The sequence below is a fragment of the Equus asinus genome, chromosome 1 (assembly GCF_041296235.1).
Source record: "Equus asinus isolate D_3611 breed Donkey chromosome 1, EquAss-T2T_v2, whole genome shotgun sequence".
In the NCBI taxonomy this organism is placed as follows: Eukaryota; Metazoa; Chordata; class Mammalia; order Perissodactyla; family Equidae; genus Equus; species Equus asinus.
In genome coordinates this window covers 140390604-140462692 of record NC_091790.1, presented here as the reverse complement: position 1 = coordinate 140462692, position 72089 = coordinate 140390604, and the positions used below count along the sequence as shown (strand labels likewise).

The following is a 72089-nucleotide window of genomic DNA, read 5'->3' as shown; positions in this document are numbered from 1 at the left end:
TAAAGGCAGGGTATTGAGATCATCTCCATCTGCTTGTCCCATCTTGTCTTGTAGGAGCATGGCACAATACAGGTTTTCTTGGAGTGACAAAACTGCAAAAAAGACAAAGAAGCGGGGCGCTGTTTACTCCTTCAAGGTCAACCCACTACATAGCTTTGGGGCAGATGGAGTGATCAGTTATAAGGACTGTGATTTAGGGAAATGGAAAAAGCACCTTTAGCCCACCAAACATCTCTCCTAGCTGCCTTTTATGGCATTAAAATTTCACCATCAAAGATTCATTTGTTTGGATTACAGCTCATGTAAATGTCCGTGAAAGGTACGATGGGGAGCCATAACCTTCCATTAGTATCTTAAAAGAAGACAAGTTTCCGTTGTGAAAACTGAATGAGCCCTTGTAGATGAGACACAGAACAGGTGGGTTTTGATGGTGGCATGGAAGGGAAGGACAGATTCTGGGAATTAAGAACAGCTCAGTAAGAACTGGTGCCAGGTCAGCACAGCCTTGGTATTCATTTCAGCAGGAGACAGAATGAGGACACAGGGACGCAGTGAGAAGAGTAGTTACTGGGAATGAGAAGAGAAACAGAAAAGGGAGATGAGTGTGTGGTCAGAGCGGGAGGGTTGGTGACATACTCAAACCTGACCTGTTAGTTACCTCAACCTTTTGGTCCCAACCCTTTGATTAGGTTCTTTTCAGTTGTTGAGCTTCATTTTGAATTATTTTTCTCCACTAATTTTTTTTTCAGTATTTTAAATTCTTTTTTGTAGTTTTGGGTTACCCTGTCTTTCTCTGCACACACTGGGGGTGACAAAATCACTCAGTTTGAGTAACTAGGACCAAAAATTTCCCTATAAAACATCTTTGCCAATTTTCAGGGAATTTAGACTTTTTCAAAAGCCAAAACGCCCTTTGGTAGTAATGGTGTAGTGTTTTGCAACAAAAAGCTTTTTAAAGATGATAAATTGTGGCATTATTTCACCAAATGCTAGTCCAGCCTTGGGTATTGTGTGCAGAAAGTGTGGGAAAATAGTTCCAATGGTGGCAATAAAACTTGGAGCGTTTTTGCACTTAACTATTAAACACAGAGTGGTAGATGTTTAAGCAGAATATCAAATGGGAAAGCCAGCTGTGTACAAGGCCAAGGACTACTGGAGAAACCAGTCACTCTGCAGACGCCATCTGAGATTCAGTAATGAGAACACTCAGTAAATGCCCGAGCTGGGAGGAATGTTTTATTAATGCTGTATCACTGGCGTTTCAGAAATGCCTCTAAAAAATGGCTCCTGAGGCATCCCATGAAATTGAGATGTACCAGAGAAAAGTGGGAATAGCTAGAGCGGGTTGTCCGGGGCATCTATTGGCAGAGGCCAGGCTGCATGAGAAGCTGCTGTGGGCTGGGTGTGCTGAGTAGCGCAGGGGCATGGCACCCTGGGAGTGGTGTCATCTGAGGGCAAATGCAAGGATGGAGGAGCAGAGCTCTAGGTCAAAGGGGTCAACACTGCAGTGGAAGCAGCAGCATGGTCACATCAGAGGGTTTCCATGCTGGGTGTGCAATGTACCCTGGGACGAGGGTGCAGGCCTTATTTAGGTCTTTAAAGAAGAATCTTTTCATCAGAAGCCCTGCTGTGCTCACAGCACTCTATTTTAGTTCCTCCTTTAAAAAAATAGATTTTTAACATCTAATTAACTATGAAATATTTCAGACGTACAAAAAGGGCTTAAGAGACAGATGACCACATATGTACACATCTCTCAGCTTAAGAAATAACACAATGCACATACTGTGGAGGCCCGTCTGCAGATGTAAGCACCATCCTGAACTTCGTGTTTATCATTGCTACTAACGTTGTTCTATTTCTATGACATATGCAGGTATTTATGCACAATATATAGTATTGTCTTGCATATTTTAAAATTTTAATTAGAGGGTATGTACTTTCTCAACATTTTTTCACTTTCAACTTTTTCTCAACATTGTGTTTTTGAGATTTAGCCATTCTAACTATTGTATAAGTATTCTGTTGACTAAATATACCACAATTCTTTATTCATCCTCCTGCTAACAGATATGCATGAGTTTTTCTAGGCTAAATGCCTAGGAATGGAAATTCTAGACCATAGAATCTGTGCATCTAAAACTTTCCTAGACAATTGCTGGGGGAGGGAGTGGTGGTTCTTATTAACTTGTAGGAGTTATTTGTTTATTCTAGACACTAATGCTTTATCAGCCATATGCATAGCAATCAGTAGATTGTTTTTTATTTCGTAATGTCTGTCAATAAAGAGACATTTTTAATGTTGCTGAATTCATCTATCTTTCCTTTTTTATTGCGCCTTTTTTTTTTACCTTGTGTAATATATCCTTCTCTTTTTCAGGGTCATAAAGATGTTCTTTTGAATTATCTTCTGAAGTTTTAAAGGTTTGATTTCCAAATGTTACATTTTGTTCTCAATCCATTTGGAATTTATTGCTGGGTATAAAATGAAGTACCAATTAGCATTTTTTATGGGTGATCAATTGTACCAACACAATTGTTAAAGAGTCCATCCTTTCCCCACTAATCTGCAAAGGCAGCCTGTTTCTCTGTATGAGTAGGTATCTTCCCAGCATCCAAATTCTGTGCTATTAGTTTACTTGTCAATCCCAATGCCAATATTACAATAGTAACTTACTATAGCTTTGTAATAAATCTTGATACCAGGGATATTTTTGACATAAGGTTAGATTAAGCTGAGTTGGACAGGGTTTAAATGCAAGTAAAGAAGGCACCAAATTACACATAGATGTTTTCCTTCAAAAGTTTACTCTTAGTTTACAAAATTGTCTTGCTTATTATTATTATTTGCCTTTTGCTTTCCCATATAACTGTTATGAGAGAGTTTTAAAATTCTTTCAAAACCCCTACAGTGAAGGGTTTGGCAAAGCTTGCAGTTAAAGAATGCAATTACTTCTTCTGAAACAAAAATGCTATTGGGCTTAGAAAAACAATGAGATATCACTACACACCTATTAAAATGGTGAAAATCCAAAGACTCACAACACTCAAATGCTGGTAGGATGAAGAGCAAGAGGAACTTTCGTTCATTGCTGATTAGAGTACAAAATGGTACAGCTACTTTGGAAGACAGTTGGCACTTTCTTATCAAACTAAATATACTCTTCTCATACGGTCCAGCAATAGCGCTCCTTGGAATTTACCCAAATGAGTTACAAACTTATGTTCAACAAAAACCTGTACACCAATGTTTATAGCAGTTTTATTCATAATTACCAAAACTTGGAAGCAACCAAGATGTTCTTCAGTAGATAAATGGATAAATAAAGTATGGTACATTCAGACAATGGATCATTATTAAGCAATAAAAAGAAATAGGTTATCAAGCCACAAAAAAGACACAGAGGAACCTTAAATGCCTATTGATGAGTGAAAGAAGCCAATCTGAGAAGGCTTCAAACTGTATGCTTCTAACTACATGACATTCTGGAAATAGGAAACTATGGAGATGGTAAAAAGATCAGCAGTTGCCAGAGGTTCTGGGGAGGGATGCATAAAAAAAGTGTTACTGAAGAACTTTCAGCACGAGGCAACAAGACTCAACTAGACTGAGTTGGATGCCCCTGTAATTTGCTTTCATGGCCCCTGGTTCTCACCCAGAATGGCATTTATCTTACTGTATTGCAATTGTCTGTTGCCCTGCATTAGGGTGTAAGCTTCTTGACGGGAGCACCCAGTTTTATTTGTTCTTTTATTTTAAGTGGTAGCAGAGACCTTGACACTTGGTTGATGCTCAAAACATTTGTGAATTAATGTGTAACTCTAATGATGCAATATGATAAGAATTTAGAAAGGAGATGGGAGGAAATTGACAAAATTAAGAAATGAAAAAATATGAAACTAATGCTCATTTGCCATGAACAAATGAAATAAAAATGAAACAATAAAATGCAAACCTTAAAGCACAGTATATTTGCCACTATCGCATTTCGCGTTTAGACAGAGGATTTTGCTTTCATGGAGTTTACCTGCACCCGCAGAAATAAATTTGCGATTTGAATATGCTGCTAAGAATTTTTGAAAGTGCCTTCCAGGAAGTGTCTGAGGTAGAGGCAAACATGCTTTTCTTCTTTTAAAAAAAAACAAAAACAAAAATCCCTAAAATAGCTAACTTGAAAAATGTTAATAAACATTGTATTTAAAGGAAAATAATGTGCATCAGGCTTTTAGAGAAAACACTTAGGTATGATTTTATTCCTTCTTCACTTATATTTAAATGCTGCCTGGCCCAGCTTATTAGAACCCTGTGTCGGAAATGGACTCTATTCTCTAAAATGATTCCTTATTCTAGCCTCTCTTGATTTCTTTTTCTGGTATTCTCCAGTGAACCATTCCCCGACTCCCCAACCAACCAAGATTATCTTTCACTTAAAGGTATCAAAAGATGCCATCAAGAGAGGGACAAGACAAAGCACTAACTGGGAAAAAATATTTTCAAAATCATGGTTAACAAGGGGTTAGTATCTAGAATATATAAAGAATGCCTATGATTAAATAAGAAAAAGGCAGCCAATCCAATAGAAGAAATGGGCAAAAAAAGAATGGAAATGCTATTTAGTACTGCAGAGAGATTCCATCAAATTGGCAAAAGCTAGAAAGACTGATAACATCAAGTGCAGCCAAAGACGCAGATCTGCAGGAACCTTCATCCGCTGCTGGCGAGAAGGTAAATGGGTAAACCACTTTGGAAAAAGTTTGCATTATCTAGTAAAGTTGAACATGACCCAGCCATTGTGATACCAAGTATCTGCCCTTGGGAAACTTTGGTTTGTGCGTGCTAGGAGACAGGCACCCGAATGTTTACAGCAGCGTTGTTCGTAATGGGAAAAAGACTGGAAACCCCAAGTGTTCCTAAATAGTAAGATGGATAAATAAGTATGGAATAGTTACACAGTAAAATACTACACTGCAGTGAAAATGTATGAACTCCAGTACGCACATCAACATGGATGATCTCAAAGGCATAAACTTGAACGAAAGAAGCAAGTTATAGAAGAAGAAAACAGTATTATTCCATTACAAGTGTTCAAACATAGGGACACATTGGTTATAAAGACTGAGAGAAGAAGCAGAGAGTGATTACAATTTCAGGATAGTGGTTACTACTGAGTGGGGTGGGGGGATTCAATCGGGAAGGGCACAGAGTGGCTTCTGGGGATGGGAGTATTCTGTTTCTTGGCCAGGATAGTGGGCATATGGCATTTATTTTATTATTGCTCTTTAAACTGTGCGAATGTTTTCTATACACGTTTGTATGTGTTTTATTTTATAATTTTAACAAAAGGTAGCTATAGACGGGGCAGTATATTCCCTCAGATTTTGTCTGCTTAACTTGATTTTTATGCCATTAAATTGCTTTTATTTCAAACCTTCCCTTCCTGCTCTCACCCTCTTGCTTTATGCCTTTTCAGTTTTCCATATCCACTGTCTCCTTGACTCCTTAGTACTTCACTCCCTGCCACCAACCTGTGAACCTAACCCGATAGTCCTTGGTCCTGGAGAGCAGTAAAATGCAGTATTCTGTGAGCAAAGAAACTGTTCATACCTAGGCAAGAACAGAGTTATGTAACTTAATAAGTTAATTAATTGCCTAAGCTCATTTTTATTAGAGATCTGTTGTATGCCAAGCTGACTGCTAAGTTTTGGGGATACAGGGAACCCACAGCCTATTACAGACTGCAGGCAGGTTTCTCCTGCCTTGCCAATGCTGATCAGTCGAGGTAGCTGCTGCTGGCAGGGCTATTTGAGGAAGGATTTCCGTCTGATGGAGAGGAAGAGATAGTTCCTGTGTAATAGATTTGCTATCCCTATATCTAAAGTCCCTGTACACGAAAGAAAGGTGAAGAGGACAAGGGTCACTTCTATGAATGCTGTCTGAACGCATTCACGTACACAGTATGTTAAAAATAAAACAGACACTTTCACACCACGTAGAAGAGAGAGTTGGCTCAATAAACCCTTGCTATGAGATCTTTCTCCTGCGAGCTTCCACGGTGTTATTTCCTATTTATTTGGCATTAGCCATGAACTGCCCCCTTGTGTTTTCTTTGATATATCTTTGCTTTATCTGTTCAACTTGAGTGTTGACCCTGTAAGGGACAGAGAACTTGCATTTATATCCCACATGGAAATAAACAGATAATGTTGCATTTGATATGGCTAAATAAGTACTTATTGACTGCTTTGTCTAACATGGTTTCAGCACCAGAATTGAACCAAAGATTTACTATTATTTAGATATAACAACTCACAGTGAACCAAACTCACCTTGATAGTTTATTTGTCGAAGGGGGGTAGCTGCTATTTCTTGTAAATGAAACAGCCTCAGACTCTGAGATTCTAAATTGTAAACTAATGACAAACTTAATAGCATGTGGAAAAAATAACAAAGTGGGATTGCTTCTTCTTTAAAAAAGCCTTTTTAAAAATTTAAAGTAATGTAACATTGTACATGGTACAAAAAGAAAAACATCCTTCTTATAGCATCCCACCTACGTAGTACAATTTAAGAGAAGTGCTTTATAGCATATTGCAAATACAGACTGTCATCTCAAATAAATATCCTTTATTTTGTTGCTAGAAGCTGTTAGGTGTTTGTGTACTACAGAAAACACACTATAATAACACCCCTCTTCTGTTTCAACAACATGTTCCTTTGGATAGAAATATATAAACGGTGATAATAGGAACCAGTCTTAGAGAAAGCATTTGAGCGTAATACAGTTTAATTATATTAGGCAGTGTTTCTGATTTTTGATGGAAGATTAAGATGTGGGGGAAGTCATTCACTCTAGAATCAAAGAGGAAGTGACAACCTGTAAATAAAGGAACATATTGGGAAACGTGAGCTACTGAAAATTTTAACCAAAGAAAGCATGAACTTTTCTGTGTATTAAGAACAAATTTGAGTTCAGAAGGCCAAGTTTATGAAGGGCTGGTCTCATTGTTGCCTATGTTTTATGGTCTCAGGAATATCTGGATTGTTCTCGTGCTTTCTAAAACCTTTCCTCATCTGTTGGTTGAGAGTGTAAATATCCACGACAGTGGGCAATCCATTCATTCTACTTTTGGATTTAAGCTTTAAAGTGAAGTTGCCCTGGGAGAATATAGCACAATAATTTAAATTCAAACTAAGGCCTCCATTACTGATACCAGATCCTTGATTAGAACTGATTTGGGAGATGGATGAAGGGAGAACTGTAGGAAAGATCATAGTAAGCATGAGAAATCCAAACTGAAATTGAAGTTGTATATCATGATTTCTTAATAAAATTCAAATGGAAGCTACTTCTCTTCTAAAATGTCAATGTCATAAGTAAAAACTTTAATGTATGTGTGTGCGTAACATATCATGCTTAAAATATTTAGGAAAGGCAACTTTGTTCCTGAAATTGGCTGTATCCTTACTCCCCTTTTGCTAGCAAATTTCTTATCACACTCCATGATTCTGAGAATCATGCTGGATACCATGGAAGTGTTTAACAGATGCCCTTTGAAAGAGACAGAACACAAGTCTCCTCTTGCATGCCTGCGCCATGGACAGAGGTGGACAGCAACAGGCAGCTACTGTTTCTTGCTTGGAAGCTCTGGTGGTGAGCAGCTTAGTGTTGGTATGCCAATTTTGTTATTATTTTGTATAAATATGGGCATTGGTATTATACAATTGTCTCAACTTTAGCATATTTATCATACAATTTGTATCTGATATAGTTAGTATATGGTAAGTGACAAATGGTTTGGTGTCAGTTGTATAATGGGCAGAATTGGTATAAGAATGTTCCTTAACACTGGTTAAATATTGAGGAATTTGAAAGTAAGACTTGAACTTTTGGGGAAGGCAGAAAAACAACCTCAGCTTTGTCAAGGTCATGGAAAGTCAGTTCTAGAATACACATTTCAGGCAAAACCCATTTGTTGGGTCAAGTGCAGTTTAACCAGGTGCTGTGACCAGATGTTTTTCTCAGTTATACACTGTAGGTTTTGAGAGAAATTTCTCAATATCAGGTATGTAATGGTTTGGCCACAGAAATAAAAGGAAATAGTATTAAATGTTCTGCATAAAGGAATTAGAGTTGCGTCCTAATGAAATCCTGAGTATTAGGATTTGGAAGAGCGCACGAGTTAAAGGCATCCTGACTACCGGGTTTGCAAGAAGGAGCCTGGGAGTGGCTACTCACTCCTAACATGTAAAAGGCTAAACAGGCTGAAAAATCAGCAACTCTTCTTGGGTCTGTAAGAGAAGAGAGGACTCAGGGCAAACCGTGACCTCCGAGACGGGAGCGACAGTCAAATGCGGCAGTCACGGCTCACCTGAGCAGACTCACAGGTGGAAACTGCAGAGAGAACCAGTGCTGGAGGGAGTGGGGTGCGGAAAGAAAACCAGAACTGGAATTGATGAATTGCAGGAGGTTCAGTGTAGACAACTCTGAGAGTTAAAAACTCCAGAGGAACCCAGTCATGGGGGAGCCCCAACAATATTGTGAGATTTACCTCCAGGCACTCAGCCAGGTTCTCATAGTAAATATGGGAGAAAAATCCCTTCCTGCTTCCAGCAGGAGGAGGGAAAAGGAACCATTTTGAAATAGGCCAAAGCTCTAGGTTCTTTTTAACAAGGCCTGCCCTCAGGAGAACAGCTTAATTTACTGGGATGTTATCAGAGCCTAACCGACCTGAGCGAAGGGAAATACCAACTTGGTCCACTCTAGCCATCCTGTCCCAACTAAGCAGGGAGAAGAAAACTGAGACACTCTTAGGAAGTTCACAGTCCAGAGGCACAGGCTCACGAAAAGACTGAGACCTAATCACAGGACTCAGAGCCCTTCCGCTTCCCCCATACCTCACCATCACGTTACTAAAGGCCTGTTTCTAGCACTTCCTTTTACCTAGTGCAACAAGTCTGGAAAAATTACAAGGCATACCAAATGGATGCTAGACCACTGGTGAGGGGCTAATGCTGGCTCCAGGAAAAAGATAGAGAAGCTCTGAAATACAGCTGTAGCCATGGAAATGGACAGACGGGACAGCTGCCAGCAGCATGCAATAGATTTTGGTCTGTATAATGAACGCATCTTTTACTGATTTAGCTCAAAAAAGAGGCCTCAGATCATCATAGATGGAGCATTGTTTTTACAATCTGCAAAGCCATCATTTGTCATTACTTTTGTTTTCATGATGAAGGGGAGAATCAGAACACAGCTCTTTTACAGGAAGAGCATAATTTTGAATAGTTGATGTGTGTAATCTCAAACCAGACATTTAAAGTGTTCCTGTTTCCCTCAATAATCTTGTTATTTAGATCGGATACCTCTCTTTACATAAGGCTGTAAGCCTCTAAAATTTTTCTTTAAAATTTGGTGAGTGAGCAAGAACTTTTGTAGCTTGTTAATCTCCACGCCTACAATCTCAGTAGCATTGCCCTCAGAAATGTGCTGAATCCTGACACACCTTCTCTTCAGCTCAGTGGAGCTCACAGCTGGGCCAGTGTTAGGCTGCTGAACTGCATGGATTCTGTAGTAGGCAGAATTCCAAGATGATCTCCCACCCTTGAGTGTGGGAGGGACCCATATATATGCTGGGCGATCACTCTCATGATTGGGTTGTGTTATATGGAACAGTTGACTTTAAAAAAGAGAGATTATTCTAGTTACCTCACCTAATTGGGTGAGTCCTTAAAAGGAATGGGGCTCTTCCTGGAGAGGAAGATTCAAAGTCCGGGAAATTTGAAGCAGGAGAGGGATTGGACCTGAGAAAGATTCTCCATTGTTGGCTTTGAACATTGGGAGACCACGTGGCAAGGAGTGTGGGCAGCCTCAAGGGGCTGAGAACATCTCTCAGCTGGCAATCAGCAAGACGACGGCAACTTTTGTACTTCAACCTCAGGGAGCTGAATTCTGCCACAACCACATGAGCTGAGAAGAAACTCTGACCTCCAGACAAGAGTGCAGCTGGCTGAGAACTTGATTTCAGCCTTGGGAGACCCTGAGCTGAGATCCTCTTCGTGCTGTGCCTGGCCTTCTGACCTACAGAGCTGTAAGCTCATAAATGGGAGTTGTTTTAAGCCAATAAATTTGTGGTTTGTTAGATAGCAATAGAAACTAAAGCAGATCCTAAACTCGAAATTTGCCAATAAATCATGTTCTCAGAACTACGACCAAATAATTATCTCATAAACTAAGAGGAAGAAGGCCCTCTCCTCATTGCCTTGCTGGCACTGAGGAGCCACACGACTTCTCTGGATGTCAGCTTCCTCAGTCATAAACGAAGCAGCTAGGTAAGATCCTATCCCGTTTCCGTAGCTTGAACATTGTATAATTCTCTTCTGGCCACTTCTACCCATAACTGACAAAATGAAAGTTACTGCTGAAAGAGTAATTCCATTCTCTGCCTGCAGTATTGTGGGGGAAGGAGGAAGTGCAGTTGCTGGAAATAATGCTATCGTGCTTACTGAAGATACGGTTTTATCTTTCTATTCCTATTTCCCGGCATACTCACCTGTGCTACCCTCCTGAGACAGATACGGAAAACTATAGGTTCAGCATTCTGAGCAAACACTCAAACCCTTAAAGATGGCTTGGCCCTTGTTGAGGGATTTACTAATATAAGTCTTTTAAAAGTTAATTATGTCCTGTTTTAGGTCTATCATCTTTTTTTTTCTTAAGATTTTTTATTTTTTTCCTTTTTCTCCCCAAAACCCCAGTACATAGTTGTGTATTTTTAGTTGTCGGTCCTTCTAGTTGTGGCATGTGGGATGCCGCCTCAGCACGGCCTGATGAGCGGGGCAATGTCCTAGCCCAGGATTCAAACTGGCGAAACCCTGGGCTGCCACAGCAGAGCATGCAAACTTAACCACTCAGCCATGGGGCTGGTCCCTAGGTCTATCGTCTTAAGCAGAATCATCCTTACACTATTTTATTTAAAACAAAACAAACAATGCCAAACTGCACAGAAGAAGAAAACAAAAACAGGTCAGTTGATTGATTCAGGATATATTGTCTCTGCTTCACGGCAGGCCAAATACACAATTTATTTTCAGTGTAATGCTCTTTGGCTGCTGCCATGGGGAGAAAAAAAAACGTGTGAGATGCTGCTCACACCAACTCAGTACCGAGAAAGAATGACACCACCGTGGTTGTTGTACTAATTTGAAAGCCAGTCTTCCTGACTGTCAATAAACTGGTTTTGTTCTGCAACTTAATAGATATTAGTGACTCATTGCGTTTAGTGATTCCAGTTTTCCTATAAATGAACAAAATTTCCTGAATGCAATTCTAAGTTGTAATGTCTCTATACCCACCTCACTGTGATTTGGGGCTTCTATTAACACACAATCTTAAGAAGAGTCTTAGTATGTTTTGTTTATTCCTCTTTTTATCTTTGAAGACTAAGAGGAAATTTTTCTTTTTTAAATTATAGAATTGACTCAGGTTCATTGTAGAGATATTATTAATGCAGGCAAGCAAAAATAAATATATTCCATAGTCCTAATCCAGCACTCATTGAAGTGTATTTGCATGACCCTGAGAGTGAGTACCTTCTTAAAGTTTGCACCCTTGGCGCCTCACTCATCTCACGTAGCACTGAGACTGCTGCAATGTGCGTGTACTGTGTCACAAAGACAAATTTCTGTGTGTCAAAAAGTTTGCAAGACATTACTGCGGACAAGTGGTTCTCACACTGTAATATTCCCGAGTCTTCCGTGTACCTTGTTAAACTGCAGATTTTGAGTCAGTGGGTCTGGGATGGGGCCTGAGATTCTGCATTTCTAACAATGCTGCCGACTCCCAGGCTACACTGAGGAAATTGCAAGCCCTTTAAAGGATTCTGATATGTCATGTAATTTCAGAATCTCTATGCTTCTGTTAAAACACTGATTACTGGGCTCAACTCCCAACTCTCAACTGGTTTAGTAAGTTTAGGAAGGGGCTTAGGAATTTGCGTTTCTAACGCATTCCTGGGTGATGAGGTTGCTACTGGTCCAGGGACCACACTTTGAGAACCACTACAGTGCTCTGGGCCATTGGGCTCCCAACTTACTTCCCAAGCTAAAACTACCACTTTGTTAGTGGACTCGCATGATTTCTCTGAATTTCTTGCAGCACCTTTCGTTAATTTAAAAGCATATTTAAAAATATTTTCCTCTTATGAATATTTTAAGATAGTTTGAGGCTAGATGATTTTCCAGTATTCCATATTGCTAGAAATGGAACAAAACTCTTATTTCTTTTACTTGATGGCTCAGTGTTTGTCTCAACTCAATTCATTTTATTGAGGAGCTGCAGGGTTCATTCTTAATTTTTCTTAGTTAGAAAGCTAATTTGGAATATTTTAGTTATACATATAATATCCTATTTTTCCTTAACTTCAGTAGCTTTCAGGGAGGGGAGGAGCATATCATACATGCAAACTGCCATCTTTACCAGAAGCTTGTGGTTTAATTTCTGATTGGTCTTCTTAAAACCTAGAATTTTCTATTCAGCCTCTCTATCAAATACATAGTGATCAGTAAATGCATATTAAGTGAAATAGGGAAGATGTTCAGTAATTTAAAAATTGCAGTGAATCTTGAGTTAAGATAAAGAACATTTTATAATTTGTCAGTAAAAAAGTCTAACATAAGTCAGCAATTCAGCATTCACAGGCATTCGGCATATTGATCAGTAAGGAACAGAACTGAGTTCAAGGACTCCTCTATAATGCCAGTGCCCATCACAGAGCCTGAAGCCCAGTAGGCATTTAACAAATGTGTGGCAAAAGAATGGTGTTTGAATGAATGAACTAACGAATGACACAGAAAGCAGTGCTGGCCACTACAGTAAAATGTTGGCATGTCTGGATCAGATGTGAGGTGGATCGCAACACATTTTTTTATTATTAATAATAGTTAAAATTCTAAGGTTTTGAAATTTAAAAAGGGGAAAAGTTAAGGTGAAAACAATAGCATCACTTTTATCCACTTGCATTCCCTCGAGCACGAGTCTTTCGAGGGTAGCGTGACTGAGAATCATTCATAATCTTCAGAATGTCCTGACTGTTTTGCAGCCCTCCATCTAGGATCGGGTCACACGTTTTATGAATATCACGCATCTTGGTCCCATGGTGAAGTTCTTTTTGATAACCACTGAAATATGTTTTTCCAGTTGGCCTAATGATTTATAATATAAATCATAGAGGAAAATAGTTCTAGTATATTTAAAACTGAGTGGTAATTGTTTATCATATATTACATAAATGATTTGCTATTTGAAAAAATATTCTTCTTAAGTTTCACTAGTTTCTAAAATATTTGGACAAATATTTGCTGGAAATTTTTCTTCCTTTGTTTCTTCTATTAAAATTAAGACAATGACATCCACAAGCTTGTAAGAAATTCTTGTAAAGTTTTGGAAGAGTGAAGGGACATGACATTCTCTCGTACATTATGACTATAATTTTGCGGAAAACCTTCACAATCTAAGATGCAAAGTGAAAAGAAAAATGAGATAGACATATTTTAAAGTAAACAATAAGGGCTTTTAAATATTCTTTATACAATTGTTAGTTAATAGAACTTTCTGAAAGTATTTAGAAAAACCAAAAACTACCAGGATTAGAGGGAAGCCACAAAGTTGATCCATTTTCTGGGTCAACTGTAAAGTGAATACTTCAACTATTACTGAACAATAGAAAAAAATCTATGGTTAACGTAGGAAGATGGTACACATAAAATATAGTCCATCCTGGACATTAAGGGAAAGACACTGGCATATCTTCACTAATGTGTGACTTTGAACACACAGCATTAATAATACGTCATGAGGATGATACAAGAGAAAGTATTCTAACCATTTAGGAGCATAGATAAGATCCTTTTCTGAGCCATCTTACGCTTTTTAAAAACAGGGTGTTCCTTTGTTTGTTCCATGGTATGTCACTGCTGGGTATTATGTCAGAGATGCTCATCCACTCTTTGAAGTTTTTGCAAGGCTATTTTCTATAGTTCAGAAGCACTGGCATATTTTTCATTAATAAAAAATTCTAGTCCTCTTGATGTGCTTGTTTGCTATGAAATAACTCTTTAAAATGATAATCTAAGGCTTTCAAGTTGTTAGTCTGATCTTACTTCAAACTCTTGTTGAATTGCTGGCAACTCAGAAGTTCCAGTATGTGGTTAATTAGTACTTCATTTCCACTGAGCTTTTGGAAAATACACCACCACATATCCTTGCACACTGTTGGTGTGCAACATTTCTATAGTGGTGCAGCCACTATAGAAAAAAGTACGGAGATCTCCCTCCCAAAAAAATAAAAATTGGTAATACCATATGATCCAGAAATCCCACTTTTGTGTATTTATCCGAAAGAATTGAAATCAGAATCTCAAAGAGATATTAGCACTCCTATGATCATTGCAGAACTATTCACAATAGCTAGGATGTGGAAACAACTTAAATGTCCAGAAAATGCCTTGCACCTGGAATAATGCTGGCATATAGCGGGTGCTTATAACTGCTGAATGGGGGAGGGGAATGAATGAGTGAATGAATGAATAAAAGAGGAAGTGGCATGTAATCTAAGTTTCGATGATGGAAGGATCTGGTTATGGGAAGAGAAAGAAGTTAAATTTCAAGAACCAGGATCATGCTTGTGAGACTTAATTTGATCATTCTAATTCAGTTCTTTTCCAGCTGAGCAATAACAGCCTCCATGTGGTCCCAAACCTCCCTCTCCACACCATCCTGTCACAACTACTTGATGAACATAAAGGCAAATGCAGTCCCAGAAACTAGGGAACATCTGTTGAACTATGATCCACCTAGCAAATGAGTGCTGTCCTTTTCAAAGAGTCACCTTGAGATTTATGCACTTAGTTCCATGATGTTGACATTATTCAGTATACACTTAGAATGCTGAAAATTTCCTCCAGAATCTATATCAACTCTTTTTGAACATCCACAATGGTTACTCTTTTTTTTTGGTGAGGAAGATTAGCCCTGTGCTAACATCTGTTGCCAATCTTCCTTTTTTTGCCTGAGGAAGATTGTTGCTGAGCTAACATCTGTGCCAATCTTCCACTATTTTATGTGGGATACCACCACAGAATGGCTTGATGAGTGGTGCTAGGTCCCGTGCTGGGGATCCGAACCTGTGAACCCTGGGCCACTGAAGCGGAGAACGCAAACTTAACCATGACACCACCAGACAGGCCCCCACATGGTTACTTTTTTATCCTTTAAGAGTGGCTTTGATCTTTGGGAGTCCTGATATTTCCTCCACTTAAATGTGCAAATAGATCAATTCAGCAACGTTATTATTGAATATTTAAAGAGGCACCACAATTACATCCCAAGAATATTTGCTCTACATGATGACAAAGCATACAAAAGGAAAAGGAGACTGATTTAGATGGTTACATTATCATTTTATTTAAATAAACCCTCAACTACCCACTATAATGTAAAGGCATATTTTTTCAGCAACAGAACATCAATTTTTACTATAATAATTTAAATTTTTTAAATTGTATTTTATTATCATAAGAATACAACATGATATCTACCCTCTTAACAATCTTTTTTTTTTTTTTGGTGAGGAAGATTGGCTCTGGGCTAACATCTATTGCCAATCTTCCTCTTTTTGCTTGAGGAAGATTGTTGGTGAGCTAACATTTGTGCCAATCTTCCTCTATCTTGTATGTGGGATGCTGGCACAGCGTGGCTTGATGAGTGGTGTAGGTATGCGCCCAGGAACAAAAGCCAGGCTGCCAAAGTGGAGCCCGCTGAACTTAACCACTACACCACTGGACCATCCCTTAACAAATTTTTAAGTGTACAATACATTATTGTTGATTATAGGTATGGTGTTTATACAGCAGATCTCTAGAGTTTATTCATCTTGCTTAACTGAAGCTTTATGCCCATTGACTGGTAACTCCCATTTCTCCCTCCCTCCAGCCCCTGACACCCACCATTCCACTCTTTGATTCTATGAATTTGACTATTTTAGACACTTAATATAAATGAAATCATGCAATATTTGTCTTTCTGTGACTGGTTTATTTCACTTGTCCTGTCCTCAGGGTTCATCCATGTTATAGCATATTGCAGAATTTCCTTCTTTTGTAAGGCTTAATAGTATTCCATTGTGTGTATATACCACATTTTTTCTTTATCCATTCATCTTGGTTCTTGAAGCCTGCCTTCTTTATCTTCCCATAACCAGATCCTGCCATCATCAAAGCCTAGATTAATGACAATTCCTCTTTTATTCATTCATTCATTCCTTAGTTTTTTTCCCCATTCAGCAAGTATGAACATCTTCTATGACCCAGCACTGCTCCAGGTGCAAAGGGTTACCAGAGAACCAGAGGGAAATGGTCTCTGCCATCACATGGCTAATCATACTTTATCTGTATTTCTGTAACAGCAATTACTACAGTTTAGTTATTTGGGCATATCTTATCCTCCTATGAGATAGTGGGGGTTTTGATGTCAGTATCATTGCCTAACTCACTTATCACAACGTTTTAGACCTAAAAGACAATTGAAGGGCTGGCTGGTAGCCTAGTGGTCAGGTTTAGCGCCCTCCACTTCGGCAGCCTGGCTTTGGCTCCTGGGCGTGGACCTATACCACTGGTCAGTGGCCATGCTGTGGTGGCGACTCACATACAAAATAGAGGAAAATTGGCATAGATGTTAGCTCAGGGCTAAACTTTATCTCCAAAAAAAAAAAAAAAAGATAATTGACCATGATGAACGAATGAATGGACAAGTGAGTGAATAAGTTGGTGAACGAATGAGTCAGTATTTCTTACCTATTATGCTTGAATAATGCAACATAATTTTTACCTATCTGAAACAGTACAAAACAAACTCAACTTCCATCATTGTGGGTTGGAGTCACATGAAATATTTGGGTACCAAAGAAGCCATTACAATGGAATTTTTAAAAAATCATTCAGAAGATTTTCTGTGAAGTTATAGAATACATTTTTGTAGCCTAACCTAATTGAATCAGGATTGAAAAACGGTTGCAAATGCAGAACGATGTATTTACCTAATAGACTGAATACCTATGCAGAAGACGCCATGAATGTGTGTGAGGGGAGAATACCATTTTATGAAATAGCAATAGGGGAATTTTTTTAACTTTCCCCAATTTTTTTATGCTAAATAATAACTCAATGAAGCAAAAATTAGAAATTATCTCTATACTTTGGTTTATTTTAGAAAATAGTTTTCTTACTTGTGTATAAACTAGCTTAGAGGGAAGAGATTGTGTAGGCAAGCATTTTACAGAATTGAGATTAATACACACAAAGTTTAGGGAACTGAGGAAAAGTAATATCTGCTGGAAAGGTCCTCTCTTGAGGTGGCTTCCCTTCTATCTGAGGAGCTGTCAGTGTGAGTTGGGTTTATTTCTTTCTCTCTTTAGCTTTTAATTTCTTCCTGTACTTTTTGCCCCAACAACTGTCTTCTTTTCTTTCTTATAAGCCTGAATTATTTTTGTGTAAATTATTTTTGTTCATGAGCAGATTCACTTAAAGAGTTTCTATTAGAAGGTATTTCATTTAACTCTTAACTTTGTAAAACATTTTTCAGTTTCAAGAGCATGGAGCAAAGGGAGGAGATTTTATTCAATTTTATGAGTTTGCCCAGGGACTTGGGGTCAGAGTCAGTCAAGAATAGTAAAATGGACCTACACCTCCTCGTATACTCAAATACTCTTGTATCATTCTTCCTTTCGAGAGGCGGGTTATTACAAGAAGGCAAATATCCGTCAGCATCACTCTGCTGTCTATTTGCAAGGCTGGTGTCTGGAGGAAAAGTTTCAGATGATGGAGCAATAGAGGTTTTTGTATTGAATCCAGTAACTTTTTAAAATTGTGTGTTTATGTGTGTGTGAAATGATTAAATGTAGCACACATACAAAAGAGTATATAATACATATACATATAATTTGAAGAATGGTGATAAAACAAAAACCAACGCACCCCGACCTATGTTAAGATATAGAACATATCCAGCACTTTAGAAATGCCCCGTGTGCCTCTCTACTCCCTCTCAACAAAGGAAACCACTATCCTGTCTATGTGTTGGACGTAGAAACAAGGAAATCCTTGTTGTACATTATAGTTTGGCCACTTACTTATGTATCTCTAAATAATATGTACTTGTTTTTTAGGTCAGACACAAGCACAAACCTAACTGTGCAAGGAAAGGGGAATATTGCCACTATCGATGGAGGCTCCAGGAGAAGGTAAGCCAAACAGAATTTCTGGGCTGTGAGCTGGCTTCAGCTTCCTTCAGAGTTTACAAGTGCTGTTTCCAGGAAACCAGTAGGTAAAGCTGTGAATGAGTTCTGGAAACATAAAACAGTTTGGCAGAAAGATGGGATAAGCCTGGAATCGCATACTAAGAAGAAATGTTGTCAGAGGAAGGGGGCTGATCTCTCTTTCTGCTTTGCAGGTCACTGAGGCCTAACTCCAGGTCTTAGGAGTATAGAAACAGAAGCTTGTTCTCAGCTGATCCAGCCATCGTGACTTAGAAGAGAAAGCAGGAAGCTCATTAGCACCTGGGCCAGTTCTCCTGAATGTTCCGTCCTGGGGTTGAGAAGATGGTACAGTGGTAGCCGTGTCTTAGTGATGACAACTTATATTCTGCATCTTGACTGACATTCTCCAATCTAGACAAGCAGCTCTCTTCTGGTGCATAGCTGTCATCCTGAGATCTACCTTCACAATTCTCTGGGGAAATCCTTTCCCTTCTTTCCTGTGTCCTAAGCTTGTTTCCCATATTTCTTACTTTTTCTTTAACTCTCTTTTTGATGAGCACAGCCCCTCAAAAATATTTGAGAAAGGGTCTGTTACCGACAAGACAGTAAGATTTTTTTCTAATTGGAATGTTGGAAAATATCTTTAATCTACCATTATACGTGGATGATGGTGTGGCTAGTGTTTTAGTCTGAGTTCTCTTGAAAACAGAAAACACAGTATAATGCCTCCACAGCTTGGCAAGGGTGCAAACTCTCAGAGGATAGCCAGAGCAGGTTATAATGCACACAAAACTTTGCTTAAATTTTGGTAATGACAAAATACAATCAAAGGGTAGCTTTAAAAAGCTATAAAACTGGCCACTCTTAGGTCCCAAACCAGATGCCAAGTCCCTGCCTAGTTCCATAGCAGAAGCAAACCAGCTCCTACAGAGGAGAATCTCCAGAGAGCTTTTTCTTTTTTTGCTTCAGTTAGGAGAAAATTCTCTCTTTCTTTCTTCACGGTTTACTCTCCTTTGTTGTTCCAGAAAAGTTGTCAATGGAACACCCATTCTTTTGAGAGAAATTGAGGAGAGGGAGGATGGGTGGAGAACTCCCATTCCAGCCCACAGGTCTGATGGCTCAGACAAAGCAATCACAACAGGCCACCATATATTCTTCCAAGTCTGGCCTGTTTTGTAAATAATATAACACGGGAGAACAACAATCCAGTTTACACCATGCCAGAAACAAGCCAACTCTTTTTATTGTCTTCACTGTCAAGGTGAAGAAGCAATCACTAGGAATTTCTGTGAGCAAGTATTTGAATAAAAAATTGCACAATTTTCAAGAACAGATGATACTTTCTAGGCATAAAGCAGCCAAAATTGTGGAGAAATTCTAGGGAAAAATGCAAACTCAGAAGAGAAATGGTTCTGCTAAAGATGTATTAATTTGTGTCATCAGCAACAACTTAGTCTGAAACATCTAAATGCAGGTGACTTTATAGCAATGGTATGTAAGCATATACACTCCCCTTAAGAAAGAGGGAAAGGGAGAGAAGAGCGGGGAGGGGAAGAGGAAAGGAGAAAAAGGAAAGGATATCAATTTCTTATAGTTAAAATGTTAGCAGCTGTATTTAAGGGTTAAGAAAATGTTTAAACATTACAAATTTTTTAAACCAAACTTACTGTTCTCTTGTTCCTGATTACCAAGAAAAAAGATAAAGTGCAGCCTGGTTATATGTACCTATACGGTCGGTATTTGTTTATTTCAAGTGTTTCCAAGCATTGTTTAAAATTTATTAAAATTGATTACTGTGAAAATTAATGGTGGCTCAGTATTGCAACAGTAGTTGTAAATGATTCAATGGTAGGCTTGTGAAGTTTTATTAAAGATATATTGTACCCAAAGTCCATAAAAACCTCAATTTGTCTTGTAATACAATACAATGTTGTTAAGAGAGCTAACCCATCACAGTAGAGTTTTTCTTAATACAGTGGTTCCTGACATTTCTCTTATAAAACTCAAACAGTGTTACATGCTTTTTGTTTGATAACGCTATTCTTTTACTTGACTTCGTCTAAGTTCAATGCTTCCTTAACATTTCTGTGATAAACGACCCATTTTGGTAACCTATATAAAACAAAGCAAATTTTCTCCAGTGCTACACTGAAGGCTTCATCCCTAGAAAAAGAAACCTGTTTGTAACTCTTCGGTGACATTTCTTTGTCTCTGAAGATAATTAAAACCAAGAATTTCGTTATTACCCTTAGTATGCAATCAAGAAAGATCCTGTGTGACCTCATGTAAGCCTGTCTCTCCATTTTAATCAGTTTTCACCTTTATATTTCCTCCACTAACTGTGAGCTTCTTGAGGTTGTGGTCTGTGATTTAGATATTGTTTAACCCTAACTGAATATGAGGATCACATCCAAATATTAACAACGATTCCTTATTTTCAGCAAATAGCCAGCATCCAAACTTCTGTGATTGTTTCATGTATTTTTTTTAGTTTATTTGTTTATATAGGATTCAAACGATGCCCATATATTGCAATTAGTTGGTGTGTCTCTTAAGGCTCTTTTCATCTGTAAGTACCTCTCCATTTCCTTTTCTTTAATCTTTGAATCTATCTGTTGAGGAGCTGAGCGTTTTTCTTTAAAGACTCCAACAGTCTGGATATTTGTGATTGTATCCCCGTTGTCTTAGTTGATCCAGGCTGCTACGACAGAACACCATTGACCAGGTGGCTTCAACAAGGAAATTTTATTTTATTTCTCACAGTTCTGGAGGCTGGGAAGTCCAAGACCAGGGTGCTAGCTGATTCTCTGTCTGTTGTCTCGTGGCTGAATAATGTTCCATTATATCATAAAGATATATATCACATCTTCTTTATCTATTCATCTGTAAACAGATATTTACATTGTTTCCATATCTTGGCTATTATGAATAATGCTGCAGTGAACATAGGGGTACAGATATCTCCTCGAGATCTTGATTTCATTTCCTTTGGTTGTATAGCTAGTAGTGGGATTACTGGATCATATGATAGTTCTATTTTTCATTTCTTGAGGAAATTCCGTACTGTTTTCCACAGTGGTTGCACCAATTTACACTCCCACCAACAGTGCACAGAGCTTCACTTTTTTCCTCATCCTCACCAACACTTGCTATTGCTTGTCTTTTTGATGATAGACATTCTAACAGGTGTGAGGTGATGTCACGTTGTGGTTTTGATTTGCGTTTCCCTGATGATTAGTGATGTTGAGCATCTTTTCATGTACCTGTTGGCCATCTGTATGCCTTGTTTGGAAAAATGTCCATTCAGGTCCTCTGCCCATTTTTTAATCAGCTTGGTTCTTTGATATTGAGTTGTATGAGTTTTTTATATATTTTGGATATTAACTTGTTATCAGATATATGATTTGCAAATATTTTCTCCCATTTTGTAGGTTGCCTTTTCATTTTGTTGATTGTTTATTTTGCTGTGCAGAAGCTGTTTAGTTTGATGTAGTCACACTTGTTGATTTTTGCTTGTGTTGTTTTACTTTCACAGCTTGTACTTTCAGTGTCGTATGCAAAAAGTCATTGCCAAGGCCAGTGTCAAGGATCTTTTTCTCTATGTTTTCTTCCAGGAGTTTTATGGTTTCAGGTCTTACATTTAAGTCTTTAATCCATTACAAGTCATTTTTTGTGAATGGTATAAGATAGGGATCCAATTTCAATTTTTTGCATGCAAATATCCAGTTTTCTCAGTGTCATTTATTGAAGAGACTGTCCTTTCCCATTGAGTATTCTTGGCTTCCTTGTCAAATATTAGTTGACCATACGTGTGTGGATTTATTTCTGGGCTCTCAATTCTGTTCCATTGGTCTATGTTTTTATGCCAGTACCATCTGTTTTGATTACTATAGCTTTGTAATATAGTTTGAAATCAGGAAGTGTAATACTTTCAGCTTTGTTCTTTTTTCTCAAGGTTGTTTTGGCTATTCACTGTCTTTTGTGATTCCACACAAAGTTTAGGATTGTTTTGCTATTTCTTTGAGAAATACCATTGGAATTTTGATAGGGATTACATTGAATCTGTAGATTGCTTTGGGTAGGATGGACATTTTAACAATATTAATTCTTCCAGTCCATGAACATGGAATACTTCTCCATTTATTTGTGCCTTCTTCAGTTTCTTTCACCAGTTTCTTACAGTTTTCCACTCATAGATTTTTCACCTACTTGGTTAAGTTTTTCCTAGGTATTTTATTGTTCTTGATGCAATTGAAAATGGTATTGTTTTCTTTATTTCTTTTTCAGATAGTTTGTTGCTAGTGTATAGAAACACAACTGATTTTTGTATGTTGGTCTTGTATCCTCCAAATTTATTCAATTTGTTGATTAGTTCTAACAGTTTTTTAGTGGAGTCTTTAGGGTTAGACTGGTCTTTACAAGATGAGTTGGGTAGTTTCTTTCAGGGCTCGATCAAAGTTATTAATTGGGGTTGGTAGTTAACCTGCCCTATTTTCCTAGTTTTGAAATAGTTTGTAAAAGATGAAAAATTTCATTCCTCTACTCCTGGTGTTTTAGTTGGTAATCTCTACCAAAGGGTTTGGGCTCCTGCCTTTACGGCGTCAGTGCGGAAGGAGGGAGTGTAGCTAATGAGTCTAGCTAGAAATTCTTTCATAATTACTGGTTTATTTTAACTAATTTTAACATTTATAATTTCTAATACCCAAAACTATGCTGTCACTGATATTTTCACATTCAGTGGTATAAAATTCTGTATAGTATTATCTTCGTAATTTTCAAACTCTTGTGTATCTATAACTCTTTTCCTGTCAATATCAAGTTTTACCTTCTGTCTCCTTTTTCTTAATTATAGATTTCCAAAGTTTTATCTTTTTAAAAATTGTTTCTTTTGAAGAACTACGGTTATGTTATTGATCAAGCCTGTTATTTTGTGTTTGTTCTTATAGTCTTTGTTTTTATTAATATCTGGCTTTATCTTAATTCCTTTATTCTGCTTTCACTGGACTTATTTTATTGTTTTTTTCAGTGTCTTTTGGTGAAATATTATTCATTAAATTTCAACCCTTTTTATTCGGGGACAAATTCATTTATGGCTGGAAATTTCTTCCTGAGTGCTACTCTGGCTCCATACTCAGGTTTTGATTTACAGGCCTTACATGTTGTGCAGAAACAGGTTCACACAGCAGGCCTAAGACCATTATCCCTGAAAAGACCAGCCTGCAAGCTTGACTGTTGGCTGGTGTCTGGGAACTTGACTGGTAAACTCACTCCTTCACTGAAGCAAAACTTTCCCTATATAAGAAATGTAGCTCGCTGTGCCTGAACTGTGTGTACAAACCGGGTGCTTTATGCCAAACACCTGCTTTCCTTCTGGGAGTCTGGAATTTTGGAACCTACTAGGCAGCAGGTGCCTGTGTGACCAGTCCCCAGTAAAACCCTTGGGTGCTGAGTCTCTCCTGGGCTTCCCCTGGCAGAAACATCTCACACTTATTCTGCATTTTTGTTGCTGGGAGAAGAATATGCTCTGTGTGACTCCTCGTGGGAGAGAGAGGGCATAAGGAAGCCTGCACGTGGATTCTTCCAGACTCTGCCTGTGTCTTTTTCCCTTAAGACTTGCCCTGTACCCTTACTACATCGCTGTAATAAATCTTAGTCATGGGTACAACTATATGCTCAGTCCCATAAGTCCTTCTAGCAAATCTCCAAATGTGGGGATAGTCTCAGGGACCCCTGACCCACATGGCTATTCAGTTCAAGGTATTTTGTAACTGTTTCCTTATTTTTCTCTTTATCTCAAGAATTATTTGGGAGTCTGTCCCAAACTTTTCTGACATACGAATTTTCTGGCAACATGTTGATTTTTTGATTCTTTTGCAATCTTACACGATTATGACTTATATGGGATAAATATTTTGAAGTTTTTTGAGTTCAGTGATGTCTATTGCTCAATTCTCTGAACATTCCACATATATTTTTAAAAGTATGTCTGTTTGATGAAGTCTTAATTATGTATATTTATCTTAATTTTGATGAAGATTCTTAATTACGTATGTCAATTTGTCTTAATTCTCCGTGTCTGTTTGTTGAAGATTTTTAGTTATGTTATTCAGCTCCTCTTACACTTGCTTATTTTTTGACTAATCTGTTGTTTATTGAAAAAGTGTGATATTTCTCACAATTATTATAGGTATGTTCATTTTTAATACTTTTTAATATTTCTATTAGATTCCACTTGATATATTTTGAACCTACCTATATTCATAAATGTTCACTAGTGTTATATCTTCTTAGTGGATTACTCCTTTTATCAATATGAATATCCTTTTGATCCCCTGAAAGGTTTTATCTTGAATTCTATTATGTCTGATAGTAATATTGCTGTAGAATCATTGTGTTAACATGTGACAGGTATATTTTTAATATGCCTTTATTTTCAACAATACTGTATTACATTTTTTCAGATTTGTCTCTGGTAAATAACAATGGCTAGATTTTTTTTTTTTAACCAACCTAAAAGTCTCTGTGTTTTAATAGGTCTGATTAAAAGTCTCTGTCTTTTAACGGGTCTCACATTTATTGTAAATATGGATAAGTTTTGTTTTATTCCTACCTTGGTTTTTTGTTTTTTATTTGCCAAAAAATTGTTTTAAGGCTTTCTTACCTTCTGTTGGTTGGTTGTGTTTTGCAACATTGTCGTCCTTCTGCTCTGATAGTTGCATAACTGTTCATCTGTTCTTTTTGTGTTCAAGTTGTGCACATTTTTAGCTCACAAACAGAAACTCAAATTTTCTTTAAAAAACAGTCTAGAGGGGCCGGCCCTGTGGCTGAGTGGTTAAGTTCACATGCTCCACTTCGGTGGCCTGTGGTTTGCTGGTTCAGATCCTGAGTGCGGACCGGTTCACTGCCATGCCGTGGCAGCATCCCACATAGAAGAACTAGAATGACTCACAACTAGGATATACAACTATGCACTGGGGCTTTGGGGAGAAAAAAACAGAGGAAGATTGACAACAGATGTTAGCTCAGGGCCAATCTTCCTCATCAAAAAAAAACATACTTAAAAAAAAAATCTAGAGTCAAATGCGTCTACGTTCTACTCTTCCTCTCAACAAGACAAGAGATTCAGCTAGCATTTCTTTCCTTTTACACTCTCCTTCCTTCTTCCCCAACTAACTCTCATGTTGACTTCTTATGGAATTTTATTTCCAGATGGTTGGTTTAACACACACACAACTGATTTCAATTTAGCACTATTTTTTTAGATGATTACTTTGTTCACCATGTTTCTTGCTCGTAACTTCCTTCCAGAGTTATTTTTATTCTTGCTGAAATACATCCTCTAGTAATTCTTTCAAAGAATGTGGATGTTAAACTTTCTAAGGTCTCATATGTTAGAAAATGTCCTTAATTTGTGAAAGAAGCTGAATGGCTAAATTTATTCCACTGACTCTAGCAAGCTGTAGGCCCCACCTCTTCCTCCTCGCCACTCCTACCAAATCCACATTGACTATCTAACAGCTGCTAAAACCTTCACTCCAGTCTTGCAGTCCCCAAGTCCTGTCCCATGACTGGTACAGTCTAAGTTCCCCATACCTTCTGAGAACTGGAACAGTGAACAATTCTCAGAATATAGTGGAACTTTGACTGACCTTCAACAGTCTAACATGTAAATTCTTTAGGCTGTCTGCCCTCCGGCAGAACAGCCATCTTGAGCTGTTCTGTTGTGATGGTTTTAATGAAGCCTTAAGCTAACAGCTTTTAGTTAGTTTTTCTTCTTTCACAAATTCATCCTCGTTGTTAAGTGACAGTTTGGGTAAATTATTTCCCTTAAGAATTTTTAGATTTTGTTCCCTTCTCTCCTGGCACCAGTTGTTGCTGATGAGAAGTCTGTGTTCTGCAGCCATCGATTCCCTCTTCTGGGGTCGGCACTTTCTTTCACAGCCTTTGCAATTTCCTGCCAGGAATTTACCTGTGCCCTTTCTTTTTTAGGGATCCACATAATTTCTGGTCCATTAAAAGTCCTTACTCTGTTTTTCACAAATGCCAATGATTTATTTCTTTAGAAATATGCCTTTCAAAAAACCATGTATAATGATTTGGTGTTAAAAGGGGAGATTTCAGCATGTGCTCAAGTTGAAATAAGGTATTATTTTTGTTCATTTGTTTGTTTGGATGAGTCCATATGAAACTGTATCCCTGGGGAGTAGAAGTGAGTGTCTAGAGGAGGACTTTTATTTTTTACTCTTTGCATTTCTGTATTTGAAGTTCTGCTTATGAGTTTCTTTTTGATTCAAAATAATGGAGTACTTGATGCATGGGACATCTTCCTTTTCCACCTCCAAATGCGCCCACCGGGTTTCTCTGCCTGCTCCAGTGTACTGTCTGTGCTGCTTGCCAGTGTGGACAGCATCCAGGGCTCCGAGCCCTCTGTTTTCCAGCTGGGTTTGTCCAAGGCACAAATGGTAGATCAGAAAGCGGGAGGAGAGTGAGGTTGGGATATTTATTCACTGGCCTCCGTACGCTCTTCCCCTGCCACAAACCTGGTTAACCTGTGTTGGTTCCGTCCTCCTACTGAAGACAACAGCTGCCAGGCAGCCCTTTGCACATAGAGACCCTCACCTCCTTGTCTTGATCCTTCAAGCCTAGGGGTAGCAGTGGCTCCCAAGCCTGGAGAACCACCTTGCATTGCTGGCTTCTGTACATCCTGCCCACAACTTTGTAATTTGTCCCTTTGTTAGATTCTCCTCAAATTCCTCAGCTTGAGTGTCATTGATTTTTGCCCTGGATCTTGAGCAAAACAAAAAACCAAAGTGATAAAGTATTCAGGGAACTTAACTATATATATTGGTCTTTTTGCTCTTTCATAATAGAATAAAAATATTTAAGAAAAACGTAGGTGAAGAAAACTTATTGTAGTTAAAGCAACTGAGCCACAGAGAAGAAGTCCTAGTAAATATTTCATGAGTACAAACTTAAAGCTGGAGTTTCTCTCCCTTTCCCTGCTCACGCTGTTGCTGGGTTTCTGAGCCTGGAGGGAAAGCAGGCCTGAATGAGGTCTTTACGCAGCACTGTGGGATCATGCTGCAGAGATTTATATGATCTTAGAGAAGGACGGGGCCGTGGGGACCTTCTCATGCAGTGATGAACAGCGCAAAGCACTGTGCAATTTGTGAAACAGCCCTAGATTTAATTTGTGTGGCAACTATTTAAAAAGCACCCCATCCTGCTGATTCCTCAGTGTGCCTATATGAAAACATTGCAGTGATTATAATATAGTGCTAAGTTTCTCGCTGGAGAAATTCTGAAGAGTAGCTAATAATGGCAATAGGTAACATTCCCAGCATGCTTGCTGTGCACTGCAGAGCTGCTCAGAGCTTCACATGCATCATGTCCCACAGCCTCATCTAAGCCCCACGGTGGATATTCTCCACCTTGTATGATGGTAGTGGATGCCATCATTAGTCCCATTTTACTGATGAGGAAAATAGGCTGGAAAAAATGAAGGGACTCGCCCATCATCACGCAGCCATTAAGTGATGGAGCCAGGGTTCCAACCTGAGCAGTTTGACCCTGAATCCTACCCTCTTATCCACTACATTATTCCTGCTTGTTATAACATTTATGCAGAGATCTATGTGTATACATAATGCAGAACAACTGCTTTGTGCTTAACAACATACCACATATGTTGTTACAAGTCACTAAACACACCATAATGTCTTTTTAAGTGACAGCTTAATATTCAGTTGTATCAATATGCCAATTTGCTTAATCAATCTCATTGTTAAATATTAATTTGCTCTGCATTTCCTCCTAATAATTCCTTTCTAATCGTGACTCTTCTCGTATTATAATCTCTGACCTCAACATTTCCTTGAGCTTCATATGCTCATCGGTAAAATGATGATGATAATAATACTCTCACTGAGTGATTTAATATATATAGTGATAGCTATTATGATTATTATTATATATTACAGTTATTACTGTTGGGCAGTGGAGCTCTAGATGACTCGGATTTTCTCCATTTTGCTTATCATAATATAATTTGTAATGTTTAAATGTGTAATAAGAAAAATGAGTTTGTTGGAGTCTTTCTTAAACAAATTATTCATTTAAGGATATAAATGTTGAGATATGCTTTAGCTCTCCTGTCCCACAAATGGTTTTAAGATTGACCAACAACAGTCTCCAGTGCAGGCTAAACTCGTGAAGTTTTATTTCATCAAACAACGCTTATCCTGAGTTGCTTTTACCACTCCTCAATATTTCACACTCTCTACGCAATCAGAAAATGGCTGCGAGGACATTGGTCAATCCTTCCCCTTACATAAATCCACTAGAGTCTCCCTCTGATCGCTCTGTATTCACTCCTGACGCACATGCTTCTGCAGGAGAGTGAACAGGCGTCAGCGTTCACACACACACCGTAGAAATGCTGGAAAGGGCTCTTGTCTTTGTTAGGGGGGTGATGCCATATTATCAGCCCCCCACCTTTCTGTATCATCTCCTGATGACCTTTGTGAGAGTTTGGTTTGCTGTCTCAATTCTAGTGAGACTCACACACTGGTGCATTTATACCTGGGCTCCAAGCAGGGCCGAAATGGTCATGTTGCTGATGTTTTACCCAAAAAAGAAATAGCCAGTGAAATGCATCTTTAAAATAGATTATTATCCTATTTGTAAAAAGGAATCGTAGGCACATATTAACAGAAGTTAGCCTTTACTCTTCAGATTCCAAAACGTAATTTTTTTATCTATGAATGATCTCATGTCAAATAACTGAGCCAAAAAAAAAAAAGAAAGAAAAATGTGTGCATGTGTGAGAGAGAGACTAAGATTATATTTTAGTCACTTTCCTTAAGAAAGAGAAATTTAGTAGATTTATGTTTCATTATTTAGCAGCCAAAACAGCTTTTAATATATTTCATCTACTAAAAGAAAGGTTACTGATTTGACATAAATATTAGTGAAAGAATAAAACCCAATTCTCAAGACATTTTTTCTTTTATTTAAAATGTTAAATATCACAACACATTATACAATGAAATGAAGACCTTAGAATCACATTAAAACTTTTAAAACATCTCTATATAGTCACAAAACATGAAACATGCTTCGGGGATACAAATGCAGTTTGATACCAAATCTCAGCACATTTTTACCATGAAAACAAATGGAAAAGCACAAGCCTGTTTGTGAGTTTCTTTGCCTGTAGCAGTAGCTAACGTGGCCGCTTCCAAGAAACAAAAATGATTTCTTCCTTTGGAGACCGTAGCATTGACAGGTTTTACAATTTTATTGAACACTGTGCTTTGTTGAGAAATTATCACTGATGTCTACTTCTGAAGGACTCATCATATTAGAATTATAACACAGTTTTAGAACACACATTGGCACAATACGGAAAATAAACACTTTTTCAGTTATCAACTCAAAACAACAATTATTATTAAATAAATAATTATTCCTCATAGCGCTTGTCTCGCTTTACCTATCATGGGCCAGTGACACACACGAAGTTCAATAAATAATACATTAGGTAGTTCATTTACGTCTTCTTTCATAATTCTGCATTGCACTCCTTTCATAAGCCACTGAGAACAAAAAGAAGGTAAAGGGGTTTTTAAGAGGATTCACTGAGGGAGTTAAACAAATAAAGTTCAAGGCATACAGTAATTTATTTTAAACTCATAATGACTTTTTTCCCTCCATGGAAGTATTTCTAAGAGCTTTATTTGCACATCTTCCAATCTTGCTTCAGTTTTTATCCTTACTGGAAGTGATATAACCACAGAATTCTTGGTTATTTTGGTCATACATCAAACACTTGGTACCCCAAAGCATATTTCCATAATACATTCCAACGTTGATTCTCAACAGCTTTCTCAAGCAGTGGTAGACACCCATGGTGATTTTTAGAAAGGACAATGCCTAAAGTAACCAGGAATAGTGGTAGGATGAAACGTGGGACTTTTATTCTAGGACAAAGTCAAAAAACTACAGGCCATGAGCCAAATCCAGCCCACTATTTTTTCTTGTAAATAATGTTTTATTGGGACATGGCCACACACATTCATTTATGTATTATGTGTGGCTACATTAGCATTAAAATGGCAGATGTGAGTAGTTTTAACAGACACTGCAAGGCTCACAAAGTCTGAAATATTTACTGTCTGGCTCTTTACAAAAAAAGTTTGCTGATTCCTGTTATAGGGGTACCTATTGGTGTGAGGGTCTCTTCCTATCTTGTGGATACTTTCCAATGATGGGTTGTCCTTGAGACTAAAAATAACCTCACTGTCTGTAGGTAAGGCAATTGTGCTATCTAAATACAACACAGTTTGACTTACCTTCTAGCACCCTAATGGCCTGTGAAAGATTAATCAGTGCTTCCAAAGGTAGTTAACATATAGCAAGCAAGTAATTTAAGGACTTTTCCTATCTGGACAAAAAAAAGTCAAAATTATATTATATTATATTGTAGTGTAGTGTATTGTATTGTAAACAATTTCAAAGGGGTCTGTAACCACAAAAGGGTAAGGATCAGACTGTTGTGATCAAGATACTTAAGTATATTTTTCATCATTTTAGCTAATACTTCATACACTTAGATTTACGTTACAGTGAAACTACTCTGCTCTTTAAAATTCAGTATGCTCTGTATAAAATACTGCATTTAAATAGAAATAGTAGAAAGAACTGTGAAAGATAGGTAGGAATCATAGGTGCCACTGTAAACAATGTTCTCAGTGAGAGGACGTGTTGAGAGAGAAGGTAGGTAAAGGATTCAGTGTTACCACTTTCCCCTTTCACCACTGAGCAGATGATCTTTAGCATCCATACGCCCTTAAGTGAGGTTAACAATAAGCTGAACGTTTAATGTCAATCATGGATGCGCTTCTGGTGTGGAACAGTTGGAACTTCCAACTGGGCGGTCCTGAAGGAAGGCAACAGTCCGTTTCTCATCTTGGTATTTTTATATTAGGAGGAGGATGACTAGCACAAGTTCAGTTCCTGACAAGCTTTAGGTAATATGATTCTGTTCCTCAGAGAAGTGAGGTGAATGCTAATGTAACTAACCAAAGACAGATCAGTGATTTAGCTGGAGCACAATGTCCTCTTAACTGGAAGCAGAGTTTCTTATCTGGTCCTTGAACCCTCTGAAACTGTATGTGAATTTTTGTGTGTATGAGCTGATGACGGTTTCTCTGGGAAGAGGGTTTCTAGATTTCTCAGACTGTCAAAGGGGTCTGTGACTGTAAAAGGCAAGGATCAGAGGGCTGTAGAAGACTACGATAAACTTGCCTCAACTGACTATCGAAAAGATCTCTGATTGAGCATAGATTACATTTTCTGCCCATTTTTTTTCTTTTATATTTTCTTAACTAAAATGGAGAAGTAAAGATTTAGTCTCAAATTGATCCTGATTCTTTATAGTAATTTTATTTATTATCTATAATTATATTATTTCTTTAAGTATATTTAATAGCATATCTATATTATTTATAAAGTTAAGCCTGTTCTGAAACCTGTATCAATTCTGGAAATAGAAAGTTGATGACAAATATGATTATCAAGAAAACCACAGTTATATAGGGCTAATGGATACTTCTGACATAAGTAAAGCCAGCGTGGTTTAGATTTATATTCCATTTCCAAAAGTGGGAAGATGATACATAGTAATAAAACAATTTTAAGTTTTTCATTTAAAACTTCATTTAAGTTTTTCAACAACTCATTTCATTCATGGGTAACTTTAAAATTTAAACTTGAGCAGTCTCAAAATTACTGATGAAGAAATACATATATAGTGTATAAATATGGAAGGTACAGAACCAACATAAATACTAGGATAGATGTTTTTTGCATGACTTTTCCAGATAATTAAGCCAGCACATCCTAGTTATAGATTTTCTAGAAACGTAAAATACTCTAAATGGATGAGATAGCTACTGATTACTTTCTAAATAATCACATGATTAGTATTTTAATTCTATTTTCACTGAAGGTAAAATAAAGAGAATTTGAATAGCTTTTCCTTGAAATCTAAACTAAGCACTATAATGCCTAAACGTGCTTAGCAAAAAATCAGTCTCTATGAAAATGATACAGCGGTTATTTAACCTTGAAAATAGTGTGATGAATGAGTTAAGAAATAAGAGTTTTCAGATATATGTATGTGGCATTTACATAGAAGACAGAAACTAAAGGGAAGAAAGCTAACATGTAGCCTTTATATCAAGTGAAAGAGTCGTTCAGAATTAAAATGGGTTATGTGGAGAATTGTGGCATCCTTTCTCTCTAAGGGTTTTATGGCCAGAACTAATTATAACCCTCCAGGATGCTTTGATTGTGCTCCTTTTTCAAAGCATTGGAATGCACTATATTACTCTCATGCTTTCAAACATCCAACAGAATGTTTAGAGTTTGAGCTTCTATAACTTCATGAAAAGTACATGATTTGGAGAAATGGATTTGGGTTTTTTTGTTTATGTACATATTTTTGTGTTGGAAGACTGCCAGATGTAAGGTCTTGTAAGACTTTCAAATTACCTTGGTAACAAGTTAAAATTTGATCTTATTTCCCATATAGCCTCCTCCCCTTAGTTCAGTTCATTTAACATGTGGCTTATTTAGCAGATTTAAGGGAAAAAATATTAGACTAGCCCGAAGATTCAGCTCAGGTAATGATTAAATGGGGCAGACACTGGTAAGGCTGGTGGTTTGAGAAAGACAGATTGATATTGTGGTTACATTAGCTTAATCAACTGTAAATCCATTCTTGGATTTATTTATTGCAATTAGATTTTTTTCACCATAAATACTCATTTTAAATTTATCATTCCTTTTTAATACTTTGAAAACTATGCCTTAGAAAGAAAATAATACAAGTAGATTTAAGATACTGTCTATTTTCAGTCATTATTTTATACATACCAGAATTTAAAGCTCTTTTGCCCATTAGTCCAACAAAGGAATCTGTTTTATGCCCTGGAAAAATACATTTAGGGGTATTTTAATATGTATATCTTGAGGAAATAAACTGTTATAACTAGTACCAAAAAAAAGCAAGCTTCCGAATATATTCCCATTTAATAAATATATATCTACTTCAAGTTTTGCTGAGCCTGAAGAAATGCAGATTCCTAAAAAGTCTTATAATTAACACGGAAACAATACAATGAAAGCACTTCCTCAATTCTATATCTAGATATTAGCAAGTACCTTTATTCATATTATATTTTATCTGTTTATAAAGTTTTATATATTGTTGCTATTGAAGCTACCTTTGACTTTTAGGGAGTCAGTGTCGCATTTGTGTGACAGAGAAATATCCAAGCTTATTTCCTCATGTTACTAAGTATGTTGTATTTCTCAGGAACTCAACCTTAGTTAAGTCAGATTCCTATACCTGATAATTAGAGACTTCTAAAAGGTCATTATTTCTATTTTATTGGATTTAAAAAAAATACTCCTTTTGGAAAAGTGTGTTAGTTTTGACATTAATAGAATGCATTTATTTTTATTGCATAGAATTTTCTGCACAGAATTCCCTTATAAGTCAAATCTGTTGAAACTAAGTATAAATGACATTTATTTTCAAAGATGAAGCCTTTGGCAAGGTTATTACTTTAACTGTATTGGGAGAATGTCTCTTGGTTTACACTGTTATTAGTTGAAAATAAGGCTGCCATCTTAATGCGGCATACTCTGCCACCCAGTGAACCAAAATCCAAATCAGAGTAAGTAAGTGGACAGTATAATTAAGATGGACCCCAGGGACTTCCTGTCAACTCTGGTTCCATTAACTGGGATCTAACGACCATCAAGTGCCACAATTCTGCCATCTTCACTGCCCTAAGAAATGTTTCACTGTGTTTTGATAGATTGAGGTTTCCCATTCAATTATAGAATCAAAAAACTACATTTCTATCTATATTTACCTTTAATAAAGATTCTCTATTCAAACATTTGCTCAAGCCTCTTAATTGGCTGCTGGATTACCCTAATAAGTGCTGTCATTGCAAGATCCATCATACTAAAATGACTTAGAAGATACCTGTAAATGCCTTTTTGTTTTTGTTTTGCAGTGGAAGTAGTGGTGGAGGGGGTGGGGAGAGAAATGTGTGGTGGATTTCTACCTCTAGAACTGAAATTCTTCTCTAAAACTAACAATTTATAGGAGCTAAAGGATTTCTTTCTTTTTTTAGCAGCTTAAAACAGCAACAAATACTTAATATCTCACAGTTTCTGTGTGTCAGGAATTTCGCAACAGTTTAGCTGGGAGTTAAAGGATTTTTAACATCACGTATTCTTTTCATAAGTATGCCACGTCTCAACGACAGAGCTTTAAACGATCGCGATCTGGATGTAATAGGAGCCTCCTTCATTCTTATATTGTCTTAACTAAAAATATGAGGTCCTAAGTTATAATAGAAAATAAGATCAGATATTATATAACGTGGGATTCAATCTAATTTACATTTGCATTTGATAAATGTCAAAATAATTTTGAACTTACTTTTATGAGAGATCTGGCCATGTCCTGGAAGAAAGAAAGATAAAATGAGCAAAGAATAAATTTGTTTTAAAGAAATTACAGTATATCTTTAAAAGAGAACTATAAAATAAATTGATTTTTAAAATACGTGATAGTCCCATTCATGTACTATCCCGAGGAATACAGCAGAGCCACAAATGCTAACCAAATTATTAATAATATAAACAAAATATTTTAACAAACAAAAGGAATACTTTTGAAGTGCTTTCTATGGGTCACAGATTCAAATGCAGGCCCAGGAGACTGCTCCTGAGGGCTGTGAAGTACTGTTGGGCCACACCACCTCTCTGTTTTCTTACAAGAAACACATCTTCAAGGAGGGCCACCCATTTGATGCTCGGGAGAGAGACAGATGCAAATCTGTCTCTTTATTAAACAAGCATTATCAAGAATCCATATTTCAGCCCATAAAAGACTTTCTTCACTTTCCTACAATGTGCATTCACAATAGTAAAATAAAGATTCATAGAAATGTTTACCATAAAGAGCCTTTAACAGGGCCACTTGTTTTTCAATTGAGGAATCTGACAAGAGACGAATTGACATTAACTATTTACACGTTCCACTGATGGTGTGATAAATTCAAGGTAACGAGTATTTCTGCCACGACACCGGGCAGCTAAGTCTGTTCTAACCCCAGCGGTCTATAATTAGCTTCCGCATGCACTTCGACCATTCCCAGAACCACCCTCTGGAGGCCCCGTGCTTTCTCCTCCTCCGTTAGTTTGGATCTTTAGTCAAGGGAGCATTTAGCTAAGGTCGGTTCCTGTTCTTGGTGGTTTGGGTCTCTAACACTGTGCAGTACGTGAAACGGCTCTCTCCCTCCCTCCGCGGACATGTGCGTGTGTTAGTGAGCTGCGGCCCAGAGTCGCGCCCGGGGAATAACACCCATTTTAGGGGTGGAAATCTCTACTCAGAGGGCAAGAGAGACTGGGTGCTCTGAGAACGAGCGAGCAGACAGGCCAGGGTGCCCGGAGACACACAGAGAGGGATAGCTGCCCATCTCACCAGCATCCCGTTTGCCCATTAATCCGAAGAACTGCTGAGGCTTGGGTCTCCGGGCGATTCTCTGCAGAAGATGCTCAAAGGGCTCGGGCAGCTCCTCCTGGAGGACAGACGTACGGACAAATCGGCTTGTAGGCAACCAGTGCGAGGTTCCCAGAACCCAGAGTCATTCCGATGGTGCGCTCCAACCCTAGGCGAACCTCGGCTGCAGGCAGTGAGGCCCCCGGGCCAGGGCCGGGAAGCTGGCTCCTCAGGGAGGCAAGAGGAGGCCAGGCTTTCCCACGGCGAGACTGAGTAGGGTCCAGGCCGGCGCGCTCCCTTTCTCCACCCCTCCTAGCGCCAACTCCTGTCCAGCTCCGCCGCCTCCCTCAAGCCCTGCCCTTGCGAGTCAGCAGGAGGAGCAGCGCCTCAGAGCCCTGCGCGCTTTCCACTCTTTCCTCCCAGCGAGGAGACCCTCTGCCATGAAGCTACCTGACTTTGTCTTGACTCTGGCTCTGGCTTTGGAAACGCCTCACTGCCCTAAATGCACACAGGTGTGTGTCGGGTGGAGATGAGTGACAACGCTTTAAAGCGACCTGCACGGGGCGACTTTTACTGTTCCCGCTAGGCGCGCTCCCTTGCACCAATAGCCTGTGAGCCATGTAAAGGTCAGGTCCGTACAATGTGGAAGCGGGAAGTTACTTCCCGCCCACCTAAGCCCCTCTAAGCCTCTAGCAGCTCATCCCTTGCCCCGACTGCTGCCTGCGTCCAGCGCGCCCGCCTCTGCCCCTGCCCAGCGTTTCCAATCGCCGGCTCCTTGCAGCTGGACTGGAGTTCCCGAAATCCCGTTACCCGGGGACGAAACCTTGTGAGGTTTCCAGCCTTATGAGAATCCCGGGCTCGTCAGGGAGTGCATCATTCCTCCAGGGAGTTCCCGAGACCCGACGGTGCAGCCCTCGGGAGGAAACTTGGATAGTGGGCACAAAATCTCGCGCGGAACCCAGCGGATGGCATTCCTTTACACGCCGGCCTCACTCCCCCGCGCGCCTCCACCGCCTCTGGTCGCGGTCGCGGTGCCCTCCAGGCTAACTAGGAGCTATCGCGGGGGGAAAGCGACAGCTCCTGAGCCCAGGAAGAAGGGAGCGGGCCGTCAGGGGCCCGGGTCTCACCTTGATCTGGTCGCTGTCGGACCAGTCGGACCAATAATTCAGATCATCGTTGGCTCCGATTTCTTCTGCCAACAGTTGAGTAGAGACGAGAAAAATGACTGCCAAGGCCACGAGGATTTTCATGTTGGATTTCTGGGAAGAGTAGGGAGAACAGCCGGAGGAGAGAAAAATATATATATTAGGGGTGGCTATCCAAGAATTGAGGGAGCAGAATTTTCAGTCCCACAAAAGAACTCAGGGTCCCCTGAACCAAGATAAAAAGCCTGAGGGCTGAAGTCCTGCCTGTGCCCCTTAGGAAAGAGAATCATGCCCCAAAGCTTCTCAAATCCCCTTCTCCTTGCATCCCAACTCCCCCAGCTCCCAACCCACCGATCCACACCTTTAAACCAGGAGCCTCTGCAGGTAGAAGACAAAGAGGGACACTGGCATTTGTGATACCCGTCTCCCCGCTGTCCCCCCACTGTCTCTCGCCCGAGCGGTTCATCCAACGCCGCCAGCAGCCACCTGGGAGCGATGCGCGGCGCGGAAAGCCCACCTGGCCCGGCGTAGGCACTCACTGCGGCGGACAGGCCCGCGGGGTTCCTCCGGCCGGTCTGAGCGCACGCGGGGCGCTCCGCACTCTTGGTCGCCGCTGCGGTGGAGCGGAGGTCGCAGCGCGCTCTTTTGCCTGCACAGCTCCGCTCGGTATTTATCCGAAGCTCCACGAGCCTCGAAACCCACGTGACACGCTCCCCACGCGACTTTCTGCTCAATATTTAATTAGCCGCCTCCTTTCGCTTGCGTCTGATTGAGAGTTTCCGAGACGGTAACCCGTCGGTGCCCACAACATCTGGACCCAATTGGCTTCGAAATGACGCAAATTTAGGAAATTCAAGATCTCGCCATCCAATCCCGAGCGGCCAGTCTTCTTCCGTCTGCAGATCTGACGCCCCCTCCCCTCTCCTTCTTCCGAAGGGGTTCCATGACACCTGAGATTACTCATCAAAATGGAGCGAAGTGACTCATTCCTCGGACTTCGGCAACTTTTCTGCCCCTTGAGACGTCAGGATAAGTTGCACTTTTAAGGATGGCCAAATAACTTCAGGTATTAAGATACTGTCGTCGGAAATCACGCTAAGAAAGGAGTACTTCAAGTGGGGAGGCAGGCATGTTTTTCCTTCTATTTCCATTTGCAGAGTGTCTTAAGTGTTTCTGAGATATGGCGTCTTTCAATGAGCAGAACATCCTTCTCCCAAATCAGCTAGAATGCTGGCGTTTCTTCAGCTTTACGAAAGGATTTTCAGTCCCATAGTATTTCAGACGATGGCAGCAGATTTATTGTACGTTTTGGAGAAAAGAGAATTTAAACGTGACATTGCACGTAGAACTTTTATATCAGTGTCTTTCTAGGATATCTTCTGTTCCAAGCTTGCTAAGCCCTCTTCTTTACCACATCCGGGAGCAGGGCTTGGCGGAGGACGTTTTCGCTTCTCTCCTACCCTTTCTCGCTGCAGATTGAGAAAGCGGCTAGGGGGTGTACAGGATCCTTACCGGGTGTCGTTAAAGGACTGTACAGATCATTCATAGATTTCTCCTGTGAATGAAAATAAGTGTAGTGAAGATGCTAATTGGGTGGTCAGTAACAATGCGAAACTATTAGACAACCGCTGTATAGAAATCACAGATTTCCATGAGCCCGTGTTTGTCTTGCAGATACATTTCTTTCATCTCTAAGTGAATCAAATGACGTTGTATCTCGGGTGGAGTTTTCCTCTCTTTACTTTAGTAAGTATTATATTTTTCAATTAATTCTGATGTTTTTAGCATAGTGCATAAAAGAAATAATTTTTTGCAATTCATTTAAACTAGTAATTTTTTCCTCTAGTATTTGTCGTTCTTTCTTAAATAACCCTGAATTTTGAAGTGACCATGTATCTATCTCATTTCTTGAGGCCTAGCCTCCCAACGTGAGGCATTCTATTCTGTTTTTATAACTTTTTATATGAAAAATTATAAATATGTACAAAAGCGGAAAATCATCCCTTGAAAAAATTTGCAAGTTTCACCTACAAACCCTTATTTCCCCTCCACTCAGATTACTTCAAAGCAAATCCCAGACATCGTTTCAACTGTAAATATTTCATTATGTCTCTATAAATGGTAAGGATTATTTAAAGTAAAAACAAAACTACATCATTATTCCACCTAAAAGCAACATAAGGTAATTTTTTACCACATTAAATATCCAGTCAATATTCAAATATTCCTCATTGTTTCAGAAACCCCTCCCTCATACAGTTTGCTAGTTGGAATCAGAATTGTAATGAAGTCTATGCAATGCAAAAAGTTTCGTCCATCTCTTAAATCTCCCCTAATCTAGTTTTTTCTCGATTTCGCTTGCAGTTTGTGAATAAAACTGGTCAGTAAAGTGTACTAGATTCCAATCATTTCCTAAGGGTTTCTTTTAACATGTTCCTCTGTCCTGCCCGTTTTCTGTTAATTGGTAGTTGTATGGGGAAGCTTAATCCAGAGTGAGTTTGGTTTTCCTGACAAGGATACTTTACCTGTGTTGTTAGGAAGCACATGATATCTGTTTGTTTCTCTTATTGAGATGTTGGCAGCCACTGATGATCATTTTCTAGATCCATTAACTCGTTAGTACTTTCAAAATAGTGTCATGCTGATTTTATCATTCATTCTTTGTTTATAATCTGGACTATTTCTTCCATATAAAGAGAAACCTTTTCGTCAACAGCTGTTTAGTTCCTCCAAGACATAGTTAACAGGAAAGATGGGATAAGTGCTTGATTACATTGCTTTACTAATTTTAAAAATAACGAGCTGGTGTATGGCCTTTACTCCCATATTTAGGATTATTATGGCTTCATGGATTTAAACACATTTGACGTATTTTAACCCTTCAAAGAAGGATAGAAGCAGGCCTTCTTCAAATTGGTGCTCAAATTTTCTCATTTCTTGGCCAGCAGGTGACTTTTCCAATTGGCTCCTGAGACATTTGATACCCCTTAAATAGGCTTTAATGGCGTTCTTGGTTTTTGGTATGACAAGATATTCCAGGTTTAAGTTGCGTATTTCCTGCCCCAGACCTGCAAACTGCATTTAGGGAGCTCTTGTTTCCTTTGAATTAGAAATGATAATTAGAGATCATAATCTGGGCATTATGGGTGCACATTGCTACTGAGGTCTTCATTGTTTCAAGACCCTTTCAATGAATAGAGCTGAAAATGTGTGTGTGTGTGTGTGTGCTTGTAAAATTGTGAATGTGTACTGACACTTTTTATTCAAACCAGCATACTATAGGAACTTTCCTTGACCTCTTCTGTCTTCCATCCTTGATGTCTTGCATCTTTTCTTCCTTAACAAAAAATCCCAGTTCTCAGTGACATCAACATGATGACTCATTTGCTTTATCCCAGTAATGCCAACACAACATCAACAATATGATTATTGGAAACAGTTTAACAGTTTTTATTTGCAATCTTTAGGATATATCACACTAGGTATGTTCAGTCAACTTACTGTGTTTTAAAGTTGCTTTAAAAGTTCTTCTCTGTGTGGTTATGCTACCAACTTTTATACACATGGGTTCGTTTGCTCATTTTCCTCTTGAGTTTTAGGAATTGCTTTTTAAATTTAATTTAACTTTAGAATTATGTAAAATACATAGTTTCAAACTCAAATATTCAAAACATAATGCATTCGAAGAAGTGTAGTTTCAGTCGCTGTCTCTTACCCTCTTCCCTCTAGTAACCATTTCTTTTTAGGTTTCTAGTTTATCCTTCTATTGTTATTGTTGTTATTTTAATATAAGCATATTCATATCCTTCTCTGCTTTATAAAATTTTGTACTTAAATGGAGCATTTTAGATTTTTTTTTCGGTCTTTCAGTTGCTGATGTGGTTTATGAGGTAACAATGCAGACAGTTATTTCACAGTTTCTTCCTTTAGCCCAATGGAACCAGTGTATATAACTCTGCTCAGATACCATTTGTTGTAAATGTGCCATGGTACATAAAATAAAGGCTGTTTCATAGAATTTCAGTAATGAGATAAAGAAACTGATCAAAAAATACCTCTCTTACTTTTTCCAGTCATTCTTTAATTGCTAACAGTGCTCCTAGTAAGATCACGCACTTCCTGACACACTTTCTCCTTGAACATTGCAGGCTTTGGGATGTTTATATAGTTTGTTTTATTTGGGATATTTATACTCACTTGTTTCATTTCCTAGAACATCAAATTTGTTAAAATATACATATTAATAAAATACATATACATGAAAGTAGAATGGTGAAAAAGTAAGTAATTAATAAATCAGCTTTGTTTGTAAATTAAAAACCTGAAGAAAACTACGAAGACAAAATTGCTATCTTCATTTTCTCATAACCCGGAATGAACCAATGTTAACATCTTGATAGACTGCTTACAATTTTTAAAGGGAAAAATGTCATTGTTTTTGTAAAATAAGACATACTTATAAAAAATAAAGCAATGAAGAAAAGTACAGTTATGTGTTGTTTAAAAGATTACTCCAAACTCAGAAATTGCCTCCCTTAACTTTAAGAGAACATCATTGTGAATATCTTTCTATGCATATTATTCAGTTAGAAGAATAGAGCAATAGACAAATAAAAGTTATAAAAATAGGATGAGACCCTTGGAAGTATTTTTAAGGAAAGATAGTTATTTATATTTTATTTGACTTTAGTAGAAGAAAAACAAAAGCGAAAAATGTTTCTTCACCACAAGATATTTTTTCCATAAAAGAGCCCATTAATGCATTCCTAAAACAAGATTTAGGAATAAACATTAAGAGGCTAGCATGTAACATATAAAAAAAATAGATATTTAGACAATATCTATTTATTCCCTGTTTCGAAAGATGAGAACTTTTAAACTTCCTCCCATCTCCCCTTCCCCCCTCCCAATTTTTGCAGTTATATGATTATTTTAACGTTATGCAGGTTTATAAATTCACATTGAATTTTGCTACCATACTTTCAATAGTTGTCTACTATTCATTCTATGTTTAAACAGATTCATTGTTCACCACTAGTCCTTTTAATCTAGCTTTGCCATTCTCGAGTTTTTTTAATCATCTCTTATTTGGCTGGATGTCATTGTCAAGCAAATTTTTCTTCCTCCCGAAGAAATCATACATATTTCATTCCCTGAGTTCTTTCATGCTAGCAAATGTCTCTCAGTGGCTTCTATGCTCAAATGACATCTTGATCAGTTACAATATTTTAAAATTAAATTTCATTTTTCTCAGTGCTTTATGGACATTGCTCCTTTGGTGGAATTGAGTGCTGTGGAGAATTCTGAGGTGGGATTGTTTTTCCCCCTGCTTGAATGAGATTTGCTGTTTTGCTCCAATATCTGAGGAATTCTTTGTTTATCCTTGATATTCAGTAGTTCCATCAGGATGTGTCTTGTTATTGATCATCCTACATCTAATTATCTTGAAGCGTCATGCAGTGTTTTTGCTTTGGAAATTATTCTCTTTCTTCATTTTAGGGAAATTCTATTGTTTTTGTCTTTGAATGTATCTTTGAAATGGAAATTCCACTTTGAGAATATTATGGTCTTTTTCTCTGGATCATAACATATTTTAATATATATAAAATATTGTAGGGGCTGGCCCAGTGGTGCAGCGGTTAAGTGCACACGTTCCACTTTGGCAGCCCGGGGTTGGCCGGTTCAGATCCTGGGTGCTGACATGGCACCACTTGGCAAGCCATGCTGTGGTAGGCGTCCCACACATAAAGTAGAGGAAGATGGGCATGGATGTTCACTCAGGGCCAGTCTTCCTCAGCAAAAAGAGGATGATTGGCAGCAGATGTTAGCTCAGGGCTAATCTTCCTCAAAAAAAAAAATTGTAATATATATGGTGTCATTCTATAATACTTTTCCAGCTTTCTTTAATTCTTTGCCCTTTTCATCTCCATTCACTTAGATTATTTTAACTCCTTCCTTCCCTTCTTTGTGTCAGTATTTCACTTTTGTGTCAGTAATTCATCTTGCTGTTTCTAATTTACTTATTTCCATAATCATGTTGCAGAGTCCCCAATTTGTTCTCATATACAAGTCATTTCCTTTTTCATCTCATTTAATTGCTTTATTGATATGCGCTTATTTTATTGAATTCATGTTCTTATTAAGATGTTCTTAGTATGAAGTAATTAAGGGAATTTCCTTCTGTTTCCTGAGTTATGTTTTATTTTAGTTCAGTGGTAAAATGCATGAGTTTTGAGCAAGTGCTACCAATTTTAATACTGGCTTAGCCACTTGCTAGCCGTGTGGCCTTGAACAAATTACTTAAGCACCGTCTGCCTCCATTTTCTAATCTGTCAAATAATAACTGTTACTTACCTCATAAGGTTGCTGTGGGGATTAAATGAGCAAACGCATGTGAAGTGTAAAGAACAGTGCCTAGCATATGCAGTGAACGTCAACTGTTCTGCTTCTAGGTGGCTCCCTTTGTGTATATGTATCTGTGTGTGTTAATGGTTAATTTTGTGTGTCAACCTGGGGCCAGGCTATGTTGCCTAGTTGATGGGTCAAACACCAGTCTGGAAGTTGCCGTGAAGATTTTTTTTTTGGATGTGATTCATATTTGAATCAGTAGACTTAGAGTAAAGCCATTACTCTCTGTTATATAAGTGGGCTTCATCCAATCAGTTAAAGGTTTTAAGGAAGAAAGACTGCGGAATTCTGCTTCTAGCCTGCCTTTGGACTCAAGACATCAATTTTTTCCAAATTTCTAGACTTCCAGGCTACCCTATCGATTTCGTATTTGCCAGTCCCCACAATCATGTGAGCTAATTCTTTAAAACCCTTAATTAATTCCTTAAAATCAATCTCTCTTCTCTCCTTCTTCACACACGTGCGCATACAACACACATCTTATTGGTTCTGTTTCCCTGGAGAATCCTAACACAGTGTATAATATGTTTGCATAGTTTCCAGGGCAGTCTCTCCATCTTGATGTTGCTTGGGTGACTCTGGGCAGAGAGAGTGAGAATGACTCCTTGACTGTTCCTATAATATTAGAAGTTTTTTTCCCCTCTGAGGGCTGGAATTTTGTGTTCTGTTTGCGTTTCTTAGCCCGAAGGAATGACAGAGGGAGAAGGCACTTGGATGAGGTCTGATGCAGTCTGAATACCCAGACTCTGCTCTTTCCCTTGAGATTTTGTGCAAGGTCTTGTTCCATGTCAACTCCATGTCAGTTCCCTCGTTGGAGGGTCTGTTCCTTTCTTGCAAGGGAACCCCTTGGTCTTTGATCTCTGTGTGGCCTGGAGCCTCCCTCCTCTGCTCTTAAAGAGTCATCTCTGTTCTTCTCTTCCCTGGTGTCACCAGTTTCTCTCAGCCACCTTTATCCCTTGCGTTTTGGAAGAAAATAATGATCTGCCCACTCAGTTTTCTCTCTCCATGTGTAGCATCATTGAGAATGCTCAGAATTTTGTGAATTTACAGATAAAACTTTGGAAGGTGATGGTACGATTAGGAGGACATGGGCTCTGTGGAGCTGGGCTGTGATGGGCCTCTCTGCTTTGCTCCAGAATTTTCTGTTTCTTCCATTGGCTACAGTTCTTGAAGTTTATTGCATTAACTAGATTGTGACTTTGAATTTGTGTGGTTTCTGATTGTGGATTTCAATTTTTTCCCGGAATTAACAATTTTTACTTTATTTTGTAGGTCTTGGAAAATGCCTAGAATAGTATCATGTTCACATTACCTGACTAGTAAATGTGGCATTGTTGGCTATCATCTATATCAAGTGGATGCATCAATTCTTCACTGTTTTGTTGCTCCAGATTCCAGAACTTTAGAAAATGCTCTGGAACATAGCTGCTGCTGCAAATATTATATTGGTAGAACATGTCTGTAAGGCGAAGTCCCTTCCTTCTCTCCTCTCTGACACATGGCTTACCTTTTACATGGGAAACCTTGCTGCTATGATCACTTCTTTTTATTTGTTGCCTTATGGGAATTCTAACTTGCTCTATGAATTTTTTAGTTGAGTACCCTCATGTCAATCACTCTTAAAATCCTTCTAGTCTACACTATGTTACCCGTGTCCGGTATTTTAACATGCAGCCGTTTGATTCCACAACTCATTTGCAGTAAGACAATTTTGCTGTGAAAGATAAAATAACTGGTTGACAGTTTGGGTTTCATGATGGTTTCATTTAGTTACAAGTGGTTTTCATAATGACACATGAAAAATGAATAACAAAATTAAAAAGACAACAATGAAAAATGAAAATACAAATTATTTAAATACAAATATTTGAATATTTAAATGTGTGTAGATTCATGGCATTACTGTGCAAAGAACTGATTTGATTTTGTGGATTGTTACCTAAGCACTTTGTCTTCAAAGTCTTTTGTCCATAGTATTGTACGTTTTTTTTTGCTTGTTAATTTTTCTCCACTTTCTGCCGTGCACTTTTTTCTTCTAAAATTTCTTTCTTCATTAAGAGAGGTATCAGTTTCATCCAAATATTAGGATGCATATTTGTAACCAAATGAAACCAGATGAACAGAATGAAAACCATTCGTAACCACATGAAACCATAATGAATGAAACCCCAAACTGCCGACCAGTTATATTATCTTTTACGGTAAAATTGCCCCTACAGCCAATTAGTTGTGTGGTGAAACTGCTTGTGACAAAGATTCTTACAGCGAAAATACCTAGAGCTATTTTTACCAGGTCCTGAGTTATTAAGCATCTGCCGCTGTATGGGAAGAGACACCACGACAGAGGCAAAGGCAGAGTTACAAGCTTCTGCGCCGTCTGAGGTAGGCTAGAGGGGATGTTAAGCGGTTATACTCAAAACCAGGTAATATATGGTTGCTTCATGGAATTTGAATCCCCTGCATCTGAATCTAATTACTGCCTTCTATGTTTCATGATGCTGCCTCTTCAGGAGTTTAGTCTCGTGTTGCCATCCCTTTGTCCAGAAAGCCACTTCTTATGGGAAACTCATTTTAGTTCCTTGTATGGTGAAGTCAGAAGTGGGCACACTACTGGAAAAAGGGCACAATATTCCAACCCTCCAACCTTCTGCACATACCATAGGAAAATTAATTCAATAAACATTTATTTAATGTTTGCTATTTGCCAAGCAAATACAGTGCTGGGAATACAGAGATGGGATGGGTCAGTTTTTGCCCCAGCAGTACTCAAGAAAGTCAGGGAGGCAGGACGTATAAGAGATGCTGTAACAGAGGAGCAAACCTTGTATTATGGGAGCATGGAATGAAATTTCCCTAGATGGGAGGGGATGGGATAGAAGGAATTCCAGGGAGAGAGAACAGGTTAAGCAAAGGCAGAGAGGTAAGGATATGCACTGGCTGTCCATTGGAGAAGCCAGAGCGAAGGTGGCAAATGTTGCAGGGGACGGGGATTGGGAGGGGTAAAACCAGGTGAAGTCAACTGACATCAACTCTTTGTTCAGTCTAAACGTCAACAAATTCTATCAGCAAGCAAAGATTACTTACTCTGAAAGAAGAGCAAAGCTCGTAGATGTTTTTCACCTTATAAACTCCTAGTCATTGGTGTTTCTTGAATAAAAAAATTAGGAGTTTTGTGGTTTTTTGAGCCATTCACATACAGTCAAGGATAACAGTTTTAAAAAATATTTAATAAATGTGTTTTCTTTCCATTGCTTCTGGGTGCAATTAAGAAATTCACATCGTACATACTTGCCAAAAGACAGAAGATAATCTCCTTTTCAACATGACTCTGCAATCTTAAAATAATAAGCCAGAGTAATAAGTCTACTGAAAATACTCCTAATCAGATATCAGGGCAGCTGAACGGGATCCTTAAAGGTCAAAAATTCAATTAAAATTAGGTACAGCCAGCCCGATTGTCTTAGAAAAATGGCAAATTTGTAACACATCATAGAAACACCAGTTAAAAATCAGGAAAGAAATCATTTGAACTAGATTAATAATGAGAACGTTAAGATTTCGATTCATCAGCTACCCTAAAACAGAGAAGTGTATTTTTCAAAGTCAAACTGAAAAACCCAGTTGTGGAGTCATTCCTTATTCATTTTTTCCTCCAGGCAGTAGTTTAATAGTTAATGTATCAGAAAAATGACTCTGAACTCTTTGCCAGCTGAAAGTGTAGTCCACGCTGGAACCTTTCCTTCCCGATTGTCATCAACAAGCACTCTACTGACGCTGCTTCCATTGAAGTCTATAGTAAATGGGTTTTGAACTCAGGCTGTCTGGTTCCAGAGTCCATGCCACTAACTCTGACCGACTGTGTTGTCTGTACTGCTGTAGAGTTGATATCACTAGTGTGCTGAGAGTTTGGGTGGGGGATGTCTAAGGGAACCACCAAGCATCTATTCTTATTTTCTAAGTTCTATTTCTGAATCAAATCAAGTCACTGTAAAACTCATTATTTGGGCTTCACTACTACTTTCTGCAAAAATGCTATCACAGGTGCACCATATGTCTTCAATTTTAATTGGGTGTTTGGATATAAGACATATATGAATATTTGATATAAAAAATTGTTTATGAGGAGTATATATATATATATATATATATGTATATAATTGGAGATATATTGGAGATATATATGTATCTCCAATAGCTGTTATGGCATAGTTTACTGTGCCCTTTAATGTTTCTTATATAAAAGACTGTGAGATTTATTTCTTTTATAATTCAGTGTATCTCCCCTGGAAAACTAATATGTCTCCTTATATCAGATGGGAGCTATATAATCCAACATTTTCATCTCTTTCCCCTTGTTTATATTTTATTTATCTTGGCTGTCAGAGAACTCAAAGCTAACTTTTGGACTCAATTGTACCAACTTCCTAGTCTAGTCTAGTCTAATTACTCAACATTTCCCTTTAAAATTTGGTTCTTATTCTTATGGTTTAATGGTTAAACTTATTTTGTATTGTTTATGTTGTTTATTATAAACAGCCTCAAGTTATATATAGATATAGATATATAAATGTATAGATATGTCCAACCAAAAGACCTATTGAGTTTACATTTCTTATCATTAAAATACTACTAACCCTGGACCAAGTCTTCCTTATCTCTTTCTGTATGATTTGAATAATTTGCTAACAATTTCCCCTGACTCCTGACACACCCCTCTCTAATTTTCCCAGTGCAACATGTTTATAGCACAACTCTGGTTATATTATTCTGCTCTTCAAAACTCGTCAGTAATTTCGTACTTTTCACTAAAGTAAATACAGTCTCCTTAGCTCATTACTTAAGATATTCACTAATATGGTCTCAACCCACCTTTTTAGGTTTTTTTCCCTCTAGTCTTCCTCTTTGAAATTTATAATGTAGCACCCTTGGGTACTTATGGTCAATCTAATTGCTCTAGCCAGAAACCTGAGCATCAAAGTTAGTTCTCCCCTCTTTCATCATCATGTCCCCTGGTCCAATCCATCGATTAGGATCCTTGCTTTTAAATGTATCCCAAGCATGAGTTTGAGTACAATCAATTGGAGATTATAAGAATGTAGATAGTGGAATGAAACATAGACGTTGCAGTAAGAGGGACCTGGTTTATAGTCTGGTTTTTATCATATACTAGCTGTTTGACCTTGGGCATATAACTTAATATCTGGTTCTGTATGCGTGTGTGTGTGTGTTTAATATGCCTACATTGTGATGTGCCTACTGGGTTTTTGTGATGATAACGTGAACTCATACTGTAAAACATATGGTATAGTACCTGGGAAACAAACAGTAGACAGTAAATTGCAAATGCGATTGTATCATTATTATTCACTCTAAACGAAGTATTCAGGTGTTTTAGGGGAAATGTAGCACTTCGCTGAGACACATATCTTGGTATGGAGAATATTTCCAGGGAGCAGTTAGCTCTGTATACATGAATGAAATTAATTTGCTCAACAGTCAATTTCTGTAAATGAAACCAAATCCAATGTATCTTTACTTTTCTTATTGTGTGTCTAAGCTTGCAGCATTGGCTTGTATTTTATGAATAAGGCTTCATGAGTTTGGATAACATAATTAAGGCATAGCTCACTTTAAACAAACTGGGATTGAAAAGGCAATGGGAGCAACTGCCCAAAGAGGCTGGGCCGTATAAAAATGTAAAGAATAGTGAGAATAATGATAGTTGTTTTTAAATGAGTGCTTACCAAGTGCCAGATGTGTGTTCAGTGCCCTATTTCATTTAATTCCTGTAGCACCCCTTTAACACAAATACTATGATTCTTTGTGTCTTATTGACAAGGCAACGGAGGCTTTGGGAGATTAATTCAACCTAAGCTCAAAAAGAGAGTCGATGAAGGAGATGGATCCATTTAGGATGATTTTATGCTCTATAAGTCACCACCTTTCCACACTCTGGAACTACAGCAAAACTTGTATCTTAGGTTTCCAATAGCGACTTGTTTTTGTGTCAGCATCAATTCTTGAGTCTGAGGAATGATGAAGCAGGAAGTAGTGATGTTAGGATATAAAGCCAGGTTGTTTGACTTTTTTCTTCCTAATATTTTAAAACTTTTTATTTGCATATTTAAAAAGTTGTGCATTCCAATAATTAAAATCATTTGAATAACAACAAAAAAAAATGGCACTCTGATTAAATTGCATTTTACAGCCTGCAGGACATCTTGGACCAGCTTGGTTTTTACTTGAAAATGACTGTGGGTCCACCCAGCTGCTGCTTCACTGACAGGCAAGCACTTTTCCTTCCCTGCCAGCCAGGCCCGCCAGGAAGGGACAGGCCTTCCTGGTCAGTAGTTCTCGATTCTTTGATGTGAAAGGAGCAGCTCCGTCATCTAAATCTGATCCAACCTCTTTGCATCTTAACAAAGTTAAACAGCTAAAAGGAGTAACCTAAGGCAATGCTTGTGGAATGGGCAGGGCATATTGGCCGCATGCGTCATTAGGATTCGTCTGTTCGTCTGTTTGCTTCACCAGTTCGATCATTTCTTTGGAAGGCAGTAGATTTTTCTCTTGTGTGTCTGCCTTCTTCAGTTTCAGCTTATCAGATTTCTCGATCTCAGCCTGATCGGGTGTGTCAGACGTGGTTGCAGTGAAAGCAGAGCGAGGCAGGCAAGCGAGCAGAATCCAGTTTGAGAGTCTCTTTTGACTATTAAGCACTTACCGTTCAGCCGAAAACATGGAGAGAATACATAGAAACAATTTTTGGCAGTTGAAGACAATGAGCTATATTTACTGCCTTCCTTACTATTAAGTACTGACTCTGTACGTGGTAAAGCATGTGTGTGTAGTTGTCTAATTACCTCAGTTTTTTTCCTTTTTTCCTAACAGTTGTATATCTCTTCATCTTCGAATTCTTGGTTGGGGTTTTAGCCCAACTGACACTTCTCAGCCACAAAGTCAGGAGCATATACTCTTGTGCTCATCATGGAGCATGACTAATGGAAACAGAGTTAACAGGTCTTACTCACAGCCAAGCCTTGACTGTCTACAAGATTTGTTTCCAGTTGGATAGGCAGAGGAAAGAGGAAAGGTTACAGTGGGGGTATTAAATTCTAACCTCCTGGGGTTCAGTGATGATTTAAAAAGCAACACTCTAAAAAGTGACACTCATAAAAAGTAAGTCATTATGCTGTACATCTTAAACTCATACAGTGCTGTATGTCCATTATATCTCAATAAAACTGAAAGAAAAAAAAGCAATGCTCTTTGCCAAAGCTTAAAACCTTTTTTTTTCCTGAGGAAGATTAGCCCTGAGCTAACATCTGTTGCCAATCTTCCTCTTTTTTTGCTTGAGGAAGATTAACCTTGAGCTAACATCTGTGCCAATCTGCCTCCACTTTATATGTGGGCTGCCAGCACAACGTGGCTGACACGTGACCTAGGTCTGCACTGGCATCTGAACCTGCGAACCCTGCCCACCAAATTGGAGCATGCCGAACTTAACCCCTACATCACAGGGCTGGCCCCTTAAAAAACTTTTAAAACTGAAATAAACCTGTGAACAGTCTTTCCTGTGAAAGAAAGAAAAAAAAAATCCTCAAGGGCCTTGAAAATCTCACATGACAAATGAAGATATTTTTCTTAAAAAGAGAGTAAGCAAGAAGCCAATTACACTCTAGGATAAATCAAAACAAGAATAAGAAAAGAAATGTTATCTTAATGATTGTTCTGCATTGAAAAATATGTAGCTAGTCATAATAATGTAAACTTTTTTGATGTTTAACTTCTAGAACAATGTGTTGACAGAACACAGAAGACCAGATGGTGGTTACAGAACAGCATGCTCATGTTGTCAATCTTGTTTTTTTCCTTTGAGGAAGATTTGCCCTGAGCTAACATCCGTGTCCATCTTCCTCTACTTTATATGTGGGATGCCTGCCACAGCATGGCTTGATAAGTGGTGTGTAGGTCCACACCCAGAATCTGAACCAGTGAACCCTGGGCCGCTGAAGACGAACCAGCAAACTTAACCACTGCGCCAGCAGGCTGGCCCCTCATGTTATCAATCTCGACAGTACAAAGTTAAGAGTAAGGGTGACAGAAGTTAAGAGGTGAAGGTGGGGTGGAGGAGAGCTGAAGAGAAGACTAGGAAAGGCAATAGCTTAACATACTAAATGGCAAGTGAGAAATGCTCTCCATAGTGGATGGAGCAAGGAATCCAGGAAGTATGCCACGGTAGCCAATAAAGAAAAAGAAAGCCGTCCAAACTGGGATGATGAGAAAAGGGAGGTAAGTGATAGTAGAGTGACATAAATCTTTGTCTATCATAGCACAAAGTTAATGGGAAATATTGGGAATTGATAAAACAACGAGCTCATGAAGCATATTGTTTAGAGAGAGAATAGGAGCACCGGCATGAACAGCTAGGGGCTGAGTCTGGTGGCAGAAAAGGATGGGGCTGGGGACTGCTGCTTGTAACCAGCATGTACATTTTTGACTTTGATAAACAAATATTAAACATTAGTATTGAAAGAGATGTTATAGAAAATTATTTTCTGGTTATATTCCTTTAAGTCCTTCTTGCACTTTTTTTTTTAGTATAAAGGAGCATTGGGTTATTCACCTTTTTATGTGTTTATATGGACTTGGAAAGATAGTATATCTATATGGGCATAAGAAGAGCAAGGTTGTCATTTTTTTATTATGATACAAAAATGACCAGGAAAATGCCGTTCTGACTATAGATAGGCAGGAGGAACAAGCAACAAGCCTGAGGCCACCATTTCTAGAGGCATCATGATGAGGAATAGCAGTGGCTGAGGGTGGGGAGCAGGCAGCTCAGCGTAGGCCAGGGTGAGTGGGCACCAGGAGCAAAATGCAGATGAGGTGAGTTGCCCCTCAGACAGTGCCAGTGGGGCCTGACGACAACTGCAGGCAGCCCTCCCCAACCTCTCTGCATAGACGCAGCACCAGGAAGCAGTCTTTTCCTGACTGGAGAAGGAGAGAGAGTCCTGACCTGATTGAGATAACCTGGAATCAATTAAATAGCTTCTTCTGTCCTCAGGTGGAACGAGGAATTGAAATGCAGATGAAGTTGAGTTCAAGAAAAATCACGTTTCTTATGCAGCTGATGGAAAGATTCATACATTCTTGTGATGCTGGTCGGTGGGGAGGTAGGCATTGCAGGAGGCTGTGTGGTTCTGTAGTACTGCTCCTAAGCAAACTCCACGTTGCTGCCCTGGGGAGGACAAAAGGCTGATTCGCTGAAAGAATCATTAACAGAGATGGCGGAAGGAGGTAAGTAACCAGAAGACAGATGGAGAAGTATTGTGGGAATTTTCAGAAAGGTATCATGGATTACTTAGAACTGTGGTGATTTACCCAGAAGAGATACCGGTTGAGCATGGCCTTGAAGAAATGGTAGGATTTAAATCAATTCTAGGTTTATTATTTATATGTAATATAAAGACGGAAGCCCAATTGACAACATGCGTAAGTATCCCATTATTGGGATTAAAAAGAGAAGAATTAAAATTTAAGTACAGGTAAGAATTCTTAGTTATGTTATTGGATAATACACGTTCTTCCAAAGAAATCACTGAGATACTCCTCACAAGAAATATTTAAAATTGGAAAACTGGAAATGTTCATAGACTACTTACATTGGGAGCTTTTATCATTGGCAGCAAATTAGACAGCACATGAGTAAGTCTTTGAAGCTTCTATAGTCAAAACAACAAATGGGGAGTTTTGACTTTAAACAATTCTTAAAATAAAATTCACTTTCTATGTTTGTTTGTATTTGCTATAAAATTTATGTTTGTCAAAAGTCTATTTTCTTCCTAAAATATTGGCATCTGAGCTAACATCTGTTGCCAATCTTTTTTTTTCTTCTTCTCCCCAAAGCTCCCCCCAGTACATAGTTGTATATTCTAGTTGTGAATGCCTCTGGTTGTGCTATATGGGACGCCGCCTCCGCATGGCCTGATGAGCAGTGCTATGTGCACGCCCAGGATCCAAACCAGCGAAACCCCAGGCCACCCAATTGGAGCATACGAAGTTAACTGCCTGGCCACAGGGCTGGCCCCAAAACAGTCTATTTTTTAAAGAGAGAAGAAAATGACTATTCTTTTTACTTTGGGGGAGATAGTTCCTTTTATTTTAGTTTTGACACAGGAAAAGATAAAAATGCTACTTTCCATTCCATTTGGTGCTCTATCTTGCAATTCACAAAGGAGAGAAATGGGAAAATAATGGATCTGGAGAATATAGATTTTTCTGTACTTCCTTCTGGGCTGCCTTTGCTTGAAGTTCCTGGGTAATTTTAACTAATCCAGCAAAATTATGGGCAAATGAAACCTTTCTGTTGTTAGCTCTCACTCTTAGCCTATATTTTCAGTATATCTTAAGTGATGTCTTCTCTGGGGGTGAAGGGAGCCTGTGTTTTCTCTGATGCTAAGATTATCAGGTAAAAAGTCACGATAACTAACCAAACTAATATGTCTTTCATCTTTCCAGCCTCAGTCGTTATTTGGATAAATTTAACTTTTTAAGATCTACTCAAATGGATTGGGTAGGTGGATACCACTGTGATCTGTTATGGTTAGTGATTTCTCTCCCGGTGTTTCTTTTCATTCAAAAGATGTTTTGAGCCCCTATAATGTGCTAGGCACTAGGGATATTGCAAGTGGAGACATTGTCCTTACCTTGATGAGGCTTATATTTTAGTGGGGAAACAGAAACCAGCAAAAAATAAATAAATAGATAGATAAACAAATGAAACAAAAGTGATTACAGATTGCAGTAAGTATGTTTTAGGAAATGAAAAGTGTGATGGTTAAGTGCTTAAGGGAAGTTTCTTTGAGGATATTTTCGCTGCCTGTGAAATATCAAAAGCTGACTGTCATGTAAAGTTAGATGAGGTGTTTTCTAGAAGGCGAGGACAGCAGGTGCAAAGGCCCTGTGGACAGTCAGCCGTGGAATTCTGGCACAAGATATGGCTTGATGTGGTTGACAGGGGCTAGATGATGTGGGGTGTTAGGTGGTGACATGGAGCTAGGGCATGATTTTAGGCATTCTGAAGGACATTGGAGGACCACTATAGTAGACATGTTAGTGTCCACCCCCCACCTGGGCTTCCTGCTTGTGGTGTGCTTTCCCTTCTAATACCCAGCTTCTAATCCATAGCTGCTGTGGGGCTACTGGAGGAACTTTGCCCTTAAGCACAGAGAGCCAGAAGGATGTGCCTGAGAATGCCCGCTTTGTCCATCCCCCAGCCTGTGACCAGGGACTGCCAAGTGAGGGACCACTAAGGCCCAGCTCCCTTGCTTTGGGTCTGATTAGAACTACTCTGAGTTGGTGGTGTGCCTTATATTCCAGAGATCCTCTGTGGGATCAGGCAAAAGCTGTCCTCCTCAGGACTTGACCTGAGATCTCACCCTTCTTGACTCCCTCCTCTCCTTGCCTGCCCCAGACTCCTTTATAGGTTCCTTCTGGGATCATTTCCCTAATAAAGCACCTGTACGTGAATAGTGGCCTCAGGGTCTGCTTCTGAAGAATTCAACCTTAGACAGTCACTCTGCTATTATTTAGAGGTTGGACTGGGCAGAGATGGTTTAAATCCAGCTTCAGCCTCTTACCAGCTGTGTGTCCTTGGACAAATGTCTTCACCTCTCTGTACCTGTTTCTTCCACACAATCATTCAATACAAACATTCAGTGGATATTTACTGAATGCCTACTGTGTTCCAGGCACTGTTATAACACTAGGAGTTTAACTGAACAAAACAGAAAGACCCTGGTCCTTGTGGAGCTTATATTCTTGAGTGGACGGCAGAAACAATAAACAAAACCTAATAAAGAAACAAGCCTACAAACCAACAAATAATATAGGATCGAAGAAGATAATAACTGTCAGAAAAAATAGAGCAGAATAAAGGGAACAAAGAATACCGTGGGAGCGGGATGGGTGTTGCAATTTTCAAAATGATGTTCTCTCTGGGAAGCTGTCACTGGAGCGTGTGAAATGGTGAGTGCAGGACCCAGGAGGATGAGGGTGCTGTTGTGTTTGAAGGATGGCAGGAAGGCCAGGGTGGCTGGAGTGCAGCAGGGAAGGAGAGAGGAGGAGGAAGTGAAGTCAGAGAGAGAACAGAGGGCCAGATCCTGGAGGAACCTGGAGGCCACTGGAAACTTTGGCTTTTACTGTTAGAAAGACTGGGCACCACTGAGGGGTTTTGAACAGGGCAGTGACATAATCTGACTTAGGGTATTCAAAAGTCACTCAGGGGCAGGACCCGGTTGCCTAGTGGTTAAGTTCAGTACACTCCGCTTCAGCGGCCCAGGTTCGGTTCCCGGGCATGGCTTTACACCACTCATCTGTTAGTGGCCATGCTGTGGTGGCAGCTCACATACAAAAAGAAGAAGATTGGTAGCAGGTGTTAGCTCAGGGCAAATCTTCCTCAGCAAAAAAACAAACAGAAAAACAAAAAGTCACTATGACTGCTGTGTCGTGAATAGGTTGGGATTGTGTGGGGCAAGGGTGGACAGGCATTAAAAGTAGGATCTGCATTAAAGGTTAAAAGGATTAAATGAGTATCTTATTCAAGTGCTCAAATAATTGTAGCTATTATTGTTCCTGGATGCCACCTTTGATAGCAAATAGAGCGATTTTATTGAAAACTCTTTCTGCTAAATGTCACTCTAGTGGAGATCTGAACATTGACTCACTGTTCTCCAAAAAATTACTAATTAATTTGGGGCCTGGCAAAGAGAAGGCAATCACCCCTGATCCTTGGCTCCACTACACTCAGTAGAGCAGATCAGCTTACCTGACCTCCACAGCAGATGTCTGTTCTACTTTGAGATCGCTGGGAAGAAAGAGTGACTTAGAGTCTAGGTTAAAAAGGAGAGGTGAGATGCACTGTGGGAAAACTTGGCTTATTTCATAATTTCCCAGGGCAAGTTTAGTTTGAATAATGATTAAATTAGAACATGCTTGGAACAAGGACAAATGACTTGAAACAAGGAAGGACAGAGGACCCTTTACCTTTTAGGTTCAGTGTTTCCTGTTGTGATTTGAGGTCAGATTTTTAAAAATGAGAAAAGCAGAGAAAAAGTTAGGCATTTACTGCAAGAAAGAGGACTTTCACTTTCCTTCTAAAGCCTAGGTGTTAAGTGTAGGTCAAGTGTCCCTGTACTATAATATTTCATTAATTGATTGAGACACTTCCTCCTCCTCAGTGGATGGAGGCTATTAGTATTCAGCCAAGCATCCAAGTGTAGAGTACAAATACAAATGCTACAGGAACTCAAAGATGACAGAGGTGGCATTATTAACCTGATCGGGCCCCAGACAAGTAGTTCTTGGAAGGAAGAATGACTTGTGAACTTGGATGTGTGGAAAGGGAGGAGCACAGGAAAAGATGGAGAGGTGGGAACAGGGGGAGCGTATCCAAGGGATGACAAAGCACCTTGGTAGGTCTATGAAAAGTAGGGTTGGATACATGACTGCAAACCAACTAAAACTAGGAGGGTGGGTGTTCATAGGGATACACATTTGTGGTCACTGCTAGAATTTCAGATTAGAGATGCACCAATGAGCACTTTCTGGCCCTAGATTTTAAGCTTCACTTAGTAGACAGACATGATCTGAGGGTTAAATACATTGACTTTTTTAACAACAAATTCTCGATGAAATGGAAAGAGTCTATGAGATTTAAAGTCAGTTTGAGAGGCAGTGTGGCTGGAAAGCAGTATGTGAAGGGTGTCATGACAGCCTGAGTGCTTGTAAAGCATATTCTTATTTTTGCTTATTTATAATTTTTGAAAGTTTCTCAGGTTTCCACTTATTTTGAAACTCAACATGTAAAATGAAAAATCCTTAGAGACAGTGAACAAAATCTAGTAATTCTTTGCTACCACTGACATTCATGTGAATATCTGCTTGAGACTGAATAGGAGATGAATCCCCTTTATATATATTTCAGTTTATGAAATTTTGTTTTCTAAAGTTCTGCTCCTTTTTTTTCCTTTTCAGCTAAAGAATTTTTTCTGAAATATTTATGAGGGAGGCCAGTTATAATTAATGGTAGTATACTCTCTTACAACATCAATTTATTGCATTCTTAGCAACACCAAGTGCAATTAACATCCCTGAGGGATTCATCAAGTGTCTGCTACACTCTGCCATTTAATGACGAGACCAAAATATATTATTTCTCCATAGTCTTTCTTGGAGTAAAAGCAAAACTCTACTGTCCAGTGAAAAATATATGCTACATGACTGTGTTTGCTTTGTTTAGCACAGTATTTCCAGGACCTGGTATGTAGAGAACTTTCAACGAATACTTGTTGAATGAGTCAATTGGAGGATACATGGATTAATGGATGAGTTACTAAAAGGATGAATGAATAAATTCCCTGTTAATTTGCTTTACCCGCACCTCTAGAGAGATTATTTAGAATGTCCAGTTGTTTTCATTGCCTTTCAAGCACAGAGATTTCCTAACATCTTTTCTTACGTCTCCTATTTCTGAGTTTTGCAGAATGCTAGACCTCTATGGACAGAGTGGCATCTTTTGTGTGTCTCTTTGCTGCACTTATTAGTCCAGTAGGAAAGATGATCCCCTTTTCAGCATTTTCAAAGAAGGTTTGTCTTCACCCAGGTGCAGATTATATTTTCAAAGTTTGTCACATTTGCTAAGAAGAATTAAGTTAGTTCAAAATAATTAGTAATATGACAGACATGTGTCTAAAACGTTAGAATCTTTGCTCCTAGAAATATTTTAAATGCTTAAAGACACTCTAAGATCTTTCTTTCCTCCTCCTCCTCTCTTTTCTTCTCCTCCTTCTCTCCCTCATTCTCTCCATTCTTTCTCCCATTAACTGCCTATATCTTGTCATTGGATCTGGTAGCTTTAATTTTCTCCAAAGACACTTGTCTGAATGGAAAGAAAGATATCTCTTAATAATGGGACTTTCTCAGATTTATCAGCATCCGTATCTTTTCAGCAGTCCCTTCTGCGTATTAACATGATAGGATATACCATACTGTTAGAATCTGTGAATTTTATTTTTCTGAGTTAAGTGGCTGACTAGCTCAGTGGGAGTAATTTCTTATCACATCATTTTTCACAACCAGGAAAACCATGACTCAATAGCTTCTTGGACATGGTCTTGCTAAACAATGTAAGAGTGGTGAGGAATGCTTTAGTACTTTTTATAAAGCTTGTTTTCCCACTTTCCTTTATGTTATTTTCAATAGTTTCCTGGAATTAGAAAAGTTGTAGAATATCATCCATCTTCGCTCTTTTCTCTTTCCTGAAATCTTCTCTTGAAGAGGACCTTATCAGCTGCTGCATATCCTCCCTCCCTGTCTTCCCCTCCATCACCCCAACCTTGAAGAGCCTGTCTGCTAGATGGATCCATAGATGTAAACACTGCTTGTGGAGGAAAGAGAGAGGCAAGGGGTCCAAACGTCAGCTCCACTCATTGCCTAACTTCAGTGTGGGTTTTATGCAAAGCTGGAATAGAAGGCGTCCAATGTAGTGTGACTTGAAGTGCTCTGAAAACCTGCTTCCTCCACTAGGCTTTGTTCATAGAGTTGACACAATTCACTGGAGTCATTGGTGGATGCTTTGGGGACATAAAATCTGTTGTGGCTGTCCTCTCATATCTCATAATCTAAGAGTGGAGATTGACATGCTTATAAATTGTATAAGATAGAAAAATGTCACATTTAAGTGATATAATAGAGATAATGGATGAAGAGAGTTCACCCAGGGGATCAGGGAAGACCATATGGGGATTCAGGCATTCCCCTTTAGGATGCAGCTGTCCTAGAGGAATAATTTACCAGAGCATTCTTTGCCACTAACAATTTATCCCTCATTAATATGTTGATTACTTAATTGTTCTACAAGAGCAGAGAGTAAACTCCTAAGGGAGCAGTTCTAGAGACAGAAAAGTTTTTATTTATTTATTTTATTTTACTGAGGTCATAATAGGTTATAAAATTGTAAAATTTCAGTTGTACGTTATTATTTGTCAGTCACCATGTAAATGTGCCCCTTCACCCCTTATGCCCACCCCCCACCCCCTTCCCCCCTGGTAACCACTAATCTGTTCTCTTTGTCTGTGTGTTAGTTTATCTTCCACATATGCATGAAATCATATGGTGGTCAAGACAGAAAAGTTTTGATGGGGGGTAGGGGGAGCAAGGGAAGAGTGTTGCTGGAGGAATTGGCAAGGGAGTAAGTGAGTCAGGATCTAGGGTGGCGCTGTGGAGGAAGGATCTGGATAGGTTGAGGGTATCATGTGGGATGGAGTCAGGCAGGCTGAGGGAAGGCTGGAGATGGAAGATAGAGGTGAGAAGCAGGTTGCGAAAAGAATTGTTGGGGCAACCTGGTTCTGCTGAGGGCATCATTTCTACACCAGCAGTGTCGCTGTGAGTGGTAGGTAGCTATGCATAGACCTGCTTCCCTTGGGAGAAAAGCAAATGAAGGTACCTCTTGCCTCTTCAAATAATCTCTTGAAATTATTTAGGCTGCTCTCTCATTCGTCCTACAGGAAGTGGACTGCCATAAGCAGTGATTGAGACATTCTCAGGGCATGCAACTGTTGTTTCTCGAGTCACGTGATACTCTCAGTGACTTTAGAGTCTTTTTTTTAGTGAGTTAATAATCCTTTGATTTTTAAATTAATTAATGGTGTTTGAACGGATATGAAAACATTTTCCTATAGATAGTATTCTATCTGCTTTTTAATGTAAGATCTGTAAAGTTCAAGTGGATCTGGCAAATTGACCATCTCATAGAGGGAACTATTATTGCTCCTGTTGAGACGGAATGCTAAGGTGGTTGAACTTTTGCTCTGATTTGGTAATGTGCTTCATGAAGCCTCACAATAAAATGTGCCTGTTACCATTTTTGTGTTTTTGGTCTTTTTCTCTAGTTAGTGTGGGTATGTTTACACATAAACACACCCAAACATTTTACTTTTTCTGTTATTTGTGACACGGTATGTTTTTTCTTTAATACTTGTCACCAACCACGAAGATATATTAAAACTTAAAATTATCTCCTATGTCTAATAAGCTTAAATTTTAGGCCGGTTTCCATTAAAATGGATTTGAGGAGAACATGCATGTCTGTAATATCTTGGAATGTAACACATTATGCTCTGAGACGTCATTTAAACCTATATTTAGATCAACATTTTGAGAAGTGTAGAGGACAGGGAATGACTGTGGGGAGGAGAGAGAACTTTTTTTTCTTTTTCAAAAGCATGTGGGTTGCTATATTTTTATCTTTTTTTTTTTTTTTTAGTTTATGACAGTGTAGGCTCGGTGACTGTTAATGAAAGAAACAACACAGCACATATTCCGATGTGTTAGTGAAAATTATGTGCAGAAGACTCATTTTGTGCACTTGAAGGCATAAATAAATGTAGATTCATTACAATAAGATCTAGGCACCTTGTGAGAACACACATTCCCTTTTTAATGTAATGACTGGCAGTAATTGTTACTGATAATATTTCACGTTTCTCTGAATATGGGCAAGACACAGTGTTATGTGCTCTCTAGAAGACAGTTGCCATTCTTTCTGGACATTTGTGCCCTTCTTACATTTAATAAATTCCGATTTCAATGAGCCTCTACTTCCCACTGTAGAAAGAGAAATCTCTTTCCCATCTTCCACTTCATTGCAGTGTAAGAATTTGACCATTTGACATAGGCTCTATCAGTCAGAAGTTAGTGATGAGTGAAAAAGGTGCCAAACAAACTCCACTCTGCTTGCGTGGCAGTAGCTATTGCTGCCTCTGCAATTTCCGGAGGAAGCAGAGGTTTCAGTGGTAGCTCTCGGTGCCCAGCGTTGGTGGTGGTGGTGTTGTTTCTGCTTGATAGGGGTTAAAGTAGTGACTTCACAGGAAAGGGGCAGCATGATGTGGTGGCTAGAAGTGTCAGACTTTGGAACCACATGACCATCTGCGATTGAATCCCAGATTGTCCGCTTACCAGCTATGTTGACCTTGGGCCAGTTAATTAATCTCTCTGTGCTTCAATTTCATCATCTGTAAATTAGGAATAATAAAAGTAGCTATTACCTTGAATTATGAAGGTTAAATCAGTTAATATTTGTAACATGCTTAGAACAGTGTCTAAATCATAGTCAATACTCCAGCAACAGGAGAAAATTTCTCAAGTAAGTAAATTTCAAAGAGTCAGTGAGAGAAAATGAGATTGATTTGTGTTTACATGCTGATACCAGCCTGTTCTATGTGCTGGTTATAACTATAGTTCCTGAACTGTGTGCTAAACATTCTGAGTCACAGGGGTATGGCAGCATATTTTAAATTTTTGAGGGAAACACAGTGATACTTGCCATCTGTTAGATCATAAGATCTAACTACTTGAGAACTACTTGAGAGCTACTAATTCAAGGTGGTTCAAATTTCATTATTTTGTGCTATCTTTTTTGATAGTGTAATACATTTGCAAAGCTGGATTTTTGGCAGTTGCTGTGATAAAAAGCAAAATTATGTGAAAAATTAATGTGGAAGAGGAAATGAGAGTGGTGTTTTCTAATCTGATTCCAAGATTTGAGAAGTTGTACTGTGCCCTATAGATGCACATATCTCATTAGTAAATGGTTTTGTCTATACAAGAATAAAATAAAAATACTTTTTTCTTTCAGTAAAGTATACTACTTTTTCAAATGGCTACTAATTTTTTAGGGCTTAAATATTTATTAAGTTGTTTGAACTTAACTACTTAAACAACAGAACTGTTAGGTATTTCTTTTGTTCTAAAGACACTGTATAAAAATTACTCTGACAACAAGGATACTGTACGCCAAGGAAGATTGGAAACTTCTGAGTTACATTTTCAGCAACAAGCAGAATTCTCAGACTGGCACCATGGTCTATGGAGTGAGGAGAATATTAAGGGCTAAGTGGAAATCATTCACCCTTCCTACAGAAATAGATACCCAAAAGCAGGAGCACATCTCTAGGGAAAATTGCAGACATCGCTGCCATAAAGATTTGAAAGATAGAGGGATAGTGATGTTCATAATATTTCCACTTATCTCACTTGTTTGGCCACTACACGAGGCTGATGGATCATGAAGAGATTGAGCTTGAGTGTGGAGACGATGAGTCTATTTCTCTCGATTTCTGTGAAGGTTATCATCCAAAGATTACATGAAATCAAATTTCCAGTTAGATTTTTAGCCATCACAGGTAGTGTACGTTCAGACAAAGATCCCTGGGAGGCTTGGCTTGAGGTTATAAATTCTCTTGATGCTACTCTTGAGACAGGACAGTTTCCTTCTGTACTGGATTGGTGGTTGTTAGTTCGGCACCACTATCACAGATTCCTTCTATGTTCGGAGTTAAAGTTTACCAATGAGAATAATGTAGAAAAGCTTTGGATGAGGAGAGGAGGTGGAAGTGGTTACTCCTGGGAGGTGGTGAGATGAGGAGATGCTGCAGTTTGGTGAGTGCACTGGTTTTCACAGACATTGCAGCTTCCATAGCACTCTGCACAAATCACAGTTGTGGGGACATCACAGACATCCTCCTAAGCTCTAACACTCTGTGGTTGTAGACTTCACAGACCTCTCTGTGGGTTCCCAGACTCCTTTTGGGTCTCCGTGCGTGAGGCTTCTTGGACTCCTCCACTCCGCCATCTTTGGCTTTTCCTCTTATGCCAGTACTTCAGACTAAAGTGATTAGTGACTATTTCTCTCTTCTTCTAGATTCCTCCTTCCAGAGCTTTATTTTCCTATTACCTCCTGGATTCCTGTAAGCCATAATTCTTATTTTAAAACTGTTATTCCAGTAATACTAATTGTGAGTAATACTAATTGTCTCTGCTTCACTGACAAATACAATTTCATGGGAATGTAGAATTGGTTCTCTGATATGAGTAGATTTAAAGGCATTAATGACCCCATTGTCAGTGATAAATGGGAGTCTGGTAGTGCATGACATACAATGGCCAAATAGATACTTAAATAATGAACCTGTGGTCACCTGCAGTCAAATATTGATAGAAGTGACAGGTAGTCACTGCAATAGAGAATTATTGTGGGAATAAAGACTATAAGATTTGCAGGTGAGTTTGTAGCTTCTAAGTATGCTGGAGAACTTAGACAAAGAAAATCGTGGAATCAGAGCTTTGTATTTACAAGTCAAGGTTTAGGGTAAGGCCCAGAAAGTTTTCGTGATGGCTCTGAGAGAAATATATGTCTCATGTACCACATGGTCTAGATCCTGCAGGTGGCTGAATCACAACACAAATTGAATTTGCCATCTCATAAGATATTGCATTTTAAAGTTAGGGCATTAACGGGGAAAGGGTGAAACCCTGAAGGTTAAGATGGGGACATCTGGGCTTATTTCAAATTCTTCTGAGCCTCCTTTCCCAGTAGAAACATCCTTGTTCCCTTGTCTGAGGAAGTTAGCTTTCCCTTACCCGATGAGTCTATAATAAACTCTCCTGAGGTCTTAAAGAGAAATGTTGATCCTGCTCAACTTGCCCTCCTTATCTCTCATAGTTTCTAGACCTGTAACGGGGCTCAAATACAAACAAATTCCAAGAGGGCAGTTTCAAAAGATGTCTGAGAGAATCACCACAAACATCAAAAATTGAAAGACTTTGTCACATTGTATTGGCAGAAACATAGTGAATACATATGGAAATGAATCCTACATATGGAAATGAATCCTAAGTGTATTAGACCAGGGTAGAAAGAATATTCTGTTGGATTACACTGAATTTATTGATGTGAATGTGTCAACCAGAGATTCTGGTATCAATGTGTTAACTTAGGCTGCTGAGAGTGACTCTAACAATTTGCTTGGTGGTTTGACTGAAATCTACACCCAACAATTTCATATCTTAAATGAAGATGAGATGCCAGAACATCCTTGGTAGACTGTAGACAAAGTATGCAAAAGCTTAGGGAGATGGGAATTATTATGTACAAACTGCTCGACTACTTCTTAAGTGTGACTCCCAGATTGACTCAGAGAATACACCCTTCACCAAGGACTTCGAAAAGACATCAATGTGGGGAAAACCAGGATCCTTGAAAGGCTTTGGAGTGGCTGTTCTCTACCACTGTGGTTCACCAGTCAGAGTAGAGGCTTATGGAAGTCAGATGATTAATGACGTTTTGGTTCAGGTCCATCTCACAGTGGGCCCAGTGAGTCCATAAACCCACCTCTTGGTTAATTTCCCACTTACAGAATCCAGAGTTGGGATAGACTATTCAGTAATTAGCAGACTCCCCTTATTGGTTTATTGATCTGTGGACTGAGGGCTCCCATTGTAGGAAAGACCAAGTGGAAGACCTTAGAAATGCTTTTCCATACCATAATAATAAACGAAAGCAATTTCACATTTCTGGGAGGATTACAGAGATGAGTGCCCTCATCAACAACTTGCAGTGAATCAGCAATTGTTCCATCACATTCCAATTCAATTCACCTTTTTGACCTATACAGATTTAAAGAATGTGAGTAGATTGTCGTACCCTTAGTCAGATAATGACTCTTGTTGCTGCTGCTGCTCCAGATGTGGTTTCTTTACTGTGTTGAGAAAAACAACACAGCTCCTAGCTTTGCCTGCTAGTGTACTATCAGGCAAACTATATCCTGTATTTTAGTAGGGGCATTTGTTTGGATTATCTAAGGGAAATAGGGTTGCTTTTATTCGATGAAAGCAGAGAGAAAAGGACAGAGTATGCATGTAACCTGAAGATCCCCTGGAGTGCCTTGAAGTACTTCCATGCACAACGAGTGGCAAATGGTAACGGGAGATAGAGCAGCTTCATTCAGGCCCAGAATCAGATCCCTCAGGAATAAAAGTTTGGTATCACCGCATCAGGTGAAGACCACCACCAGCTCTGTTGCTGGTTTAAAGCAAAAACATGATGTACATTATAAAAGAAAAATCGTAAATATTAACTATTGCTTTGTGACTTGAAGACAAATGGACTGATTTGACAAATATATGTACTTAATTATACATATTTTCCTCTTTTTATCCTCTCCTTGTCCCCTATAATTTTATATAGAGTAAGCTGATGGTGATTTTTATAATCCATAGGTTACATGTTATTCAAGATGGGATTGTGAAGTGAAGGAGGAAAAAACATACCCCAGAGATCCTGGACTGAGAGCTGGATACAGTAAGGCATGTAGTTGCTGGAAAGTTTATATAAGGAAGAAGAGTATATGAGGAAGTTGAGATGCCAAAGGAGTAGACTGTAATGGATATTTTCCATTCTTTTTGGCTTCTTCATTTTTTATCATTTTTAAATTTAGGAGAATTTCCACCCAATAAGTGGGCTTCTCACTATGGAAACCAGAAGCCCATTTTTCCAGCTTTATTGTGGCTAAGTGGAAATACTTGAGCCAGGCTCTGCCAGTAGGACACACCCATCCCAGTCTTTGAAGCTGACTCTGCTAGAAATGGGTGCCATACAAAATCCGTTCTGGCTTGGTTGACAGAAGATGCATCCCGTTTCCCAGAGGTATCAGTGACAGAGCTTCTTATGGCTGCATCCTGTACCCAGCAATACTGATGTTGTCAGTGCAAACCTCTGTGTCTATGCTCAATGGGAATGACAAGACTGTCTACAAAATGCTGTCTGCAGCTGTTCTACAGTTTGCTTTAAAGCTCTGTAGCCTTTGAGATTGTTGCCCTAGTCCTCCTGTAGCTTGTGTATTTACTTAAAATCATTTAATAAATTATTTTTCTTCTTAAACTAGTTAGAGTTGGTTCCTGGTTCTTTTACAACTAAGAATCTTAGGATTCAGGTGCTTTTCATACATCATCTCTAATCTTTATTACTTCTGTGTGAGGTGGACTTGATTATCACCATTTTATAAGTGATCAAACAGAAATTAAATAACCTGCTCCAGATCACAATGCTTGTTAATAAGATTAAGGATTTGAACTCATATTTAGTTTTTCTAACTTATATTTATTAATTTTCACTTATAATTGATTATGTAAATATTATATAGTTATATACAATTGTTAAATTATAAGCAATAGTGAGAATGTCAATGTCTTAATAGCATTTATATCTTGGTTTAGTTTTCTAGTTATTTTTACTTACTCAACTTCTGCCTATGAGGCATGAGAGATAATTAGGTTGGTTCCATTATATTTAATGTATTTTGTACTCTGGGGCTTGAAATGTACTCATAACTCTCAGTAGTATGCTTGTGCAAATATTTACTTGAGCAACATCTTCATGCCATTCAATTTTTTACCACGATTTCTTTTATGTATATTTTTATTTACATCTTTTTTTTTTTCTTAGGATTACGACATAACTTTGAAGTCGAACACATTTGGGAGCACATCTGCGTTTGTATAGCAAGAGGCAATAGGGAAGTGTTAAAAACAAGATAAAATAGAATGAAAAAATAAGCCCACAAATATGTGCATACAAAATAAGAAGCTGGTAACTTCATTCACAGTCAGTTAGTTAGGACATAGACATGTTTTCAAAATTTAACATTCTATTTTGTGGTTTCAATAGTGATGGTTGTCATTTAAATAGGCATAATGATGGCAATGAAGATATCCTTGGAAGGGAAGATAACTTTTAATCAATAAAATTGTGTCTGTGTTACTTCGTTAATATTTATATTTACATACTCCACATCGTGATGGATATTTCACATGCATAAATACGATTTGACATATTGTACATAAAGATGAAAGTTTAGGGAATTAGAATTTTCTTTAAAAAGCCCAATATAACAGAACTATTATTATTCACTTTAACAACCTTTCTTATGATCATGTCAAGCTATCAAATATTCAAGTGGTAAGGATAAAAGACCATATTTGGTATAAAAGACCTCTTTCTAACATTCTATTACTGCTGTTTGCCTTGCTGAGGTTCAAATTGTGTTTGAGAATAAAACTATGAAGATAACTTAAATCACTATCTTATTTACTGTTCAAAGACACTTTTAAAAATCATTAGAGGACTGCAAAGACCAGAAATGCTTTAGACTCATCATTCATTTAGCACACATTCAGTGTACACAAGGCACTATCTACTGAGTCAACCATCTACTGAGTAAGTCAGGCAGGATGAAAATGACTCACTGCAACACTGATAGGATAAATCTGGACCCCATGTTAGTGTAAGCATGAGCCAGGCTAACAACTTTCTCTACATCCACCCAACAAACTAAAAGAAACCAGACATCAAGGAAGTGCCCCCTCTCAGCCAAAAGTCTGTGAAACATTCACTCAGATTTAGCTTTAATTCCTGACGTATATCTGGTTGAAGAAATTTAGCAATGTGTATGATCCTTTCTAAGGCAGGCACTTGTCATATGTATTTTTATTTTCTTTGATAGGATCTGCACTGACTTGAACTGAGAACCACCAACTGGTGTATTCTTCAGCCCCATGAACCAAGACAGCCCTTGATATTTATTAATCTTTTACTGATGCATGATTAAAGGAATGCTTTTCTCCTCTCAAAGTTTCAGCGATCGTCTCCAGGTAGATGACTCCTAGGTTTATATTTTTATCTGTGGTCTCTCTCTTGAGTGTCTTACCCACACTTCCAACAAATACAGGAGAGATCTTTTTGTTCAGATGTATCTTACCTTCTTCAGGAAGCATAATACTATCTGGAGGGAGTGTAGGTTCAATGTCTGGTGAGAGAGGTAGGTGGAAACAGGGAAAGATTTAGCCCTTTACCTTTCAAAACCATTAACCTCATGTCTTCTTTAACCCTAATCAGATGTTCAATGAATAGCTACACATTAGAAGAGGATAAAATGTTTTGACAAATAGGGAACCAAGGCATTCCTTTCTTAAGAACAAACGTATATTAGAGAGGTCACCTGTGTGGCTGTGGTTTGAAGGTCTGCAATCCTCCATTGTGCTGAGGGATTTCATAGAGGATGGAAGTTTCAAAAAGCTTTGAGGAGTTAGAGTGTTCTTGTACAAGCTACAATATCCAGGAGGACAGGCGTGGAAGTGGAGTTGAGTTGAATTAGAGGGGGCTGCTGAAAAGAAAGAGGGCATCCAAAGAATATATTGATCACCTCATAACTTGAGCTAAATCAATACCTGCCATTGTCATAGCCCAGGGTGTAAGGGACTTCTGTGTGATGAAGTTGGCTTTAATTTGGTTGATTGTAAAAGGTTGGTCATGTGCCCCTCTATAATCTACGACTGCCTTGTCCTGTGTCTTCTGCTTCCATTATTTCTGCCACTACCATCACATTTCTTTTTCTGTTCTTCTTCCCTTCATGATCTTTGTCCTTTTATCTGACAAATATTTGTGAAGATAGGCATTGTGATAGGGACCGTGGGGGAAGGAGCCATAAAAAAAGGTATAAGGTGTGTACTTCTCCTGTAATTATATAATGTAAATATTAGGGGCCCATTCATCTATTCATTCTCCTGTTTGAGCACCATCCTCCCCATGCTCCCCCAAGTAGCCTCTTGTATAAAGTGTAGGAGACCAGCATAGAATTTTCCAAGGACAAAGAGACAGTTTAATCTTTGTTGCATACCATGGGTTATTTCTGTGCCATCCAACCTAACAAGAAAGACTAAATTGTGGGAATATACTTTCTATGTGGATAAACTTCAAGTTATGTATTTTAATGGATCATGCATTAATGAATCTTGATATTTCAAGTTGATTTATTTCGATTATGAATAACCTCCTATACCACTTAAAAAAATAAAAGAAACTGGTAGCTATTAAATCTCTTGATGGTTTAAAAAAGAGAGAGACTTGAGTCATAAAAGGACAAATACTGTATGATTCCGTGATTCCAATCATATGAGGTATCTAAAGTTGTTAAATTAATAGAAATAAAAAGTAGAATGCTGGTTACCAAGGGCTCAGGGAAAGGGGAATAGGGGAGCTGTTGTTTAATGGGTGTAGAGTTTCAGTTCTGCAAGATGAAAAAGTTCTGGAGATCTGCTTCACAATGATGTAAATATACTTAATGCTACTGAACCGTATACTTAAAAATGGCTAAGATGGTAAACTTTATGATATGTGGGTCTTTTTTTTACCACAACTTAAAAGATTAACTAATAAAAAAAAGAATTTGCTGGGATTCTACAGAGGAAACAAAGCAAAGCATTGAGAGAAAAACTTAAATTCAACTCGGGCATCTCTCTTCCCTAAAACTCTGTCTTCGGCTGTGCTACCAATCATAGCAGAGTGGTGGTGGTGGTGGAAAGCTTTTCCTCTGACCGTTCCCAAACAAGAGGTATGAGCAGTTAGGCCTGGGAAGGAGTCAGAATCTTGGAGAGGGGGTAGAGGTTATCTATGGGATACCAATGGAAATAATAGGTATGGTCAATTTGAGAGTGTAATTATAGAAATGAAGTGAATAGATATGAACATTTTTAAGATGTATCATCAACTGTAGAAACAAATGATAATAGCAATTATGCAGTAAGAACTTAGGGTTGAGGAACTGTTGAGGAAACTGAGGTTAAAAGAGGTTAGGTAAGTTATCCAAGATCAACCCCTAGAAAGTAGTGAAGGTAGGAATTAAGCCCAAGAGCCAACTGTACAACCCATGCTTTTAACTACTGTACTATGACTGCTTTCCTTTGAATGTATGCACCGTTGGCAAGACAATTATAAATGACTACAATTGGAGGAAGTTGGGCGTGTCAGCTGTTCACTCTTTGTTCCCCTCACATTCTTATCAGGGGCTATATGATGCTGTGTATTTTGCATTGCCCACTGAGAAAATGTTTAATGGAATAGAATGATACTGCTGAGAAGAGGAGAGCTCAGTGGTCCTCACCACAGGGTGTTCCTCTGCAAAGCAGAATAGCAAGTTGAACATCATGGATAAGATTTTCTTTCAGAGCAGAAGGGACTTAAACTCTTAAACTCACAGGGAGAGCGCCACTCGTCAAATACTCTCAAGATTTTCAGCCACTGTGCCAAAAGGACCATAAATTATGCCCTCATTGAATAATGTTTTAAGTGTGGTACTTCTTAAAGAACATATTTATTAACCAGGCAAAAATTTTATTACATGGCCACAACATGCTATGCTGTTTTCATCAAGTGCCTATGTAAGGGTATTTGTAGAAGGTTGTCTCCAGGAAACCACTAACAGTTATTTCCAAAGAACTCAGTCTCCTTGGCTTCATAGACTAATTTTCAGGAACTTTGGAGCATAAAACACATTTTGGAACTAGAGTTCTACATGTCAGAAGGTCTGAAAAGCCAAGAGATTAGTATAAATAGCTTTGTTATTCACACACTGAATATAACATTTAGATATAATATATTCTGTAGCCAAAGTACTCTATTTTCTCCCAATAATTTGAAACAAGAAGTTAAGAACACAAAATGCACCTAGAGGGAAAGAAGAATGATACTTTATTGCTGCTGAATTCATGAATCTATTAGGGAAACTCATTTTAATCTTTAGGTTTAATATGTCCCTTTTATCAAGACTGAGACTTTTCTTTGTGTCTACAGTAGAAAAATGACGCCAATTTAGTTCTGTACTTTGCCAACCCCTGCTTGTCACATTTTTCGAATTATCACAGTTGTCCATCAATTGTGTCAAGACAGAATAGAAAATTGGGTTGTGGGTTGGATCCTGTTAAGGATATATACAGATTTCTATAAAGCATTCATAAGGATATTGCTCTCGTTTTTCTTTCTGTAGGATGATGAACATTTGTTTGTTTTGTTTTATTTTCTGGATGTTTAACTTTTAGTTAGAATAATATAAACAATTTTCTAGTCACAAAGACCTTTTAGAACAGCCTTACTTTCAGAGCTTTCATAATTCTGGAATGAGGCGCTATTCCACCCACAGTTTAGTTTGTATTCCTTGAGCTGAGTTAATTATCTGAGGTCACAGGATGCTATTGGTGGTTTTGCATGTACAAATGGATATTCTCAATTCTGCCCAGAGTAATGGATCAAAATAGGCAGTTAATTCAAGGTTTTAAAAATTAATATAATCTGCAATTTTAATGGTGCAAGGAAAATTAAAGGTCTCTTAGTTCAACACATTTATCTTGTAGATGAGCCAGCAAAGGCCCAGAGAGCCTTTAGAATTTGCCAAGGGTCACATAGCCAGTTAATGGCAGAGCTGGTATCAGAAAAAGGTCTTTTATCTCATAATTCAAAGCTCTTTCTTCGAATTATGAAATGTTAAGGCATAGTGAAAAGTCCAGAAAATAACATGACTAACATTTGTGTATCTACCACCCAGCTTTATCAAATCTTACCATTTTTTATGTATGCTTCTTTAATTTTTTAAAGAAATAAAACAGATTCAATAAAGCCCCTTGTATAATTTTTACTAATAAGACGTCTCATACTGCCTTCCAAATTTGCTATTGTTATGTGAAGATGCATAAATAGTATCTATATGTACAATATTTGTTATCGTTTTATGTAGTTTAGAACAGTATATAAGTAAAATCGTATTTTATGTATTCTTCTGAAATTTGCTTTTTATCGCTCACTATTGTTTTTGAGATTTTTTAATGCTCAAGTACATAGCTATGGTTCATTCAATTTTACTGTTTTCCATATTGTGAACCTATTACAATGTATTTATCCATTTTCCTCTTGATGA

General features: G+C 38.5%; 1 protein-coding gene and 1 long non-coding RNA gene across 13 annotated transcripts; one reads left to right on the top strand and one right to left on the bottom strand.

Moving 5' to 3' along the window:
• Nucleotides 1–29297: 29297 nt before the first annotated feature.
• Nucleotides 29298–37863, bottom strand: TAC1 (tachykinin precursor 1). 12 transcript variants are annotated; one of them, XM_014859396.3, is made up of 7 exons: nucleotides 37584–37863; nucleotides 37027–37158; nucleotides 35882–35978; nucleotides 35353–35397; nucleotides 34835–34858; nucleotides 33250–33303; nucleotides 29298–29906 (listed from the first exon to the last, which is right to left on the bottom strand). In XM_014859396.3, the coding sequence occupies exons 2-7, from the start codon at nucleotides 37147–37149 to the stop codon at nucleotides 29857–29859; spliced, it is 393 nt and encodes a 130-aa protein (XP_014714882.1). In that variant the 5' UTR covers nucleotides 37150–37158; nucleotides 37584–37863; the 3' UTR covers nucleotides 29298–29856. The 12 variants fall into 12 exon arrangements, with proteins under 12 accessions (XP_014714882.1, XP_014714881.1, XP_044631668.1 ...); XM_014859395.3 differs by having other exon boundaries at nucleotides 37562–37753; XM_044775733.2 differs by having other exon boundaries at nucleotides 37531–37734.
• Nucleotides 37864–37975: 112 nt separating this feature from the next.
• On the top strand, nucleotides 37976–65674 carry LOC123284446 (uncharacterized). Its single transcript, XR_011503163.1, has 3 exons — nucleotides 37976–38110; nucleotides 38719–38790; nucleotides 65566–65674. It is a non-coding gene; the product is annotated as an uncharacterized lncRNA (long non-coding RNA).
• Nucleotides 65675–72089: the final 6415 nt, after the last annotated feature.

Bases quoted from the DNA above. Each gene is read 5' to 3' on its own strand.
- TAC1 (XM_070508813.1), bottom strand. From the start codon at position 37,510: ATGAACCGCTCGGGCGAGAGACAGTGGGGGGACAGCGGGGAGACGGGT. The intron at 37,159-37,405 runs GTGTGGATCGGT...TACTCTTCCCAG, and splicing joins CAGAGGCTCCTGGTTTAAAG to AAATCCAACATGAAAATCCT. The intron at 34,859-35,352 runs GTAAACATTTCT...TCTTTCTTCCAG, and splicing joins CCTGTTAAAGGCTCTTTATG to GACATGGCCAGATCTCTCAT.